The 72,089-nt window shown below is 35.3% G+C and overlaps 3 protein-coding genes across 3 annotated transcripts; 2 read left to right on the top strand and 1 right to left on the bottom strand.

The window, feature by feature from the left end:
* The first annotated feature begins 8,269 nt into the window (after window positions 1–8,269).
* On the top strand, window positions 8,270–11,273 carry LOC127149843 (14-3-3-like protein GF14 kappa). Its single transcript, XM_051086055.1, has 4 exons — window positions 8,270–8,353; window positions 8,827–8,949; window positions 10,358–10,474; window positions 11,022–11,273. Exons 1-4 carry the CDS (start codon window positions 8,330–8,332, stop codon window positions 11,040–11,042), a joined length of 285 nt encoding a protein of 94 aa, XP_050942012.1. The 5' UTR covers window positions 8,270–8,329; the 3' UTR covers window positions 11,043–11,273.
* A 28,131-nt stretch (window positions 11,274–39,404) lies between these two features.
* LOC103500088 (vacuolar iron transporter homolog 2-like) lies at window positions 39,405–40,750 on the top strand. The gene has a single exon (XM_008463291.3). The coding sequence runs from the start codon at window positions 39,517–39,519 to the stop codon at window positions 40,168–40,170; it is 654 nt and encodes a 217-aa protein (XP_008461513.1). The 5' UTR covers window positions 39,405–39,516; the 3' UTR covers window positions 40,171–40,750.
* Window positions 40,751–58,846: 18,096 nt separating this feature from the next.
* LOC103500089 (eukaryotic translation initiation factor 5B) lies at window positions 58,847–71,276 on the bottom strand. The gene is made up of 13 exons (XM_008463292.3): window positions 70,723–71,276; window positions 68,405–70,578; window positions 66,414–66,976; window positions 66,164–66,271; window positions 65,971–66,071; window positions 65,787–65,877; window positions 65,568–65,678; window positions 65,417–65,482; window positions 63,934–63,993; window positions 61,246–61,803; window positions 59,893–60,012; window positions 59,501–59,620; window positions 58,847–59,339 (listed from the first exon to the last, which is right to left on the bottom strand). Exons 2-13 carry the CDS (start codon window positions 70,521–70,523, stop codon window positions 59,274–59,276), a joined length of 4,083 nt encoding a protein of 1,360 aa, XP_008461514.3. The 5' UTR covers window positions 70,524–70,578; window positions 70,723–71,276; the 3' UTR covers window positions 58,847–59,273.
* Window positions 71,277–72,089: the final 813 nt, after the last annotated feature.

Genomic DNA, 72,089 nt, shown 5'->3' with positions numbered 1-72,089 from the left:
AAAAAACAATTCTGGCAACCGAGTGCTTATCACCCCCCGCCTGCAACACATCCTAAACTTTGTGGGCGGCATGCTACATAACTTGAGCTACTCTGATGCCACTATGCGAAATGCTAAAATGCTCATCCTTGAACCTTAACTTCATCACCTAGTTACAACTTAAGTCTTTAAACTATATCAAGCGATAAAGAAACATACATCACAAGATATCAAACAACTCTTTTTTATTACTTAATATCACGTGTTCCAAATGTACATATTACATGCTTTCTTAAATTCATGAATTATAGAATAAAGCTTTCAATGCCTTGTGCAACCCATACTTAAACGCCTTGCCAACAACTCAACAGGTAACAACTCGCCTTACCTTTCCCAACTTGGCCTTAATGCATGGTAACCTAGGGAAGAAAAACTTAACACATAAGTCAAATACTTAGTGAGTGCGATTTTGGAAAACCTTTCGGAAAATACAATCACGTAGTACATTTCATAAAACAGGCTATCAACGCCTTATTCATAAAACATAAATCAAACATTAGCCTTTCATATTCCTTTCACCAAGAACATGAACTATTCCCACACATACTACTGTGAGAACCTTTTCATCAACAACATCCCTTGGAGAATTTTTTTGGTTCATTTTTCATTGCTCAGGCCAGTAACCTTATATGCTTCTTCTATACATTAGTCAGCTTCTTATCGCCCAGGTGGTCCTTTCATCCCATGGTTTGCCTTGATCCTTTATGTGCACAAGATATCAAGCAACTCCTTTTTATTACTTAATATCATTGATAGGAATAAGACTAATGGTTTACTCACATACACTGCATACAAGCATCAAACATGAAATTTTAACTTAAAACATAAAATAAGAGTTTTTTTTAGAATCATGCTTCTTCTAAATATTAACGTGTACTACAACAATACAAGACAACATGAACTTTTTAAAAAGAAAACTTTAAAATCTTTAATCAACGTTAGGAAAATCACTCACTAAACTAAGTTTCCTTCTTCTCTCTGAACGTCTAACCCAAACCTTCTTCTCACCTGATAGCTTCTCAGTAGCACAACAATTAACTCTTTCTCTTAGCGAAATCTAACTTCCTTTCCTTTTGATCTTACACTCCTATTTATACTAATCTCATGTTGAAATAGTCACTCTTTAGGCTCCCTTAATTCACCAGCTCCTACTTGAAGTGCTACATGTGTTAGTTTAATATTTCTCTAAGTCATGCTTAAGCTTAAACTTGACACGTAGCCCACTAATTAAGCAAAATTAGGAAATTTCCTCAAAACTTCTAACACTCCTCACCTTACTTCAACGCGAACCATCAGAATGCCAACTTCAAAATACTTTCTTTCCAAAAATCCTTATAATCAAAACTCTTTGCTTTAAAATGACCCTTCTAATCTGAACATGGGTCTCACAATGCCTTTTACAACAAATGATACCCAATAATTTTTATCAAAACGACCAAGCAAAAATAAGACCAAATAACCTTTTAAATATGCACAACCGACACTTCAAGAAATTAAGCCTATATTTCAAAACAACCGAAGATAAAGAAGATAGGTGATATTAAAAATATTGCAAACAAGATGATATGAACCAAAATACCCTTGTATTACCTCAGAGACTAATCAAACGTTTCAGAGCCAGAAAGGTACAATTAACATTAAATTCTCGCATTCAAGAAGAAGTGCACTCAATTGAGGAAGTTCGAGGAGTTATCATTTATCATAAGATTCATAATTGGAGTTAGTTGACGCTACAAGATGGAACCAATTGTGCTTTGTAATTTATTTTATTTTGCAAAAATGTACCTTATTTCTTGGTTTAATTATTAGACACATATATGTTTATTTGGTTTAAGTTTCTTTGAGTTAGGAGTAGAAGGGAGTTTTTATGTTATTTTTAGTGAATAAGATTTGTTTAAAACATGGAAACCAAATACAACACATTAGTTTTTTTATAATTATTGAAGTTTTAGCGCTTTTTCTATCAATAGAAAATATTTGGTAGATGACAGAACCTCATCACTACCTTTTTTCGATTCTTGATTCAAAGTTGCATACCTAGAACATTTAGGTAAATTTAATCACCGTTGCTTGTGGAAGTTTTCGAACTTGGAGTGAGGAAATAGTTCTCTTTATCCCTTGGCCTTCAATCAAAGGGTAATCCAAATCTAATCCCTTCCCTTGAGTTGTTGATTTGAGAGTTTTAAAATTTTATATTAGGCGCTCACTAAATGGGTTCGTAATTTTCAAATCCTAGGGTTTTCATATCATAAGATTTTCAAACAAAAGGAAAATATATTTGCAGAATTAGCATTTCCATAAAAAGAAAAAACCACTTAGATAGATAAGTCGAATGCAAAGACAAACTATGAGACTATTGCCAAACAAATATTGCCCACATACCATTTCAAACAATATACATGAATTCGAGTCTTGGCTGCAAATTTTCATGATAAAAGATAGTTGCAAAATACTTCAAAAAAAACATTCACGATGACACAAAACACTTGACATGCTTATATCCTTATTCTAAATCAGCTGCATATAACAACAATATGTATATTCACTCTAAATCACTTAGAACTTGAATTGGAGGTAGTGAAAAGACATTTCCAACCAGAATAAAATCTAAAATCATGTTTATAAAGACAATAAATAACTTCAAATATTTTACAACACGAAAGCTAAGAAAATAAAAACATAGTTTTTTTTTCCTTAAAAACAAAAATATAAAAAATGGTAGAAAAGGAAAGAAAGCCTCCACTACACAAGAATTTATGTATATTGCGAAGTTTTTTTTTCTTTTACAATGTAGCAAACAATTTTGACAAAGATATGTTATGTCCATGCATTTTCATTGTGCGGGCACATCATTGCTTCTACCGAAAAAAATATATATGTAGGCAAAAAAAATGTATGGTACTAAAAAATATTATTAGATTGGATTCTTGCCGATGTTTATTTTCACTTTTGCCCATGTATTGGTGTGGGCAAAAATTTTGAGTATCTACTAATGTGAGTTATGTAGCCAAAAAGGCTTGGAGCCAAGATTTACTTTTCCTCACACTTACTAAAAACCCTATTCCTCATTATTTTTCCTCACACTTTCTAAAAACTCTATTCCTCCTTATTTTTCATCACATTTTTCAAAAACCACCCCATCTCTTTATTCTCCTATTAATTTTAGATATCTCTTTTTTCTCCCTTTTTCTAAAAACAAACCCCTTTTTTACTCACCTTTTTCTTTACTCTCCTCTTTAACGATGCACCTTCTCTTTCCACAAACTCACAAGCGTTGGTCACAACGACAACTAATAGTCCACTACCGTTGGGCAGCTGATAGCTCACCTAGATGAATAAATGGTTGTTTACACAATGTCATCAACCAGTTTGTTTTCAACGTTTGTTTCTCAGTCTGTCCAAGAAATTAATTCTTTTACGTGGGCAGCATTTTTGTCAACGAATCTTGTGTAAGGAGAAGTTGCATGTTGTCAACATAAATTTTTGCTTAGTAGAAATAGTTTATGTCCACGAAAAAACATGGATAGAAATGCTAGTTTTGTTCATGAAATAATATTCATAGGCAAAATGTCTTCTCCCTCAACATACGTTAAATGGCAAAAATGTCTTTTTTACCCATGCATTTACTTTCATGGGCATTTCTGTAGACACAAAGTCAAAAAACGTGGATAAAGGAAAAACTGCCAGACTTTCGACCACCCAAATTAAAAAAAAGAAGTCAAAAAGAGGATGTGGCCAAATTTTTCTTAAGATCTACTGACATTTTTTTGCGTCAACCAAGACCAAAATAGACGTTGGAGGTAGTCATAGTGGAATCAACATTGTGTCGTCAAATTGATGAAACATACACAGAAGAAATCACACTTGTGACATTATCGAAACATAAAAAGATGTCATTAAGCTCATGATGAAGTCATCGTCGTTAGTTGGTTGATCGTTGTTCTTGTCGTTGTCACTTGTTACTTGTCCCAACACCACCCTAAAGTCGTTGTTGCTTGGGTAATCGGTGGTCGTGATATTAATTGATTGGCTACAATTTAAAAAAACAACTACAAATTATGAGATGAATTTTCAAACAAATGGATATTCTATTAGGAATTAAGTTTTTTTCATTGAAGAGTATTGTTACTATAGTCTGTTGGCTTATTTTATTAAAGGAAAAATTTGAGCATCATGTTGGATAACGTGTCAAAGATAAACATTGTTACCGGCAAGCAACTTCAACAAAATATTATTTCCATATATAACTGTGCAAATAATATCTATTCTTGTAATTAGTTCCACAAACATAACTTTATACTATTGAGATTTCTCTAACTGGATTTAATATTTGATATCTTACGTTTGGATATTTCATGAGTACCAAATTATCTCATGATACATGTGATAGAGAGTCAAGTTATTGTAAGTTTGGATAATGATGTGTTTGGTTTTCCTATAGTTTAAGGTTCAATAATATTTTAAGTTTTTTTATATGACCTAAGAATATTTGGCAATTTCATTTCATTGCTATACTTGAACGTGATATTCAATATACGTTTGATAATTATATATATTGAATACTTCATAGTTTTTATATTGTTGTTAATGCCATAAATGAAATGCTATTGTGTGATGAATTTGAATTAGTCTATGCATTTTTAGATGAAAATAATTTATGACATGAATTGTAACAAAGAGATCATGAATACCTTAGAATAGAGTTTTGTGAATCAAATAATTTGTTCATGAAATGTATTCCCCTCAACAAAATGGTATTGTTGAACTTTGGTTATGTTATGCACCTACCCTATTTAGGAGTATGAGGGTGTCTAACTAAGGTAGAATATCTTGTGTTCATCTATGATACGATTGAAAACCTTTAACCATGTTTATTGATTATGTTCATAATAGTGTTGCATGACTAATAACATGTTAGCATGAGTAGAGATAATATTTCATGTATGTCATATTTGACAAAGTTATGCATGACCTACATCATAAATCATTGCATAATCTAAAACATTATTAAACTGTTGAATACATGATATCTTATAAACATGACGACTTTTATCCTAAGTTATCTCTAAAAGTGGTATCAGAGTCACGTCGTCCTTGGTTTAGCCTTGTTGATATAATCCCTAGATCGAAAAAAGATTTAGTGGAACCTTAAAAGTAGTCATAGTATTATCCATGGTTGAGCTCTATTGAATATGCAGTATGATCTAGAGAGGAGTTAGCCTAGATCAGAGTTAAATGGATGGATGTCTATTTTAGGGGAGGTTTAGTTGGAATTTTGTTCGAGAGGAGGATTGTTGGGAATGTAACCAAAGTCCCACATTAGTTAAATAAGGAGACAATCATAAGTGCATAGGTGCAACTTTAGACTTATGAAAATTATTTTGAATCAAACGTGGAATTTATAATGTTTTTATTCTCGTTCTCGTATGACTAAATTAGCCATTATAGAGTCTTAAAAACTTTTGTAGCTATATGTGATTTTCTAATACATCAAGTGTATGTAAATATGATATTCCTCAATGGTAACTTGGAAGAGTCAAATTTCTTTATGGTCTTTAACTAGTTCATGAAAGTAATATGAGAAAAAATTTTAACAACACTTTAGTAAACAATATCTTGAGAAGTGAATTTTCGATATATGTGTTTACTAAAAATTGTTTGAAGTTGATTGTATGATTATATGTTTGTATGTTGATGTGAAGGATTTAAGTGATACAAACATAAATGTTAGTAATGCTATAAAGTTATCACATTTTGAAGTGAAAATTTTATGTGAGACTAATGTGATGTGCTTAAGTATTATTGAGAATGTTTTGATTTATGTCAATAATACATTGAATACTATTAAAGAATTTGATAGTTTAATGGTGCTCTTGTAAGAACACCTTATGGTGCTAGTATGAGCCTTAAGAAAAATAAATGAGATAGTGTTTTTCAATCTGAATATGCAAGGATTATAGAAAGTATTATATTCTTGATAAACTATACAAGATTTGTTATTGCATATATTGTGAGAAGATTGAGTATATATAGACATAATTCTGATTGAAATCATTTTATTGTTCTTCGTCATTTATTAAGATATTGTAAGGTTACAATAGATTTTGGTTTGCATTTTGATAAATTGTCTACCATACTAGAGAGCTAGTATATGCAAACTGGATAACTTAGAATGACAAAAATAAGCCTTACTAGTGGATATGTGTTCTTAATGAGAAATGTACCATTGTATAGAGACATTAGTATGAATGATATAGAAGTCTAATGGGAGATGTGTCATTGTGGGGGCCTCTATACCAGTATATCTTTATTGAGATTCATACGTTTTCATAGGTGTATTGTCAAGAATGGTGTGTCATGGCAAAAGAAGGAATATTCGCCTAAAACATGCAACTGTGAAATGATAGTTAAATATAATGAAAGAATTATCTTCTTGAAGTATGTAAGGTCAGAGAGGAATTTTGTAGATCATCTCTCGAAAGGCATAACAAGGAGAGTAATTTTAGGCCTTTCAACAAGTATGGGATTCAAACAATTAATGATCCACAGCCCTTTATTTGTGTGGTCTATTGCAATAGAGTTAATGGTCCATAGCCCTTTTCTAGGCAGTCTATTGTGATAGACTTGATGGTCCATAGTCCTTTTCTGGGATGTCTACTGCGGTAGACTCGAAGGTCCATGGCCGCATGTGGGTAATCCTTAAATGGATTTGATGGATAAAACTAAAACCTTTTAAATTTCCATAGCCCTTCTTTGGGTGGTCCTAATATGGACTTTATGGATAACTATAAAATCTTCATAGCTTAGTTTTAAGTGGTTTGTCTTTGGTAGACTTGATGAAGTTGGTCTTGGTATGGACTAGTTGTGAAGCCTTCATAGCTCTGTTTTGAGTGGTCTATTGGGACAGACTTGATGAAACAATAAACGTGATTGTGAAGGTTTGGCCGCCTTCTATGAAAAAGTTTAAGGATTTTTTTAGAGCTTTCACGTTGACCCAAGGTTCTATGTGCATGGCCTTGAATAGAACAATTTTGAGTGGTCTATTTATGATAGATTTTATTGCAAAATCAATGGAAATTTAAAAAGTAAAATGTGTTGTAAGTGTCTCAACTGTAGTTAACGAAAGTTCAAAAGGTAACTTACTTTTGATAATTAGATTATTGTCCCACCTCACTATCGATAATCGAAAGATATCGATGTTCAAGTTTATACTACTTCTTTCTTTGCTTTGAGAAAATGCTTTATTACTATTTTAACTAGAATGTAATGGTAGTCATTCATGGGGAATTGTTGTGAATGAATATCATTGTACTGATTTATAAATATAGTTTCAATTGGAAATTAATAATAACAATATTTATTATTATTCTTTATATATTTTTTTTAAAGAAAAAAGTTTTTGGAAAAGGAAATAAATAGGGTTTTGACATGGTGGAGTGTTTGTTCTTTCCCAGGAAAAAAAACCTAGTTTTCTTTTTCGAAGTAAAAGTTTTTTACGATCTCATTCCTAACTCCCGCTAATACATGCTTGAGTTGGAAAGTTGTGTTAACCTTGGAGAGCAACCGGCATATGCAATTTAGCACTGAGGTTTTGCCAAATTTTGCTTTCAAGGCAGTGGCTCGACACGTCACAACATGATTAACATTTTTTTTCCAACAAATATTTTGATACACTAGAAGAAATCTGGTCTTTAATGTCGGGTGGAAAAAATGAAAAATAAGCTTTAATGTCGGTTTTCAAAAGGCGGATGTTTAATGTCGGTTTTAAACTGACATTAAAGCTTTATCTTTAATGTCGGTTTAAAACCGACATTAAACATCATGTTTTTTAGAACCGACATTTAAGGTCTTTTTTATTTTATTTATTATTTTTTTAATTTTGTAAAAAGTTGAATTTTTCTCTCTCTTACATTACTCTTTTCTCCTTTCTTCTCTACCAAACCCTAGACTTTACTCTTTTCTCCTTTCTTCTCTACCAAACCCTATGAAAGAAGGTTTTCTCTCAACATTTCTTCCCTTTCTTCCTTTCTCAATCTCATCACTTTCTCCCCTCTCTTCTCTGATCAGTCGCCAACGCGTGTGAACTCGTCACCGTGCTATCATCGGAGGCAGCTTCTTCCGTTGTCGCATCGCGCTCGTGCCTCACGTGGAACACTCACCCTCCTCACCACCGGCACGTTACCGGCTTGGGATGTCCGGTAAATGAATAAATGAATATAGAAAAGATTACCATAGGTATTTGGCGGAGTTTAAGGTTGGAGATGAGAGAAAAGTTGCTGCTGAGGATACTATGCTGGCTTATAGGGCTGCTCAGGTATTTGTGGCTCGCTTTTTCTTTTTACTTTTTTTGGTATTAGTGAGATATTTTTGAATTTGTGCTGCCTTTATGGACCTGTGAGGTTGAACATTTGACTAGTGAATTGACTTTGAATACTGATTTTGTATCGCTACGGAACATCTCTACTTATCTGATCCATCTTTTACTGTTGTTATGTTTCCGTGTTCTATGTTACAGCCTTCTTCTCTTACAGAAATGAAATCTTGATTTAGCCTATTCCGATGGGTTTCAAATTGAAGATGGTTTTTCTTTATTACTCTGTTTTTCGTTGTTTTCCTCGTGGGATCTCCAGTCTCCAACAGATCATTTCCATGCCAAACACTTTTAATGGTTTATTTTAATAAATTGAATTAAAAGATATTAGGATCTTTCATGCCTGTAATATGGGTGCTTTAGATTGGACTATTCTGAATGCTGATTTTCCACTTATTGGATTTTATGCTATGAAGGATGTCGCAGTTGCGGATCTTGCTCCCACTCATCCGATCAGGCTGGGGCTGGCACTCAATTTCTCCGTGTTTTACTTCGAGATTCTGAATCAGTCCGATAAAGCATGTAGCATGGCCAAGGAGGTAAGTTTGATCCTTCATGTGGCATTCCTATTGCATATCATGTCTCTTTGTTTTATCACCGATCACCGAGAGGAATGGGTTGATTCCAACACACTTTTGCTTTTTTCACTGGGGCCTCCTTTTGTAGATCTTTGTCATTTTGTATTTTTTTCTGGCTTATCAAACTGTTTGTGAGAAATTGTGTCAGGTAGTACTATTACTGGTGCGACTTGGTCAAACTACTGTCTTTACGTTAATTGTTTTATGTGTTGGCACTTGGCAAAAGGGACCTTCCTCCTAAAACTTAACTTCTTTGTTTATCGCTTGTTTAGGATCACTAATATGCAGGCACGAACACTACTGTATATATGAAACATTTTTACGTGGATATACAATTGTAGGCTTGCATATGCAGACCTGGACACGTTTGCTTAATATGCATCTTCTTTGACCAATGATTCAAATAGTTCACAGTTAACACTGTTGCATTGTTTCTTTGTGTCCTTTTGCTCTTTAGTTTCAGCTTTCAGGAATTGACGTAATGTCATACATACTGTTGTTTCTTTCCTCAAACCACTGTGGATATTTAGTTCTTTTATATGAAAGTGCATCATGCTTGATATTGAAGTATTGTCATTAAGTGGGATGTCTACAGAAGTTGATTGGATCCGTGACTGAATGTGAATCATTTTTTGATCCATCTCCCTTTGCAAGAATTCTATCATAGATTGAAACTGCTCATTGACTTGGTATTAACTAACCTTACTGCACTGTGTTTGGAAAAAATATTAGTCAATGGGGCTATTTCATGATAACCGTTGGATTAGATTAAAAAAATTTGCGCTAGTAATTGCTCCTATGGTTGACCTCTTTATTCGATTGAATTATTAATAGATGTCTATTGTTCTCTCTCTCTCTCTCTTTCACACACACACATATATTAAAGAAACAGTGAAGGAATCTATCCCAAAAAGAACAAAAAACTGCCTGAGGGCCCTCTTTTCAAATATTTCATTTCAACCAGAATGCCTTGTAGCATGACTTGTCTCCGCAGATTTCTAACCCAAATTAAATGTAGTCTTGAGAAGAGGGTATATATCATTGAACTGATTTGGATTGATGTTAGCCATATATTCTAAAAAATAATCTCATGCCCTTGAATTATTTCTGGATTCAAATGGGGTATTATCTTCTGTACATCTAATGGTGAATAACTATCAATTACATCATGATGGTTTCATTAAATAATTTCTCTGTTGATTTGAAACCAATTCCCATGTTAACATTTTCACGAGTCTTTTGGTTCATTTCCATATTCCCTTTTGCTGAAAAATGCATGGAACTGCACTGTTGTAAAGTTCTTACAAGAAGTATGCTTTCCCCATCTTTCTTTCGTGTGCTACTCATCCCTTCATACTCCTCCGATCAGGCCTTTGAGGAAGCCATTGCTGAGCTGGACACTCTGGGTGAAGAATCATACAAGGACAGTACCCTCATCATGCAACTATTGAGGGACAACCTTACTCTCTGGACTTCAGATGCGCAGGTCAGTGAACACCATCCACCCTAAAAAAAATATGAGAAACATAGGTTTCCTTGGTATAGTATAAGTTTGGGTAGTTGGTTTCAAAACGTTATACTTTACCCTTGGTTTTGAGTTTAGTTTCCATTTAGTCCATAGTTTCAACATGTTACACTTTTTTCCAAGTTTCACTAAAACTCGCTTTTGATCTCGGACATGTTAGCTTTTAGTTAATTTTTAAAAATAATTATAATTTGAGCATTTTAACTAATTTTAGCCATGATAAAAAAATTAGTGAGTAATAATTTAATTCTTTTGAATGAGTATTTAGTAAAAAAACAATGGTAAAAATCTAAATCTTGAAACTTAGAGATTAAGGTAAAATATAACATTTTGAAACCAAATACCAAATGAAAACTAAACACAATGTACCATTTTGAAGTACATTTTGAAATCTAAAGACGAAATAGAAAATTTCTCAAAAGAAACTCTCAGAATTGACAAATTGCAGCCTCTATTCCCTTTTATTAGGAGGGCATTAACATAAGTGAATTATGTGGAATTGTTGCAGGACCAGTTAGATGAGTCATAGAAGGGCATCATAAGCTCGACCTGTCCTGTGCTTGTGAATGGTGGGGGGAGGAGGTGGGCTTCAAATGTCATTTACTTTATGGACTATTCTGTAATTATTTAATTCTTGTATTAGAATCTTTTTTCATGTACTATTGTAGAATGTATATATAAACATAATATTAATATTTTATTTTATGTATTCAAATGTAAAAGACAAATGTTATAGTTTCTAACATAATATGAATTTCATTGATTTGTTGGCGTGTGAAAAACATATTTATCTACATTGACCCAATGTCGGTCTATAGGACAATAATGTAACAATTAAATAAAAATAAATTTGTAAAAATGAATAAAAAAACTAGGCATTAATGTCGGTTTTAAACCGACATATCAGAGTTCAACCGACATTAAAGGGCTTCAATAACACTATCAAAGATGTCGGTTGAAAACTGACAAACCGACATTAAAGAGGGCTTTAATGTCGTTTTTAAACCGACATTAAAGCCCAACCGACATTAAAGGGCTTCAATAACACCATCAAAGATGTCGGTTGAAAACTGACATTAAAGGCCTTTAATGTCGTTTTTAAACCGACATTAAAGAGGCCTTTAATGTCGTTTTTAAACCGACATTAAAGGCCTTTAATAACGCTCACAAAGATGTCGGTTGCCAAGTGACATTAAAGGCCAAAATTCTTCTAGTGATATTTTGTTATATTTATGAAAATCAACCTTTTCTAAATCCATTTTAATGATTAATTTAAACTAAAAAAATGATCCATAAACTTTACCACATGAACTCCACCGGTTCAACACCCTTTTATCTCAACTGATTAATAATTTTCATTGTGTTGAATTTTGACAAAAGTGCAATTGTCTTGCCATTAAAAAATTTCAAGTAAGTGATACTTCTAAATGGTATAAGAAGAGTTTATGTGATTGATCTTAAATCATTTTATACAGAAACACTTTAACTAATTTCAGTGTGTTAAATTCCATTAAATTCGCTTCACTTACGTATTCTAATCTATTTTGAGAATGAAAAAAGGGCGTCAATAATCAAAAGTTATGACAAAGTATTCTAGTAATTGAGATCGGGAGAGAGTAGGCAATTTTATATATGATTGTGTAAATTTTTCACATGATAAATTTATTTACCGTAGATTGTGGTTTTTTTCCAAATTTAAAGTTTTCATAAATCCTTGAGTTTTATGATAGAGTTATTACTGTCTCATAAGAAAATTGTTATTTTTATGTTTGTTTCTACTCTAGTGGTGTGGGGCTTTTTGTGGGTTAGACAGGGTTTTAAAGAATTATTTTGATGAAGAGGTAATTAAAAAAAAGTTGATTTCCATAAAACGTAACAAAACACAAAAATATTTACGATTGGTGTAACAAAAACGAAAAGTTTATGAAACCAGTAATATATTTTCATAAATTCTATTGATATTTCGGACGATTTGTCACTTTTCTTTCTTCTTTTTTGGGATTTATCCATCTGCTCTTCCAAATTTCTTCAGTTTCTCTTCCAGATTTATTTATTTTCTCTTCCATATTTTTTTAGCTCCTCTTTTAGATTTTCTTTTTTCATTTTTTTCATCTTTTTTTCTTTATTTCTTCATCTTCTCTTTAATTTCTTTTTTCCAACTTTTCTTCCAAAATATCAAGATCATTTAAATAGCACTTTGTTATGATCTACACGATCGCTTACCTAGTCAACATGGTTGTTTAGCATGATCAACACGATAGTTTATATTTGAAGCCCTTATCTCATCGTTTAAAAAAAACTACACGATCGTGTGGATATAATCTAAAAGATCGCTTACCATAGTCAATATGATTGTTTAGCGTGATTGACACAATCCTTTAGATTTGGAGCATTTTTTCCATCGTTAAAAAGAACTATATGTTGATACGACTTACCTACACGATTGTGTATCATTTACAACAAGATCGCATATCGTGATCGTTTAAAAGAAATATTACACTTGCACATGTGGTCGATTAATTGCATGTTGATTGGGGTATTCTTCGTATTTTATTGTAGACCCGTAAGCTTTTTCAGATTATAAAATTATTTTATTATATTTTTGAAAAATTCCCTTAAAAAAGTATTAGTATTAGGAAGTAAGATGTAACTTAACCTTTAATTTAATGGCGTTGGGGAGGTGGAAAATTATGTCAGCAAGAATTGACATCTGTCGCAAATTGCAAAAGCAGATTTAGGTCGAACGATCATTTTCATTACTTTTGTTATTTTGATCTTTTTTTTCCCTTTTTTTTTTTTTTAATTTCTTTTTGTCTAAAGGGAAAAAGAAATAGGAAGAAGATAGAGTTTGCTGTAGCCATTTATATCAACTTTAGATAGAAAACTATAATTTTTAAAACAAAAATATCTCAACACCATTCTAAATCCAGTTGTTGCATTTTGTATACGATGATGTTAAGTGTTCAATTAATAGCTTTATGTTGTGCTTTAATAAATGAATTGATGTGTAAATACAATTAAACACAAGTTTTTCTCATTTTTAATCCAAGTAAAAGTTCAAATAAAATTTTCTAATGAATCTAAAGTTGAAACAAGGATTTTAAGAACTAACAATTTACGTTTGAATTTAAAATATGATTTCATGCGATGAACTATTGTGACTTCATGCTCCGAATAATTCATTTACAACTAAAATGCTTAATTAATTACAAGTTGTGCTTATTGTCGAACAACACACATCTAACCAGGGCAATCCTTAAAATTCCAAAAAAGAAAATAAATAAATAAAAGTTCATCAACATTTTGCAAGGATGGACAACCCATCAAGGAACACTGACAAACAAAAAATATAGCAATTGCTATAGGCAAACAAAGTCAAATTTTCTACTAAAAGCAACATTGGAATTTTGATTCAAGTGATTCAAAAGAAGAATTCAAACATAATAATTTTGCTTGTGCTCAAATTTTTCAAAGAACCAATCGTTATCCACATTTGAAATTCGATTATAGTGATTCTAGCGACTCCCATGAAAGTTCTAATGCAGTTTGGAATGGAATTGTCACGCCTCACCCGTTTATGCAACTAAAGAAGGACGTGACCACCTAAAAGTTCTACATGTATCTCTCCATGAGATAGCACATAGAATGCCTAGTAAGCGAGTTAGATGAACGACAATATTTAACGAGAAAAGGGTACAATTGCAAAATACAAAAATTTCATTGATAGTGGGTCAAAAGTACAATAATCATGAGTATAAACTTTCTTAATTACGAACGCAAAGTTTTTCTTTTGAATTCCCATCTTAACTCCCTTCGGCTAACTCTACATGCTATGTGATTTGACAGTCGCCACTACCAAGTGATGCGTTCAAAACGACACGTCAAGCAATCAAGACGACAAGTTCGATGCAGAATGTCTTTCGCTACCTAGAGGAGAGTGGGGATTCTTTATGAACATCTTTACAACTCAAGTGTTATCTTAATGTGTTACAATTATTTTTAGAGCATGCAATATAAACATCTTGGGTTCAAAACAATTCCTTCAAATTGGTCAAAACCTGCTTAAGACACCTAGATTCTCGGTCGAGATCGACTCAAGATCCTTCGAGATCTTCACTTTTCTTGATCGAACATGTTCAAATTCATGCCTGAGAACCTTAATAATTTCCTCTTCTGCTTTCAGTCTCGGTCGAACACGACCCCGACATCGAGTGCTCTTTGTTTTCCAATCTCGATCAGACACGATCCTAAGATTTTCTGAGTTCCCAACATTCATAAGCTTTTTTCTTTCATCTCAGTCGAATAAGCATCAAGATGGCTTCGAGATTACACTTCTTTAACCTTTACTACAAGAAGTAGAGGGTCTATCGACACAAAGATGCGTCGGTAGAAGTCAGGGTTGCGTCGAGACAGGCTATGCCAGTGTAGAAAAGGATGTTGAAGGCTGTCGTGGGTGACGCATCATGAAAGACACTGCTGACGAGCAAACGAGACGACGTCGATAAAGGATTACTGCTGACGCACGGTTTGCCAACATGGTCAACAAGTCGGTAGTGGGGAACTGCCAACATTTGGTAATGGCATCGCAAATAGGGTACTGCTGACGTTGTCAAGTACGTTGGCATACATTAACCACCAACGCAACGTCGGTAGATCTTCTGACGATGTCTCATCAGCAGAACCATCATTCGCGACACATAAGGTGCGCCACGAAAATCTTATTATAATATTTTTAGACTTTTTTTTTTTTGCTATCCGAATCGAATTCGATGTAAATTCATTCAAATACTAAAAATAATTATTGTAAATTTAATAAAATGAAAAATAAAATTTATTTTAAAATTAATTTAGATATACCAAAAATACACATTCGTAGTTCAGAAATTACATGAATAATGAAAACTAAAAACTAAAAACAGAAAACTAAACACATAATCTAAGTGTCGATCAGAAAGTTCACCATGCCTTCGAACCTACAATGACATGAAATTAAGTTAAAATATATATCACCAATAATAAGAAATTCAAGAAAGTAAGTTGAAAATTATGCACCTCAATGAAATCAAGGTCCTCTCAAAGCCCGGAAGAGTTCTTCAATCATTTTCCTTATTTCTTCCATCTGTCGAGTATGTGCTTCTATCGTGTGAGCACTTTCCTCGTGCTTCCAATTATTCTTTTCTTCTACTGCCTCAAGACGAGCTTTTAGCTCATGAACCTCCCTGGCATGCGCCAGCTCTCGCTCAACAGATATAGATGAAGAACTATCAGCAGAGTGTTGAGACTTTGGCCTGGGGTCCTAACCAAGACCTTTTGAGTAGTCAGATCGTCTACCCAAAACGGTCTCACATATCTCGTCCCTAGAGATTGGTTGAGCACCCTCTAAGGTAGGCTAGTACTGGAGTTCCAGCATTTGATTCTGCAATAAAAATTTTATTAATTAAGTAAAAATTTTAAATTAACTGTTGTGTGAAATAAGACAAACGTTAGCTTAGAAACTTAAATGCGCATCCGCAGTCGTCGGCGAAACAAACTGGCCACACCAAGTATGTGTTTCCTTGAATAACTCCACACGGTTGATCAGATGACCCCGTTGTTCAGCAAGCTCGTGCTATCGTTGTAGAAACGAATTGGCTCAAGCAGTGCTGTTAGTTCTTTGTGTTCAATCGAAGCTTGTAAATCATGCAACCTTCCAAACATTTCATTTTCTTTAGAAAACGGATTATTATTGGTTCCTTAAATATGGAAAGGGTCACTACTAGCTTCTTTATAGAAAGGGTCATTACTAGTTCCTTCATCAAATCTTTCTATACCTCTATATAAATTCACTGGCTCTCCATGATACACTCATATAGGAGAGGCACATTTCAATGGTTAATAAATGTCTCTCCACACCCACTAATAAGTCCCAATTCGAGTTCATACATCTCTTGCAGCATGGACACCTTATCTGTCCGTACTCATCAACGTGATACTTTGCAATGTTTAAAAATTTGAAAACTCCCTCTCTATACTCAACTAATAACTTATTCCTAATGTTCATCCAACTCTTGTCCATCGTTACAGACCTAGAACATAAAAACGTATAATTATCTTGCACTAAGGTCAACCATAATTCTAACTAAATAAACACTACCTTACTTCTAACAAACAACTCGTGTTCAAAAATAATAAACTACAGGCTACCATAATTGTAGGATAGCCACATCAATAAAATGTTTCAAATTTTTCAATTTCATTAATTTCATAAATTTAAAAATTTTCAATACAGTTAATAACAATCATAATCACAATTTCAATAATATTTATTTTCTAACATATTACAATTGTTAAAATTCCATTCATATGTATAATTTGGTTCTTAAATAATTAAATATACATTATAACTAAAAAACTCTAACAATTTCAATATACAATTTAAATTACAAAAACATTTACTTCTTCAATCTACAATCTACAATCTACAATCTCAATATACAATTTATACATACAATCTACTAATACAATATACATATATTTTTTAGAAACGAAAAAAAGAACCAAATACACTACTTTTACCGGTAGAGACGACAAACTAAATGAACGACGACACGAGGATAGTGGGCGGGGGACAAGAAGGTGACGAACGACGGTGACGGTCGATCTCAGATGGTGATAGACGACGGCGAGCTCTCCTCTCTTTTTGTTTTTTTTTTCTCTTTCTCTTTTCTCTTTTCTATTTTCTCTTTTCTTCTTGAAAGGTTATGTGTTCAAAACACAAAACTAAAAATGATAGGGGATCTTCCGACGCAACCCAAAAACGAGCTCTCCTCTCTTTTCTTTTCTTTTTTTCTCTTTCTTTTTTCTTTTTTCTCTTTTCTCTTTTCTTCGCAAAAGGTTATGTGTTCAGAACACAAAACTAAAAATGATAGGGCTTCTCTCAACATTTTTGGGTTGCATTGGGAGATCCCCCAATTGAGACGCAGTCACTTATGGCGTCATTGTTTCTCTAAGAAATGTCGACGTCATCACTTATGGCGTCGTGAAAACATTTTCAAAAGCAGTCAAAACATCACATATCTTGTGACATTACCTACCCTACGTCCATAAAGGTTCAACCTCTCACAACGCCATGCATTTTGGTGTCACGAAAAGGTTGTCAGAATTTTAAATGTTCAACCTTTTGTCGCGTGATCAAAGCAACATTGGCTTTGCCCAACCACTACTAACGCATTGAATGCAACGTTGACAGTTGTGGGGGCAACAATGATGTGTACATGCATGTCGTCGCCAAAAATCTATATTATTATTTAAATTAAACGTTTTCACGACATCTCCTCGCACGACATCGTGGAAGCCTATGCTCAATCAACGTCATTTGTCCGATGTCGCTAGAGCTCCCCAATGCCAACACTTTCTTCATGGCGTCCGTCTAGAGCTTTGATTTTGTGTAGTGCTTTCTATTTTTCATCTCGGTCTTCCACAGCCCCGAGACGATCTGATAGTAATTCTTTAACCTTTCTGTTTTTAACTCAGTCGACAAGCACCGAGATGCTCCTACCTTAACACCAGAATTTGCCCTCTGATTTTCGTCTCGCCCGAGATTTGTCAAAGTTGGCCCATAATTCTCACTTTTGTCTTCAATCTTGTCTGAGATTCCACATTCGCTTGAAATCCTTACATATAAAGCATTATGTATTTTCTCTCAGTTGAACAAGACTGCGTTTTAATATCAAGAAAGAAACAAGTAATGTGTTATAGAAATAAATAAATGCTGATTGGCCAATAACTATTGTTTTTAATTTTTTAGCAAAATTGTTTCTTTAAATGACACGCCTCTTCCTTTTCCTCTTCCTTTTAGATTTTATTTTTAATTTAATTATAAAGCATTAAACAAAACAGTCCTTCTAAAAACCATTCAAATGTAAAAATAAATATATAAATAATAAATAAATAAATAAATAACAAAAAGGGGTCCTTTACAAAAATATAACAATTCCGAAAATAGAAAAAGCTTACAGGCCCACAATGAAAAATACCAAAAATGTCTCGTCAACAACGCGCGTAATATATTTGGTACACGATCATTTAGATTTGTTTATTATTTTGTACACGATCATTTAGATTTGGTTGTTTAGATTAGATTCGGATAGTCAAATCTAAACGATTCATTTTTTCAATTCTATCGTTTAATTGGGTTACACAATCATTTAATTAGATTACACAATCGTTTAATTTGGTTACACGATTGTTTAGATTTAACTACACGATCATTTAGATTTGGCTACCGCAAATCTAAACGCTTTTTCTTTTCAAAATTGGTACGCGGTCGTTTAGATTTGGCTAAACGAATTTTTTTCAAGATTCTTTTGGTACACGATCATTTAGATTTGTTTATACGATCGTTTTTTTTCTTTTTCAAGATTCTTTAGTACACGATCGTTTAGATTTGGCTAAACGATTTTTTAAAAATTATTTTGGTACACGATCGTTTTTTCTTTTTACACGATCGTTTAGATTTAGCTACTTCAATCTAAACGATGTATTTCAAGATTCTTTGTACACAATATTTTAGATTTGGTTACCCTAATCTAAATGATGTAAAAGAAATAAGAGGAAAAGAAGAAAGAGGATAAAAAGAAATCGCAACGAAAAAAAAAGGAAGAAAGACTATAGAAAAAATTACAGCAAAGAGGAGAAAAAAGACAGAATAATAAACCTAAAATATTTGAAAAATAGCTAACTTTATGGGTTTTGTTATACAGGTTGTAAATATTTTAGTAGTTTGTTATATTTATGAAAATTTTTTGAATAAAAATATATGCATTTTAATATCGAGCAAATTGTTTCATTTAAGTGACAAAATAAAATCAAAGCTACACATCATCTTTAGTTACTTTTCTTTTCTTATCAAAAAAAATATCTCACAAGAAACAAAAGATAACATTGATATAAATATCTTTATTTGGCAAACCATGCTTATGTTCAATTTCTATTTATATTTATTTTACTTCATTGTCCTCTTTTGAATTTTCATTTTAGTGCAAACCCTACTCTCAGAGAAGATGTTTCATTTTGTTCTTTCATTCTTTTTAAAAATATATTGTTAACCAAATCAATCACAATCTAAATAAAATCCAACAAAAACCTTCTTTAGTTTCGATAGCAAGAAATCTAAAATTGTTAATTAAAAAAAGAACCATACAAACGAAAGATTTAACGAAAAAATTCTTATCATACTTGAAATAACTTTTTTGGATTTAGTCAATATGATTAAGGAATTGATTTCAAATTGTTGTTCGTCGTCATATCCAGAATGTGGTTGCTGTGTCATGGATACCATTAACGTGAAAGCAATTTGGACACGACCATGATACGAATTGTTGATGTTAATTGCTCCTCAAGGTTAATACAATTTTTCCCTTCAACTGTGCATTCGTTGGAATTCAAATCAAATGAGAGAAAAATAGTTTGTAATTTGCTTAGAATTGAAAAACATCGAAAGACAGAATGCAAGTGATGGTGTAAACCTTTGAAGAATGCAAGTGTGCGTATATAGCGACAAAATTATATTATAACCACCAACTCTTACTTTTATGAATGACTCGAACTGGTTCTTTGTATATATATATATATATATATATATATATCTCGCTTATCCATTCCTAAATTCTGGAATGTGAGATAAGAAAAGGTGTCTTCCCCCCATGTGCCTTAGTGGCTGTTGGACCTAGAATACATGTAGGTCATTCTTCTTATCTATAATATAAGATTAAATCTGATGGTTAGTAGACTTAAACTTGTTTGGATCTAATTTCACCTTATTTTGTATTCTCTTTCCTTTTCTGTTTCTAACTTTTGGCTTATTTCTAAGTTCATTTTTTTAGATGGTAGATTTCGTTTGTCTTTTCAACTAAATTTATGTTTTCTTGAAGGGAAAAAAAACTCAATAAAATGACCCTACCGTATACAATTTGAAAAAAGAACAAGGACTTGAAAAAGATCATGATTAAGAAAAAGGTTGGCAAAAGATGTTCTTTTCTCTCTAGGGTTTGGGTCTAATTTTTATTTTTTCCTTAAATTATAAAAGGTTAAATATTTAGTTAAATTTGTTGGAAGAATTGATGAGTCCACTCTAAATTCACTCTAAATCTCACAAACTGTTAAGAGAAGACACTTGTTCTCATAAAACTCAAAAACACACAAGAGAAGAATAATATTGTTCTCTTGAAACTCACTTTCTTTCTAAACTTCAATTTACTTCCATAATTTGATTCTTTTCTCTTTCATACAAATGAAGGAAATGAATTCTTTCTATAGTACTCAAAAGATACTTTCTAAAAGGCACGAAATAAATAAAGTACATGCATACATACTATTCATGTACTTGAATAATTACATGTATCTTGAAATTAAAAATGTATCTATGAATGTGCTATCCATAATGTATCTAGCTTATTAATTTTTAAAATGCCCCCTTAAGCTAGACTTCCTAGACTTCGAGCTTCTCTTTCAAGAATGAGTTTGTCTTTAATGCTTTTGTGAATATGCCTGCAACTTAATCTTGTGTCTTGTAATACTTGATGTATACTTCTTCATCTTTGATCAATTCTCTGATGAAATGATACTTGATCTTTATATGTTTGTTTATTCCATGAAAAACTGGATTCTTCGAAAGTGAAATAGATGATTGATTGTCACAGAACAATGATAGTCCCTTTCTCTTGAGGACACTTCAATTCATGTAGTACATTTCTTAGCCAAAGTGCCTAGCAACTAGCTACAGACAAAGAAATGTATTTAGCTATCGTTGTTCATAATGCTACAACATCCTACTTCTTTGATGTCCAGGAAATAGCTCCAGAACCAATATTAAATACATACCCAAAAGTACTTTTGAAATCATCAATATTTCATCCCTAATCACTATCACTGTAGCCAACAAGAACATTATCCACATTCTTTTTAGAGTGGATTCCATGATCAACAGTTCCTATAATATATCTAATTAGAACCTTCTTTTCAGCTTTCCAATGACTTCTCTTTAGTGGGGCCATAAATCTACTCAATAAACTGACTGAGAACATAAGATCAGGTCTAGTTATAGTTAAATATATTAAATTTCCAACAAGAATTCTATAAATTGTGGCATCAAAAGCTTTACTAACATCATGCTTGCTTAACTTTAAACCCAACTCCACAAGAGTACTGGTAGGATAAGTATTCTTTATTATGAACTTTTTCAACAAATCTTTTGCATACTTCTCTTACAAAATTGCAATCTCATTATCGTCTTGTTTAACTCCAATGCCAAGAGAATAATGAAGTAAACTCATATTAGTCATCTCAAATTCTTTTTTCATGCTCTCTTTGAATTCTTCAATCATCACGTTTGAATTTTCTATAAATATTAAATCATCAACATACAGACAAATTATCAAGAAGTTACCATTTTTTCTTCATTGGTGTAGAGAGCATGTACACATGGACATCTTTTGAAACCATCCTTCAAGAAAAAATTGTCGATGCAGTTGTACCAGACTTTTGGTGCTTGCTTTAGCTATCACGCCCCGCCCCAATTGTGACTTTATGCAACCACATGGGGACAAGCTACCTAGACATCCTTCGCATACCTCTCCTCGAGATGACGCATTGAACGCCTAGTAAGCTGAACAACTCCTTCTTACTTGTCTCTTCGCAAAGTTTTTTATTTGAACCTTGGAGAGCTCAATTCTTTGCAGGGGCAAACAACTCTTAAACTTAGCTTCGTCGCGTAGTACTTAATCCTTAGTTCTAAACAACTTTTAACTTCTATGCGTTAAGCACAAAAGATAATGCAACAGAATGAATAAACTTCTTCTCTTTGTTAACTTAACACATTACACATAGTATAAGACTGTAAGTATGAAAATAAAACCAGATTCTAATCTACCTGCTTTCCTTCTTCCACCATGGTGCTTCTCTTTGCGCCCAAATGTTCAGGAGTATAAGATTCATTTTCTTTCTTCACCGCTTTAGTTACTTCTTTGAGGCGGGGTACCTAGAGGTGTAAAGTCCTCTTTCCTTTCTTCACCTCGGTCGCCCAGCAACCCCAACTTAGAAGACAACCTTCAGTACTTCCTTTTTCTGTCTTAGTTCTTCGACTCTTACTCTTTGGTCTTGACCTTACCAACCTAGGTGTGCACTTGCCTTCCCACTAAACTGAGTTTTGGGCGTTAAGGAGCAATACGCTTACCTACTAGCTCCTTAAACGCGAGGTAGGACAACACGGCTCTCACGCCGCACAAGTTTATATAACAATCATGCATTCCCTCCTTTACTTGACTTTTATGCCTGAGATCCATCTTTTACTTGGCTTCAACGTCTGACAACCTAGGGAAGGAAAACTTAAAACATAAGTCAAATGGACTTAGTGAGCAATAAGTTTGTGAATAACTTTTGAGGAATACAACAACTTCAGATATAACAACAACAAGGTCAGTTCATAAAACATATGGTTCTCATCGCATCAAATCACAATTTCCACAAGCACAAAAAGTTTCACGTGCTTAAGTCATCATGCAATCCAAACTCATCAACATAACCTAGGATTCTCCCCTTCACTAGACCTAGGATTTCCACCAGCGTCCCGCCACAAGCTTTTCTCAAATTTAGGATTCAAATTCGAACAGCGTCTCATACAAGATTCCTCGCTTAGATATGGGATTCCTATTCAACTAGCATCCAACGTCAATATCACATCATAGCTCGCCCCAACCTGGGATTCACATTCAACTAGTGTTACGCGAGTTACCTAGGATTTCCACCAGCATCTTGCTATAGGTCTCATCTTTCTCACATCATACAACCATTACAATTAGCAAACAGAAAGGTTAGCTTCCCAGCTTCCTTTCATAAATCACTGTAGTAACAATATCATGCAATAAACATCCATGAAAGAATACTTTTCAAACGATCATCAATAGAATACATTTTTCACTTATCAAGATCACAGGCACAACATTAACTATTTATATAAATCTTTCATAAAACATTTCTTCCATAGTTGAAAGATTCGCAAATATTTTGCTTATGATAGTTACTCAAAACAATCATTTGTTACAAAGATCTTTCACAAAAATATTTGTTTTATTTAAGAATCACAGATGAAAATACTTATAGCCACAACTTCTTCCTTCTCCGCTTTCGACTTTCTCTTCTTATCTAGCTATTCCCTCGACCAATCGTTCAACACTCAGAGCTTTCTCTTATAATCTATCATAGTGTTTAACATTTTCAAAAATTCCTTTTTCCTTCGATCTTGGGCTATATTTATTGAGTCCTTTCACATTGAAGGGTCACTTCCATGCTTTAGACGTGTCACTTTACCAATTTGTCGTGTCATGCAGTCAATCCAAACTCGACTCGTAGGCCAAATATCAGCGACGATTAGATGTTTCCTTGAGATACCAACCTTATCTCCTTGGAAAGCCAAACTCTTTAATCACTTGACTCTCTCTATCACCTTGGGAAGCAACAGACATTTACTTTCCACAGCGAGTTGTCTAGTCATTTCAACAGGACACCTACTTCTTCGCCACATTCTCTTAGGTATAGGTACTTCTTCTCGTATTACCACACTAAACGTCTAGCCCGTAGTATCCAACACATGCTTCTTCCTTGCAAGTTATTCTTATCATGTTGCTTACCTTATGTGATAGAACTTAGACCCAAACATTGCCCTTCGCATCGCCTTTTCTCCTATTGCATCCTTTCTCACAGGATGTCCCATGCTTATCCTTATTCGAAATAACTTTCCAACAAGACTCCTTTTTTCTGGATCAGAGCCTCACATTAGCCCATATAATGCTTTTTTCGATCAACACGCCTTATTTTCTTCTCCAATCTTGGCATAATCGGTGAGTTGCTCAACATATATTCCGTTCTCTAAATATGCATTTAGGAATGCTAATTTTACATCCATTTGATTAATTTTTCAATCATTTTTTTGTTGCAAGGGCTAACAACAAATGTATCTCCAAGCCATTTACTGGTGCAAAAACTTCTTCATAATCGACACCAACCTTTGTTTATAACCTTTTATGACGAGTCTGGCCTTGTATTTCTTCATTTCTCCATTTTGCTTCAACTTTGTTCGATATTTCCATTTGACTCCAAGAGGTTTTTTATTTTCTAGTTGTAACGACCCAACTTTTCCGGATTTAAGCTGAGGTCACTACCAAATACCAAAACTCGACCATTCAACATAAAATTTAAAACGGACCAGATATGATTCATTAAAACATTATAAACCTTACAAAAGACAGTTTCGGGCCCTATTTTAAATAATTCAAAAAAAAGTCACAAAATAAAATGTCAAGTCACCAGTCCAAAATCACAAGTCAAAATATTCTGACAAAATACATAGCGGAAGCGAAAAGAAAACCAGACGCGTCCATATGGCCTTCACGCATCCTTCCTGCCTCTCGTCGGTCTGCCCCTCGCTGTACCCCTACCTGAAAAGTTAAAGAAGAGAAAGGGTGAGCATAAACATACTCAGTAAGGGACCCACTACTGGGCCCGTTAGGGGACAATAGTTAACTTCCTATTCGGGGGTACCCTACATAACAGTCTAGTGGTTCCGTAGAACGCACACATCAGTCTAGTGCTCCCGAAGGATGCACATATCAGTCTAGTGCTCCCGAAGGATGCACATATCAGTCTAGTGCTCCCGAAGGATGCACATATCAGTCTAGTGCTCCCGAAGGATGCACATATCAGTCTAGTGCTCCCGAAGGATGCACATATCAGTCTAGTGCTCCCGAAGGGCGCACATATCAGTCTAGTGCTCCCGAAGGACGCACATATCAGTCTAGTGCTCCCGAAGGACGCACATATCAGTCTAGTGCTCCCGAAGGATGCACATATCCGTAAGGCACACTACCCCATAGATGAAGTTAACCGTTACCCCTCAGTCCAAACTAAACCGTCTACATCAGTCACATCCCAACGGCATTCATATCACAGTCCCGCCATAGGCTTTATCAGTCAGATAGTATACGTTTAAACATCTACACCCTCAGTTGCTATATGCATTACCCACTCGCACACCATTAGGGAAAAACCCTAAATCCAATCGACTAACCAACCAAAAACCGGTCTCACTGTCTTTCCTCGTCCAAACTCCAGGAACCACATCCAGACCAGTGTTTTACTACATACTGAACCGTAACTTTAAGGTCCATCAACATAAATTCTCAATCCACGAACAGCAGTCACAGTATATTTACATCAGACAGAATAAAATATCAGTACTTAACAGTCGACACGCATACAGTTATTCAGTACAGTCGCTAACGTGTAATCCCCTGTGGATTACTACGTTTTCAGTCTGGATTCAGGGTCCAGTAGTAGGAAAACCCTTACCTGAAACTCGGTTATGCCCCTCGATCGAAATCCACGCTCGACAGATCTACCTAACGAAACACGAAAGTTTTAGTTGGTGACTTTAGTAGCAGTTGTTTTAAAAGGTTATCCGTTGACTTACCCAAGAAAAGGAAGCTATCTCCAACCAGGTCTGCCGCGGAACCCAAGAACTTAAGCGTCAACTCTGTACTACCTTCAAGGGAGAAAAGTAGGGCCATATCTTAATCCAACATTCAAACTCGAATCGGACGAGGTAACATTAGGGAATTCATCAAAACAATCCTTACCGAAGACTCACCGTGAACCGAAGTGGAGGAAGGAAGGCTTAGGTGGCTCGGCTCGGCTCGGCTTGGACGCGGCTCGGCTCGGCTCGGCTCGGCTCGGCTCGGCTCGGCTCGGCTTGGTTCTCGGCTCGGCTCGGCTTGCTCGGCTCGCGGCTCGGCTCGCGGCTCGGCTCGCGGCTCGCTCGGCTTGGGGCTCGGCTCGGACAAGGATGGCGGCTCGGGTACGGCTCGCGGTCACCTCGGCGGCGCGCGACGACAGACACAACAACCCGGCGATGGCGGCGACGATCTTCGGCTTACCCCGGACTTTATGAGTTGCACCGGACGGCACGGAGGAGGAGGTGTTGCTAGTGGTAGAGACAGAGACGGCCGGCGGTGGTAGAAACGAAGAGAGAGAGGTGGAGAAGCGCCGGCCGATGGAAGCAAAACGGAAAAGGGATGGAGGCCGCGGCGAACGTGCTTCTGCTGTCGTCGGTGAGGGGCTGTAAAGAAGAAGAAGAATGAGAAGAAAAAGAAGGAGAGATGGTGGTGATGGTGGCGCTGAAACGGAAATGAAGAGGGAGGGAGAGAGGCCGTCGGAAAGAAAAAGAGAAGAAAAACTTGGGGCGGTGGCGCGGCGTGGAAGGAGGAAACGGAAGAGAAGAAGAAAATTTTCAACGGGGGGGGTAGGCGGCGCGAATTTAGGGTTTGTTTTAAAAAAAAAATTATTATATATATATATATAATTCTTAATAATTATATAATATTAATAATTTAAATTAAATAATAATATATATATTAAATATAAATAATAATAATAATAATAAAGTAATAATAATAATATATTAATAATATTAATATTAAATAAATAATAATTTATTATTATGTAATAATAATGTTTATTGTTTTAGAAATAATAATATTTCTATAATATTAATTAATAATAATAATTATAATATTAATATTATAACAAATAAAATAAATATTAATAATAATAATATAATTAATATTATATTATTATTATATCAACTTGCACTTTACATAAAACGAGAAAAATTTTACCTTAAATTTTCGGAGCGTTACATTCTTCCCTCCTTAGGGAACTTTCGTCCTCGAAAGTTTTATTTCTCGAACAGTTCGGGATAACGGGATCTCATGTCGTCTTCACGCTCCCATGTAGCCTCTTCTACCCGGTGATTCCGCCATAAGACTTTAACCAGGGGAATTTCTTTATTCCTCAACGTCTTCACCTCTCTAGCAAGCACCTCAACGGGTTGTTCAACATAGCTCAAGTTTTCATCAATCTCCAGTGGCTCGTAGTCCACTACATGGGATGGATCTGGTACGTACTTCCTCAACATGGAGACATGGAACACATCATGAACTGTCGAGAGTGATGGTGGTAACGCCAAGCGATAAGCTACAGGGCCAATCCGCTCCAGAATCTCAAACGGCCCAACAAAACGGGGACTCAGCTTTCCCCTCCTTTCAAAACGTAAAACACCTCTCATAGGTGCTACTTTTAAGAACACCTTGTCCCCTACCTCAAATTCGAGAGCCTTCCGCCTCACATCTGCGTAACTCTTCTGCCTACTCTGAGCGGTATGCATGCGTGGTCTAATCTTCTGTATCGCTTCGTTAGTAGACTGAACTAACTCAGGACCCATCAATCTTTGCTCTCCCACTTCGCCCCAGCAAACCGGGGATCTACAACATTTGCCGTACAAGGCCTCAAATGGTGCCATGCCAATAGTAGCCTGATAACTGTTATTATAAGCAAATTCCATCAAATGTAAGTGGGAGTCCCAGCTACCTGGAAATTCCAATGCACACGCTCGCAACATATCCTCTAAAACCTGGTTCAGACGCTCAGTCTGACTGTCAGTCTGTGGATGGAAAGCCGTACTAAAGTCCAACCTCGTGCCCATAGCAGTCTGCAAACCCTTCCAAAATTTGGAAGTGAAACGGGCATCTCTATCAGAAACAATCGACACTGGCACTCCGTGTAATCTCACTATCTCAGACATGTACAACTGTGCCCACTTACTAGCAGTATAGGTGGATTTACCCGGAACGAAGTGCGCTGATTTAGTAAGTCTGTCCACCACAACCCAAATCACTGTAAATCCCCTCAGAGTTCTCGGTAGCCCTGTAATGAAATCCATGGACACGTTCTCCCACTTCCATTCCGGTATGCTCAAGGGTTGTAATAAACCCGCTGGTTTCTGTCTTGGTGCCTTAACCTGCTGACACACCAAGCATTTACTAACAAATTCTGCTACTTCCCTCTTCATGTTACGCCACCAATAAACCCGCTTCAGGTCCTGATACATCTTTGTACTACCTGGGTGCATGGAAAATGGGGAACTGTGAGCCTCAGATAATAATTCTGTCTTAATCGCACTATCTGACGGCACACAGAGGCGTCCCTCAAACAAAAGCCCACCATCCGAGGATAATGAGAACTCAACCGCTTGCCCTGCCTCTGCTAGGCCACGTTTCTCAACCAGATAAGGATCGTTACTCTGAGCATCAATGATCCTTTGCCTCAAAGTCGGCTGTACCGTCAACTGGGCTAACTGCATAGTAACTGCACCCACTGACACTGCAATCTCAGCCCGCTCAAGATCCCGATGCAATGGGGCCTGTCAGGTAATAAGTGCTGCCGAATGTGATACCTTTCTACTAAGAGCATCAGCTACCACATTCGCCTTGCCTGGATGATACAGTATCTCACAATCGTAATCCTTCACTAACTCAAGCCACCTTCGCTGTCTCATATTCAATTCTTTCTGAGTAAAGAAGTATTTCAAGCTCTTATGATCCGTGAATATCTGTATCTTTTCACCATATAAGTAATGCCTCCATATTTTCAAAGCAAAAACCACTGCTGCCAATTCTAGATCATGTGTAGGGTAGTTCTGCTCATGACTCTTCAACTGACGAGACGCATAAGCAACCACCTTACCCTGCTGCATCAAAACACAACCCAAACCCTTCTTGGAAGCATCACTATAAATCACAAAACTGCCAGAACCATCGGGTACAGTAAGAACCGGTGCGGTAACTAGCTTCTGTTTAATGGTCTGGAAACTGTCCTCACATGCCTTGCTCCAAACAAAAGGAACTCCCTTTCTGGTCAACTGAGTAAGAGGAGTAGCTATACGAGAAAAGTTCTCCACAAACCGTCGATAATAGCCTGCTAAACCCAGAAAGCTACGAACCTCACTGACTGTGGAAGGTCGGGTCCAACCGGTGACTGCCTCTATCTTAGCTGGATCCACAGAGACTCCAGCCTTAGAAACCACGTGGCCCAGAAAGGACACCTGCTTCAGCCAAAACTCGCATTTCGAGAACTTTGCATACAATTTATTATCCCGAAGTGTTTGCAAAACCATACGTAAATGCTCCTCGTGTTCGGCCTCCGTCTTGGAGTATATCAAGATATCGTCGATAAACACGATCACAAAAGTATCTAGGAACTCCCTAAACACTCTGTTCATCAAGTCCATAAATACTGCCGGAGCATTCGTCAAACCAAAAGACATCACAATAAACTCGTAGTGTCCATATCTGGAACGAAATGCTGTCTTCGGTACATCCTCATCCTTAATCCTCAGCTGATGGTATCCCGACCGAAGATCAATCTTAGAGAACACTGTGGCTCCCTGTAACTGGTCAAATAGATCGTCAATCCTGGGCAAGGGATATTTGTTCTTCACGGTTACCTTATTCAACTCCCTATAGTCAATGCATAGACGCATCGATCCATCTTTCTTCTTAACAAATAAAACTGGCGCACCCCAAGGCGACACGCTCGGTCGAATGAATCCCTTATCAAGCAATTCCTGTAACTGTACCTTCAGTTCTTTCAGTTCTGGGGGGGCCATCCTGTAAGGGGCTCTGGATATAGGAACCGTGCCCGGCTCCAACTCTATGGCAAACTCAACCTCCCTGTGCGGAGGTAACCCTGGAAGTTCCTCAAGAAAGACATCCGGATAATCCCTCACTACTGGTTCTGATGACAGGGATACATCGGCCTCTCTAGTATCCACCACGCTCGCTAAGATACCCCAAGTACCCTGACTGAGCAGTTTACTGGCCCTGATGGCTGAGATTACCTGAGGCAACGACCTTGACCCTTCTCCTTTAAATTTAAAACCGGCCCTCGAGGGAGGGTTAAACGTTACCTCCTTACGGGAACAATCTATGCTGACGTGGTTAGCGGCCAACCAATCCATACCCAGAATTACATCAAAGTCGAGCATATCCAGAACTAACAGTGTTACCTCAATCACATGGCCTGCTATCTCAATCTGGCATGTTTTCACCTTTTCCTTCGACAACATACACTCCCCGGACGGAGTAGATACTGATAGAACATGTCGTAAGGGCTCTACCTCTAAGCGGGCATGCGACACAAATGTGGACGAGATAAAAGAATGCGACGAACCCGAATCAAACAAAACTAAGGCGTAATGCCCCAACACTGGGAGCGTACCTGTCACTACCGTGCCTGCCTTCTCAGCCTCAGTCTTGTTGGTAGCAAAGACTCTACCCTGATGTGGAGCGCCTGCTCCCTGATTCTGCGCGTTCCTCGTGAGTCTCAACGGGCATCTATCAGCTGTATGACCCTCTTGCCTGCACTTAAAGCAAGTCCTGGTCCCGAATAAGCAACGGCCCAGATGGTGCTTCCCACAAGTGGTACACAACGGCTTCCCCCTGGCAGCCTCCCCTGCCTCAAAAGGTTTCTGCTGGAAGCGGCGAAACTCACCACCTGATCTGAAATTCCGCTGTGGCACTGGAACAGGCTGCTGCTCAGCCTTCCTCTTCTGTCCCGATGTCGAACCTCTACCAGCGGTCTTAGACGAGTTAGCCCTCTCCTGTAAACTGAGATCCACTGCCAGGCGCAGTGCATCGGCATGAGTAGCGGGTCGGAAAGCTCGGACCAAACCCTGAATGTCCAGTCGGAGGCCTCTAACAAACTTATCAGCTCTGGCCGCCTCGGTCGCTATCATCTCGGGAGCGAAGTGGGTCAACATGTCAAACTCCGCATCGTACTGCTCCACTGTCATGTCACCCTGCTCTAAGTTCAGGAACTCCTGCCGCTTGGCGTCTCTCAGACTAGCAGAGAAGAATTTCGCATAGAAACTCTCCTTAAACTGCTGCCACGTGATCTGACTCACATCACCACCTAGCATCCTCTCTGTAGTCTCCCACCATGCAGTACCTCTGTCAGTCAACATAAAAACAGCACACTGAACTTTCTGATCCTCAGGGCATTTCATGTAACGGAATATGGTCTCCAAGGACGATAACCACATCTGAGCCCTGGTGGGGTCCTCCAAAGACCCATCGAACGTCGTGGGATTATACTTCCTGAAATCCCTCAGATGCTTAGCCTCTGCTGACAACTGATCCGGCACAAACTGGGGCGCAACTGGTACTGGGGCCGGAGCCGGAGCAGAAGCTGGTGCTGGAGCTGGCGCTGGAGCTGGCGCCGGAGTCGGCGAGGCAGGCTTCTGCTGCTCCCGCATTTGCATAATCAAATCTCTAAACCTCTGCTCCATGGCGGCTAGGTCCGCATAAGTAACTGGCGCAGCCGGGTCAGGGGCTTGGGCTACAGGCTGCACCTCAGGTTGAACGCGTCCTGCTCCCCTTCCTCGGCCTCCTCGGCCACCCCTACGTGCACCTCTCCTTGGCGGCATTTCCCTAACAACCACCAACGATCCCTTTAGTCATAATGGTAATTGAATTTGCAGTTTAACTTAGGTAAGGTAATGCATGTAGAGTTATACATATACTTTCATGGGAGCGTACCTGACGAGCGGCAAGGATCGTTTCAGCCATAAGGACACAAAACACAGACTCACATTATAAGTCAGTCTACAGAACCTAAAACTTAGGCTCTGATACCAACTGTAACGACCCAACTTTTCCGGATTTAAGCTGAGGTCATTACCAAATACCAAAACTCGACTATTCAACATAAAATTTAAAACGGACCAGATATGATTCATTAAAACATTATAAACCTTACAAAAGACAGTTTCGGGCCCTATTTTAAATAATTCAAAAAAAAGTCACAAAATAAAATGTCAAGTCACCAGTCCAAAATCACAAGTCAAAATATTCTGACAAAATACATAGCGGAAGCGAAAAGAAAACCAGACGCGTCCATATGGCCTTCACGCATCCTTCCTGCCTCTCGTCGGTCTGCCCCTCGCTGTACCCCTACCTGAAAAGTTAAAGAAGAGAAAGGGTGAGCATAAACATACTCAGTAAGGGACCCACTACTGGGCCCGTTAGGGGACAATAGTTAACTTCCTATTCGGGGGTACCCTACATAACAGTCTAGTGGTTCCGTAGAACGCACACATCAGTCTAGTGCTCCCGAAGGATGCACATATCAGTCTAGTGCTCCCGAAGGATGCACATATCAGTCTAGTGCTCCCGAAGGATGCACATATCAGTCTAGTGCTCCCGAAGGATGCACATATCAGTCTAGTGCTCCCGAAGGGCGCACATATCAGTCTAGTGCTCCCGAAGGATGCACATATCCGTAAGGCACACTACCCCATAGATGAAGTTAACCGTTACCCCTCAGTCCAAACTAAACCGTCTACATCAGTCACATCCCAACGGCATTCATATCACAGTCCCGACATAGGCTTTGTCAGTCAGATAGTATAGGTTTAAACATCTACACCCTCAGTTGCTATATGCATTACCCACTCGCACACCATTAGGGAAAAACCCTAAATCCAATCAACTAACCAACCAAAAACCGGTCTCACTGTCTTTCCTCGTCCAAACTCCAGGAACCACATCCAGACCAGTGTTTTACTACATACTGAACCGTAACTTTAAGGTCCATCAACATAAATTCTCAATCCACGAACAGCAGTCACAGTATATTTACATCAGACAGAATAAAATATCAGTACTTAACAGTCGACATGCATACAGTTATTCAGTACAGTCGCTAACGTGTAATCCCCTGTGGATTACTACGTTTTCAGTCTGGATTCAGGGTCCAGTAGTAGGAAAACCCTTACCTGAAACTCGGTTATGCCCCTCGATCGAAATCCACGCTCGACAGATCTACCTAACGAAACACGAAAGTTTTAGTTGGTGACTTTAGTAGCAGTTGTTTTAAAAGGTTATCCGTTGACTTACCCAAGGAAAGGAAGCTATCTCCAACCAGGTCTGCCGCGGAACCCAAGAACTTAAGCGTCAACTCTGTACTACCTTCAAGGGAGAAAAGTAGGGCCATATCTTAATCCAACATTCAAACTCGAATCGGACGAGGTAACATTAGAGAATTCATCAAAACAATCCTTACCGAAGACTCACCGTGAACCGAAGTGGAGGAAGGAAGGCTTAGGTGGCTCGGCTCGGCTCGGCTTGGACTCGGCTCGGCTCGGCTCGGCTCGGCTCGGCTCGGCTCGGCTCGGCTTGGTTCTCGGCTCGGCTCGGCTTGCTCGGCTCGCGGCTCGGCTCGGACAAGGATGGCGGCTCGGGTACGGCTCGCGGTCACCTCGGCGGCGCGCGACGACAGACACAACAACCCGGCGATGGCGGCGACGGTCTTCGGCTTACCCCGGACTTTATGAGTTGCACCGGACGGCACGGAGGAGGAGGTGTTGCTGGTGGTAGAGACAGAGACGGCCGGCGGTGGTAGAAACGAAGAGAGAGAGGTGGAGAAGCGCCGGCCGATGGAAGCGAAACGGAAAAGGGATGGAGGCCGCGGCGAACGTGCTTCTGCTGTCGTCGGTGAGGGGCTGTAAAGAAGAAGAAGAAGGAGAAGAAAAAGAAGGAGAGATGGTGGTGATGGTGGCGCTGAAACGGAAATGAAGAGGGAGGGAGAGAGGCCGTCGGAAAGAAAAAGAGAAGAAAAACTTGGGGCGGTGGCGCGGCGTGGAAGGAGGAAACGGAAGAGAAGAAGAAAAATTTCAACGGGGGGGGGGGTAGGCGGCGCGAATTTAGGGTTTGTTTTAAAAAAAATTTATTATATATATATATATATATATATATATATATATATATATATATATATATATATATAATTCTTAATAATTATATAATATTAATAATTTAAATTAAATAATAATATATATATTAAATATAAATAATAATAATAATAATAATAAAGTAATAATAATAATATATTAATAATATTAATATTAAATAAATAATAATTTATTATTATGTAATAATAATGTTTATTGTTTTAGAAATAATAATATTTCTATAATATTAATTAATAATAATAATTATAATATTAATATTATAACAAATAAAATAAATATTAATAATAATAATATAATTAATATTATATTATTATTATATCAACTTGCACTTTACATAAAACGAGAAAAATTTTACCTTAAATTTTCGGAGCGTTACACTAGTAAATTTGACTAATTCTCATGTCTCATTTCTTCTGATTGCATCAATCTCTTGATCTATTGCATCTTTTCGTTTTTCATCTTTAATTGCTTCTTCAAAATATATAGAATCAACATCTGCAAATAAAGCAAAATCAACATGTTCATCATCTAGTATCCTTCTTGAAGTATTATAGATCTCTTGAATATTTCTTGTCTTCCTTAGAGTAGTTTCTTCATCACTTGTGGAGTGTGATGAAGAAGGTGAAGTCAGTGGTCAAGTCTCTTCAAGCTCCAAGTCTCGAGCATCTTCTTTGCCATCCATGTCAACAAGGGATTTTGGCCTTCATTTGGCACATCTCATTGCCAAAATTTTGCTTCATCAAACTTGACATCTCGACTAGTAATAATTTTCTTACTTAAAGAGTTGTATAATCTGTAAGCCCTGGAGTTCTCACTGTGCCCAACAAAAATGCATTTTTTTATTTATCATTTAGCTTACCTCATTTCTCATCTAAAATATAAGAGTAAGCAATGCACCCAAACATTCTTAGGTGACTAACAGTTGGTTTCAATCTGCTCCTTGCTTATTGAGGAGTTACACACTTTTCGTCAAAGCTCAATTTAGTAGATAAAAAATAGAAGTTACTACATCTCCCCAAACTTGATCAGGAAGCTTCTTCACCTTCAACATACTTCTTTCAAGTTCCATTATTATTCTGTTTTTCTCTCTGCAACTCCATTTTGTTGAGGAGTTCTTCAAACAGTCTTTTAATGCCTGATTCCATTTTTCTTCAAGAAATCTGCAAAAACAATATATTCTTCTCCACAATCAGAATGCAATGATTTCAATTTCAAGTTACTTTCATTTTCCACCATTGCTTTAAATGTCTTGAAATATTCGAAATTAAAGCTCTTTTCTTTTAGCAGATAGATCCACGTTTTTTTATTATAGTCATCAATAAATGTAAGAAAATAATGTTTGTCTCCATATGTAGTAGTTTTCATGGGTCCATATAAGTCTGTATGGACAAGCTCGAGAGGTTTTAATGCTCTCCAAGAACCTCCAGTAGGAAATGAATTTAGATGAAGCTTTCCAAAATCACATGCTTCACAAAGTTGATCTTCCTTTTTAATATTTGGCAATCCCCTCACCATATGTTGTTGACACATGTGAGACAAAGTGTCAAAACTCGAGTGATCAAATCAACAATGCCACAACCATGAAGAGTCATTTACTAAAGTCTCAACAAACAAGCTTCTTATAGCATATTTTAATTGAAAACATTTTGTTATGAGTCATTCAAACCTTCTCTATGAGATCTCCATTCTTAGTTCTAGTCTCACATATGTTATCTTTAAAGATAACATCATGTCCTTTTAAGGGAAGTTGCCCAACACTTAAAAGATTGTGTTTGAGACCTAAAACATAATACACATCAGTAATTCGTTTTGCATCATTTTTTATCTTGACAAGAATATCTTCTTTTTCTTTGACTCCAAGCTTCTTGTTGTCACCAGTCTTACTACATTTTAATGACATTCATCTAAAGATATAAAAATATTTTTTCTTTCTGTCATGTGGTTACTACAACCACTATCAAGATACCATATTTCTTCAGTAGTTGATTCTTGAACGTTGAATGTGAGGAAGAGAAGACCTTGATCATTATCTTGTTCCTCATGCATTATAGTAGTTTCTGCTTGATTAGAATTAGTCTTCTTAGGCCAACAGTCTGCTTAAAAATGTCCATAACGTGTATAATTGAAACATTGATGTGAGAAAAATCTCCAAGACCACCACTTCTACCTCTTCCTCTATTTGAACTTCTTCCCCTTCTTCTATTTGAACAAGATTGATTTTGTCTCTGCTCTCTAAGTCTGTGTTTCTTACAACGTTGGATCGCCCATTGCCTCTACTGCCACATCCACCTCTTCTTCCACCAGACTGCCCTCTATAAGAGAATCGCATATGAAAAGCTTCTTCTGAAGGAGTAGAATCAATTAACAACTTCAATCTGAGCTCATGAGATTAAAAGAGATTCCATTTAGCTATTGATGGAGAGAGTTGACAAATCTTTGGATTTTTAATTCAATTGCTACAACAATATGCTTATATCTTCTAGTCATGCTTCTAAGGTTCTTTTCAACCACACTTTGATCTTCAATCGTTTCTCCAATTGATCTCAATTGATTAACAATTAAGAAAACACAGTTGAAAAATTCTTCAATAGATTCAGCATCTTTCATTCGAATGGTATCAAATTCAACTCGAAGTGTTTGCAGTTGGACCAATTTTACCTTTTCTTCTCCTTCGTACAAATTTTACAATGCATCCCCATACTGCTTTAGTATTAGAGACTCCTGATATTGTTTCAAAAATATTTTCATCCATAGCTTGCTAGATGAAAAGTAATGTCTTCTTATCTTTTTTTTCTAGCATCTCTCAACTCATTGAGTTGTTGTTCTAAAATATCATTCTCACTTTCTGGCTCTAAATATCCTTTGTCAACAATATCCCAAAAATCTTGAGATCTATAAAAAAAACTTTCATTTGTTAGCAACATCGCATATACTTTTTCCCTTAAAGCGAGAAAGTTAAGACTGCAACATTTTAGATGACATCTTACAATCCTCTACTCTGATGCCACTTTGTAGGAAGCGTTGATAAGCCCACTTTAAATTCACTCTAAATCTCACAAACTTTTAAGAGAAGAAACTTGTTTTCTTAGAAAACTCAAAAACACATAAGAGAAGAATATTGTTCTCTTGAAACTCACTTTCTTTCTAAACATCAATTTGCTTCCATTATGTGATTCTTTTCTCTTGCATACAAATGAAGGAAATGAACTATTTTTCTAGTACTCAAGAGACACTTCCTAAAATACACAAAATAAATGAAGCACATGCATACATACCATTCGTGTACTTGAATAATTACATTTATCTTGAAATTAAAAATGTATCATGAATGTATTATCCAAAGTGTATCTAGCTTATTAATTGTTAACAAAGTTTTGAGTTTGGTTTCAATCGTTAGATTTCAAAATGTTATAATTTTATTCTTGAGGTTAAAGTTTTCTTTTAATTTGATCCCTAAATTTCAAGATTTATACTTTTAACCTTAATTTCTCCTTAAATACTCATTTTCTATCTGTAATATTAATTTCTATTAATTAACTTAAATGAAGTGGAAGTACTACAATCAATTAAGTTTAACTACTTTTTATCACTATTAAAATTAAATTTAAATTTTCATTTCATAATTATTTTAAATTAATTAATAGACATGAATGTTAAAACTGAAATTGAATATTTAATGAAAAATCGAGGTTAAAAATAGATCTTGAAACCTAGTGGCCAAATTGAAACAAAACTCATATCCTAATTGTAAAATTGCAACATTTTGAAACTTAGATACTAAACTCAAAATTTAAAAACTAATGTATCATTTAGAAACCTGGAGACTAAAGAAAAACTAGTTAACAATCCTAAAAGACGAAAAATATAGCTTTTCCTATAGAGAAAAGGAGAAACCGTTTTAATTGATAAAATTGTTAACAATATTTATAAATAATGCAAGATTTTACTTTTTATCAATAATAATAGACGTAAATAGACATCTATCAATTTCTATCGTTATGCGATAGATGTTTAGAAGGTAAATTTTTTGCTATATTTATTCGTAAATAAATTAAGTCATAGGATTATATTCGAAAACGTCTCAAAATAACAAAATACATATCTTATTGATATATACCAAAATGAAGAGATAATGACAGAAAATAATTAAGCTTCAAAAACAGAGTCAAAGTTGATTCTTTTGAGAGAAAAAATAAATAAAAGAAAAGAGAGAAAGCAAAGCAAAGATGGAGACAAGCAATAACCTTTCAATTTGGTGGTATTTCCACTCATATATTCATGAACAAATAAATGTATACCACATAAGAAATCCACGCATATTATACTTTATGTTCAAATTTGAATGGAAACATATATTATACTTAATTGCCCCTTTGAATATAATCAGATTGGTAATTAAGATATATATCATCCATAAATATAATAGATCGATAAAAGTTAAATCTTTCGCTTGGTGTACTAATAAATATATACGTATTGTTTTAATTAGTTAACAAAAAACACCATTTCTTTACCATGTGCATACTATTAAAATTATTTGATGTTCTTATGTGCTCAATGTAAACTAATTTGAAGTATATGTTTGTGTTTTAGCACTTCCTTCAATTATAGGAGTTCGTTACTTTCTTATTAATATAGTTTAGTTTATCACTGATCGAATCCCATTAGTTACAATATGGTCCACGTTGAGAATTAGATTTATATATCGTTATATTTAATTGCAAATCCTCTTTTACATTGTACTAAATTTGATAATATTTAGGTCTTTAATTGTTGTATTAATGTTAAAGCCTAAGCTTTTGTAAATGTGTCGATTTATACATTTCGTTACATTCTATTTATGAAAAAACCGTATGCAAGATTTGATGCATGCATATAGATGATTTTCAAAAATAATTGTAAAAAAATGATCATAATCGATTTGTTGGAGAAAAGCTCAGAAATTCAAATGATTTAGATTATAAATTTCATACCATATTTGTGGAATAAATCTTAAAAAAACCAAAGTCTAAATTCATCCGATTATTACATAAAGTTTTAATTATTAGTTAATCACCTAAGACTATAGATATATATTTTTTATTTGATTATAGCTAGAGAAAGTTAAAAGCTATGTTAATTCAATTTGTCTTTTTCCCCTTGCATTAGTGGAAAGTCACTACCACTATATGATCATCTAAGATTTTCCCTCTTAAATAGACATCAATAGGACGTGTGTTCACCACACTTCAACTTCTTCATCTTCTTCATACATCTTCTTTAATTTTCATTCTAAGCCATATTTGCCTTCAAATTTATCTCACTATTTTTAATTCCAAGTCTTACCATGTCCACACTCAACCAAAGCAGCTCCCTCAATAGTTGCACCAAGTTTCCCATCCCTTCCCGTGACAACCATGTAGTAGATGAAATCCAATCCCAACCCTTTGACTACTCAAAACGCGCCCAATGGCTGCGTGCGGCCGTCCTTGGTGCCAACGATGGCCTTGTCTCTACGGCATCTCTCATGATGGGTGTTGGTGCCGTCAAGCACGACGTCAAGGCCATGATCCTCACTGGCTTTGCCGGTCTCATTGCCGGTGCTTGCAGCATGGCAATCGGTGAGTTTGTTTCGGTCTATTCTCAATTGGATATTGAAATGGCGCATATAAAAAGAAGCAGTGATCACAGAAAGGAGTTGGAGGAAGAGGAGAGAGAAAAATTACCGAACCCTCTTCAGGCGGCGACGGCTTCCGCCCTGGCCTTTTCTACGGGGGCAATAGTGCCACTATTGGCTGCGGCGTTCATAAGGGAGTATAGGGTTCGGCTCGGGGTGGTGGTAGTGGCAGTCACGGTGGCCTTAGTTGGGTTCGGCTGGTTGGGAGCGGCATTAGGGAAGGCGCCAACGGTTAGGTCGGTGGTTAGGGTCCTGATTGGAGGGTGGGCAGCTATGGCCGTGACTTTTGGATTGACTAAGTTGATTGGATCGAGTGGACTATGAGAGAACAATTTTTATTTTATACTATAAAAAAAAATATTTACTTTTAATTAATATCATTTTTGTCATTTGCAAAATCATTTTAAAACATTATCTTAATCTTTAAAAATTAATTTGGATGAAATATACGTCAATAACGTTATTAAAAAGATAAATTTTAATATTAAATTATTTTTAAATGATTGAACGATGGGTTTTAGAATAATTTTAAAAATGACAAATATGATTTTGACGAGTTTCTACTAACTTTCGTAATATGTAGTATTTATTAGCAGGTAAAAATATGTCACATCACAAAGTTAAGTAGAATTGTTCTTTGTAATCGGTGTGTAGGTAAGTATATTGTGGGGTGGACAGAGATCGAGTGGAATTTTGGTTTGATTTTATTTGCCTTAGTGGTTATTGTTGATTGGGGTAATATAATTGTTGTTTGATATTTGGTGGTGTATGTATATGCTTAAATAGTTGTATATATTGTAAAAGAGAAGGAGAAGGCGAACCTATATAGCCAAACTTAATTTCTATGGGATATTTTTATGTACTTACTAAATCTTCTCTCTTAATAAATGTCTTGGTGAAATAATTCAATGTGTTTAGTTTAAAATCTCTCTTCCTCGACTTGTAAGCATATAGCTTAATTAGTTCAAACAATGATATAGTCTTGTTTAAAAGTCAAAAGATTCAAAACTTTAATTTTCTTAAACTCATCAAAAGTCTGGCTATTGTATGTCAACAATATATAATCTTGTTAAACTTAAATCTATCTTTTAACTTTCTCATTTTCCAATCTTTATCAAGAATAAGAGATATGTTTATGGAACCATGTTAATATTTCGATTAGGAAGGAGAATAAACTTAAAAATTTAGTTGAATAAAAAGAAAATCATCTACATGTCACATTCACTCTAATACTTAAGTCAATCAATAAATGAAAAGAAAGAGTATAAAACTTAAACTCAAAAAGCATTCATGGCGTATTTAAAAGGTGTAATGCCCTAAGGATCAAGTTTCGGAATCAATCTTCAAGACCTTTTAGGAATTTTTGGACTCAACCACGCAAATAGTATATTTTGATCTTTGAGGATTTTTCAGGCTTGTTCCTCTTCACTTGGTTCTCATCTTGAACTTAGACTTGGTGTTGCTTAGTACTAGGGAAAGGGATGGGGTCTTGATATTTCAAATGTTGTGATACTATGGTTCATCAATGATTAAAGGGTTGAGTTCAATTTAGGAGTTTCGCAAAGGCTAAGAGAGTATGGCACAGAGGAGTGTCTGAGTAGTTTTAGGTAGGATTGGATTGGAACAAGAACCAGAACCTGATGTTGATATACACTATACAGTGCTAGCGATGAAACGCATCAATGGATAATCTCTTACTTCTCTATTTCTTTCTCTTATTCTATACAACATGAACAATATAATTAGAGTAGCAAATTTTCTTGAGTTCCATCTCTAGAATAATTAGATGAAAATCCTTTGGAATGTGAACGACTATTTGAATAAGTTGATCACCAGCACTAATGTTGGATGGATTTGGATTACATTAATGTTATTGAATAGTGATTTTCTATTATGATTTCATTTAATGTTAATTGCGATCGTAATAGAAAATTAATTAATTGAAGAAATGCTTTAAATTGGTTGCATGGTGCTTTGAATGATCTGGAACAAGATCTTTTATATTGGGCGTACTCAACTATTTATGATTTATTTACGATTATGACCTTGAGATTTAGAAAAATACAAAACTCTCAACTTTTGATCGGTCCCACTATTATGTATTCTATAACATTATATCTTTAATAAAATTGTTTTCCTTTTGTCTCTTTTGAACGTAGTTAACAGTACACTATTAGCAAACCATACATAAATTTTTATATCAATTTTTTTCTATTCTATGTTTTTTGTATCTTGTATATATGGATCTTGGTAACAGAATGTATGATCACCATTTCATTATTGTGAGATCCATGATCCAAATTGAGAGATAGGGTTTAGACTAATGATGGATTATGCATGAGAATAATAGGAAAACTATACAAGACTCGTCATGAAGAGTCTTAATGTGGTGTGCCTAATTACTTGATTTCTTGAAAGTAGAATTAAAGTTTTAAGTATTAGAAAGGGTTGAGTTCGAGAGAGGATACCTCAATTTTAGACTTATCGAGATCTATGTTGATGGTTTAATTGTTATGAAGAAAAAAATTTTAATTTCATATGTTTATTAAACTAAGTTAAAACCCTTGGACGTTTCTAGTTTAGAATATGATTGCCCATGTACCACTTATTTGTACAAGTCTTTCTCTAAAATTTCAAAGTGTCCTCCATAAGTCTCACATGGTGATTTCTACGAGACTTTTCATAATGTCTCCAAGAGTCATCTTTGAACCATTCTGTTGATTTCCTTAATTTTCCCAACGATTTTAATTGTCCCCATCGTATTTCTGTCTTTGATTGTTTCCAGCATGATTTAGCTTCTATAACAGGTTTTTAGGGTTGTGATCTGTCTAATTCAAACTTTTTCACAATAGCAATTAGTCTATCTAGTTGAGATGGAAGTGCACTTACCTCTCTTGTTAAGAATAACACATCAAGAGCCCGTGTCCTGAACTAATTCTGTGAATTCGCAGCCATTATGAAAATTAATTGCTTAGCCTCAACAAGAGTTTTGTTTTCACAAGAGCTCCTTCAACTCTGCTACATTTATGGTGCTCCAATCACTTGGGAGTTGGGATTAGTCTTTCGTAGAAGTATTGGATCATGAAATGATCTGAGATCTAATGATATGGGAAGAGCTAGCACATACGTGTTTGAAACACTCCTAGTACTTATACAATGTCTCCTAGCCTTTTAGGTTAAATCCATCAATTTCCTCTCATATACTTACACAACTCTTAAGGTGAGAAAAAATTTCCAAGAACTACTTTTTTAAATTTTTCCATGAAGAGACTGATTGATTCATGTCATGAAATATAATGCATCTTTCTGAGCAATTATTTATGAAATTTTTTACCTACGGGTTTCGTCACCCAAAATCATGCCAAATAATTTTTCAAATCTCGCACCAAACACTAGTTTTAGTGGCAAGTCCAGCTCGATCACAAGAAGCACACTGATTCTCTAAAAAACCAATTTTCAACCACATAACCGAGGGGTTGATTCAAAATTGTTGCAACAAAGTAAATTGCAAGAAACAAAAAGAAACTTGTAAAAATTCTATGTTAAAGAATCTAGCTTGGGTTGTGACAATTTCTCTCTTATCTAAAGAATTCATTCATTGAACTATCATTACTTAGCAATATGCAATCTTCACCTAACCAACATAATTGGAACTGCCTATTAAATTGTTTCAAAGATCTAATTGTTCTAACCCAATAGGATTAAGCATACAAATAGAAATTTCCCAAAAAGCATTAAGTTATAGAGATCTTTAGATGGAATGCTTAATTTCCATGCATCTAGTTGACATTCAATAGGTTCAATTCTAGGATGGTTGGAATTGATGTGCATCGATTTAGAATTACTAACTAATCTAACCTATTACTTCTAACCAAACTTTATTGAATTGTCACGAGTCAAAGGTTTGATGCAAAAGGAAAGTTATATATTTTCCATGCATTTAGACAATATAACAAGACTTCATTCTAGAACAAAATTAAACCAAATATCACATAAAACAAAGTTTACGTTCTCATGAATTCATGGGAAAAAAGGGAGAATCTAAGAACCCAAGTCAGAAAATGAGTACCTTAGTCTCCCATCCACATGTCGGATGATGAGTCGGAAACAAAAAGTGCATGAAAGAGTACATAAATAGCGAGAAAACAAGTCTAGAGCACCTCAAAATGCGATAGAGTTTGAGTTGTAGCAGAAAAGAAGTATATATATAGAAAACAATGGAGCACCACGACCCCCAATCTTACCTAGCAGCCTTCTAAGTTTCATCTTCGAAGCGTTGCAACACCTAAGGGGAGCGTTGTGATGCGAGGAACTTTCGAAAAATATCTCATTTTGTCTTATAGCACTGCCTATGGCCACGATGGTGCAAGGAAGACGCCAAATGGCTTCTTTTGGTTCATCCAATTGCTTCTATTTACCTCAGTTTGCCTTGGTTGATGTTATTCTACTTTGTAATGGCCCAAATTAGCTTTGAAATGACATAATCACCACATTCTACTTTTGAATTGCTAAATACCTATAAAATATCCAATCAAGAACGTAAAATCGCGAAATGAGCTTGAATTAAGCGAAAATAGATAGCACATTTCATACGCTATCATCTACCCCAACTTAAATCCTTTAATCGTTCCTAGCAAGGTAGAATGAAACACATAGTCACAAAAAGATAGCTTATTAGGTTGTGCCTGCTTTTCTCATGTCTTAACAGTCAACAAGAGTGAAACATGCAATCCATATTCCAATCAAAGTCTAAGTAATCAATTGATGTAAAATATTAGAATTTTTGCCTCAGATCTGTTCATGCATAAACGAGTCTCAAACCCTTCTACTTAAACTCAAATAAAACCTGGAATAGATTTAAAGAAACCTCAATTTAATTTGTTTTCCCCTACTTCTGCAAAAATAAAATTGAAATGCAACTCCCTAATGCAAAATGGGAATGACAAGTATCTAGGCAATCCAACTTCAAGTCATTTTTCCCATTTCGCTTTTTATTACTTTTTACATGGTTTTTTCTTTTCTTTTTCATATTTTTCTTTGCTTTTCTTATCCCGAAATCTTTCCCTTATTAAGTTTTGGAATTAATATTTTCGGCAAGATCCATTCAAAGCTCAAATCATGCTAGGCTAGATTTCCTTGGCACTAACATAAAGTTGGTTTATATATATATACTCGTTCAAAGCTCAATTCATGCTAGGTTGGTTTAGTCCTTGCATAATAAAAACTTTCTTAGAATTTGGCTCACTGAGGATGGGTGTCTGGCTTACAAAAATATGCATTCTCCCAAAATTTTCTAAACCCAAGAATGATAGAAAAAATTAGATCAAATAAAACAAAAATAACTAAAAGGAGGAACCTATACTAAGAAAGCAATAAAAAACTTTATTGCTTCCAGGCAGCGTAATTTTTTAAGGTTGTTATGCTCAATCGTACTCGGCTTCATCAACCATGATCTTCAGGAAGTGGATTGCTTATTAGATGCATTTAAATAATACGTATCATTAAAGTGTGTGCTATGTATGTTAATTAATAATTTATCACATTGGGTTATTTTATTATATATGGCCTATTACGTGATCTATTTAATTAAGGCCCAAGATTCATAATTGAGTATGAACTAAATGGGTAGAAGCCTATTCCTAGATTGATTAGGGTTTAATGGAAATCCTAATTAAACTAGTGTATAAAGAAACTTAGGGCTATGGTCCCCAATATACTAAAACAATAAGGACCTAGTCTTTCTTGTATCCCATCAAGAGAAAGATCTCACCAAGGGCATTCAAGGTTTTGGTTCAGGAAGACAATTGTCATTTTACAAGTATGATTAATTACTCGGAAATGGAATCTAGTATGCAACGTATTTTTCACAATGAAATCTGGTATGTGGCTTATTCTTGATAATTCGACATGAATAATATTGGGCTAATCTATTATATAGATTTAAATTATTTATTTTAACAAGTTGTATCAAAGCATGAATTTCATGCTAAATGGTTGGAATATGTTTGTTTTCTATTGGTTTCTTGACTCAAGATTTAATTAGTTAATCATATTGTGGTTTAAAGTTTAATTGATATTGATTTAAGATTTGATTAATCATATTGTGGTTTTAAGTATAATTGATCTAGATTCAAGATTTGATTTATCATGTTATAAATTCAAGTTTAATTGATCATGTTGTAGGTTCAAGATTTGATTAATCATGTTATGAATTCAAGTTTAATTGATCATGTTTTTTATTCAAGATTAATAGATTCTAGATTAATTAATCATCCTGTTGATTAAATGTTTTTGGGATATTTACATATTTATGTTGCATTAATTATATTCTAATGTACCCAATTACTGGGTGAATTTTGTTAAAGATTATTTGGTGTTCTTCCTCCATTATTTTTACAATAATAAAATTATTATTATTGTGTTTTATATTTTAAATTGAATTGGTCAAAATAACATGTTACCAAAGTAGTCTCTGTTGTCTAGATTAGTTTAATTCTAAAATATAGGATGCGCATATTCATTGATTTGTGTGAATAATTAACGGCCCAAAGAACGTACAAAATATGAGTGTGTGTGGTAATAAATAGTTGATAGTTATAAGGATTGCTCATGTGAGAAATAGCCGATTCAAATAAATGCTAATTTTTTAACAGAGTTTACCGCCAGTACTTTGATTACTACGTTGAGACTACCGTTTACAGTTGATGTCTCGACCCAAAGGTTCGACATCAATGTTGTGTTAGGCATCTTGTAAAAGGGACCCACCATATATGTTAAATTATTTTGTCATATTTTATTTTATGACACCTATTAATTGTGAGCATATTATTTATTTGTTTGTTCTTTGTTCAGTTGGTCTTGCTCAAATATCTAAAAATTTAAGTTCAATCCCTAAGTTGAATGGATCAAATTTTAAGATTTGGAAGGAAAGCCTAGAGATACTTCTCAGGTGTATGGATCGAGACCTTGCATTAAGAACCGATAAACCTGTTTCTACTAAGGAATAGTCGAATAGGACTAATATTGCAAAGTGGGAATGGTCAAATTGCATATGTCTGATGATTATCAGGCATTCCATTCTAGAGTCTTTTTGGGGTTCTATCATTGAAAGTGAAAATTCCAAAAAGTTTCTTACTAAAATTGAAAAATATTTTGCTAAAAAATAAATTAAAAAAAAAAAAGAAGCAAGTTATAATACTCAGATAGATAAATGGAGTATTAACGAGCTTATCTCTCAATGTGTGCAAGAAGTAACTTTATGGTAAGAAGAAAAGGAAAACTACGAATGTTGTAGAAGGGACATCTCAGCAGAACAAGAAACAAGCTACGGAGAATCCTTGTTTTTTATGCAAAAAGGACATCTTAAGAAAGATTGTCCCAAGTACGTCAAATGGCATGTAAAGAAGGGTAAACTTATTACTTTGATTTTTTTTTTTTTTGAATTAATTTAGCTTTTGTACCTATATATACTTAGCGGATAGATTCTGCTGCTACTACTCACATAAGTATATCCATGCAAGGTTGCTTGTGGAGCCAATCATCAAATGATGTTTTAAGATTCATCTATGTAGGCAATTCCAGTTGAAGCTATTGGCATTTTTAAATTACTTTTAAAAAACTGGTTGTTTTTTGGATTTGAATGAGACTTTTATTTTACCATCATTTAGATGGAACTTAGTTTCTATTTTCCATTTGGACAAATTCGATTTTTCTTGTTCTTTTGGAAATATTAAAGTTAGTCTTTTTCAAAAATCAAAGCTTATTGGTACCAATTCTTTAATTGATAACCTATACATGCTTGATTCTTATGCTTTATCTAACAAGGTCTTATTGTCTAAATCATGTGGTACAAGGCGTAAATTAAATGAGAACTTTTCTATGTTATAGCACAAGCGTTAAGGTCGCATCTCTAAACAGAGAATTCAAAGACTTGTGTTAGATGGAACTCTTGATTCCCTTGATTTAGGCAAATTTGAAATTTATTTGAAATGTATTAAGGAAAACAGACAAACATAAGAAAATTAGGTACCAACAGATGTTAAGACATCTTAGAACTAATAAATACGGACATTTGTGGTCCATTCCCTACGGCTTCTTGGAATGGACAACAATACTTTATTACGTTGATAGAAGATTATTCGAGATATGGGTACCTATATTTAATTCATGAGAAGTCTCAATCTTTGAAAGTTTTCAAGTCTTTTAAAGTTGAAGTTGAACTTCAACTTGAAAAGAAAATTAAGATTGTCAAGCCTGAAGCACATATCCTCAATAAGGTACCTAGTAAAGCAGTAGCTAAAACCCCTTATACGTATTAAAATAATAATATAATTAAAGTGTGAGCTATGTATGTGAATTAATAATTTATCACATTGGGTTTTTTTATTAAATATGGCATATTATGTGATCTATTTAATTAAGACCTAAAATTTGTAATTGAGCATGGACTAAATGGGTAGAAGCCTATTCCTAGATTGATTAGGATTTAATGGGGATCCTAATTAAACTAGTATATAAAGAGACTTAGCGCTATGATCCCCAATATACCAAAATAATAAGCACTTAGTTTTTCTTATATCTCATCAAGAGAAAGATCCCACTAAGGGCATTCAGGGTTTTGATAGAGGAAGACGATAGTCATTTTACAACCATCATTAATTACTCAGAGATAGAATCTGGTATGCAACTTATTCTTCACAATAAAATCTGGTATGTAATTTATTCTTGACAATTCGACATGAATGATCTTAGGTTAATCTATTATATAGGTTTAGTGTATTTATTCATTGCTATCTTGAAAAATAACAGAACTAAAACAAGCAGGATTAGCAGAAGGATTACCATTAAACATAATAAAAGTTTGAGATTTCCCTTCGTTTGATCCTAAGAGACCCTTTGTCAATATCAATTACAGCTTTTGCTATCTTTAAGAATGGACTCCTTAACATAACAGATAATTCAAAGGGGAGAGTGGAAGTATTAACCTTCATCACATAAAAGTCACTAGGAAATGACAGTTCAAGAACCTTAACAACCATATTCTTAACCAAACCTAAAGGTCTAACTAAGGAAAAATCAGCTAACTACACTAAAATGGTACAAGATATGTGATTGAAACTCATAATAAACAAAATAGATGATACCTTGTAGAAATAGAAGTTATTTTAGCCTTTTAGGTAGAATAATGAAGTATTAATACATAAATTTGGAAGAAAACATGTAGAAAAGTAAAGAAATTGGTCAAGTTGTGCATTGTGAATCACAAAAGAGATTTATACATATTTATTGTGTTTTGTTTATCTTAATGTAGGATTTTAGGCAAGAACAAGAGTAACCCGTCGACAAAACGTCAGGCAAGGATATGCCCGCAACCAACTAGACAACTAGCATAACAAAGCTAGGCAATCTGAAGCACTCATGGACAAAAAGGTGGTTAGCACGAATACCAGACAAGCTGAAAAGGACATCTGCAACACATACACAGCATTATCAGAATTAAATAAGGCCAATGTTATCCTGTCACATCACGCCTCACCTATAAATAGAGGCATCTTCTTCATTGTCCATGTGCGAAATCTGGCAAAAATACGGAAAGTAAGCTCAATCTTCCACCCTTTTTTTGTTTCAAGTGGGAGTCTGAACAAGAGAGAGATCCTTAATCATTCCCCCTCAGTGTAAAAAGGCAAAAGTAAAAGCCAAAGAGTATGAGAATTCATACTTCACACCTTGCATCATTCTCTTGTATCCCATTTTGTAATTTTTTTGGCATTGATTTATAATACTAACTCCATCATCAAGAAGCCTAAAGAGTTGTTTATGATATTGAAGCATTCCTTCTACCATACTCTCATATCTCTTTGTCTACTCATTTGTTGTACATTATAGTGTGTCCCAAAGGTTCTTCATCCCATCCTTTTTGGGCAAGCTAGAGTTGCCATATCCTTGACCTCTGTGACTATTTCATTAGCTTCCCTAATGGTTTTGATTGTACGACTTATTACCTTGTTGGTTCCCCATATAATTCACCTTAGTTAAAGCTTCTAAGGTCGTTGTCCACATGCAATGGATAACTATTTCACAAGAGTAGTTAATTCAACAAGTTCAGATCTAACTTTGTTTATCTCTTGTGAAGATGTGGTGGACAGTGTTGTTTGGTCTCTGGTCTCGAAATGCTGGGCATTAGCAGCCATTGTGAAAATCATTGCTCAAGCCTCCATAGGAGCTTTGCAAAGCTCCTCTAGCAGCTACATTTATCATACTTATATTATTGAAGACAATCCCCTCATAGAAGTATTGAATCATGAGCGCCTAAAAAATCTGACAGTGAGGAAAGTTAGTGTAAAGGCGCTTGAAACTCTCCCAGTAATCATATAATATCTTACCATTTACCTATGTGTTTCCATAAATCTTCTTTCTAACCTTGGCGGCACGAATGATAGAGAAAAACTTTTCCAAGAAAAGTTTCTTCATCTGGGCCTAGGTAGTCATAATTCCTGTTGAGAGAACAAATAACCAGTCTTTGGCATCATCCTTCAATGCCAAGAAGAAGGCTTTGAGGTTCAGTTGCTTCTAAGTAACTCCGTATGGCGTCATGATGTTGCAAACCACATGGAATTCCTTTATGAATTTATAGGGGCCACCAGGTACAAATCCATACAAAATAGGTAGTAAGTGAATTAACCCAATTTTTAGCTCAAAATTGCATGTCATCTTGGGATAGGTAATTCAGAGGGCCACTGGGTGAAGTCAAGGGCCGCAATATCCCTCAAGCTATGCTCTAGCAAAGGATTCGCTATGATCTCAATTTCCTAACTCTGGAAGTTCTTCCTCAAAAGTGTCTTTAGCACAAATACCCTCCTAAAGAGCTATTTGCTCCCTAACTTCTCTTCTTCTTTGCCTTTCCTCTCAATCAAGATCTGTAAAATACAACAGAGAAAAATAAAGAACAATAATAAGGTAGAAACCTCTTTTGCAAGAGAAATCGATGCACTCCCAAGCAACGACCCCAATTTGACTTACGAGTTTCGTCTCCTAAACCCATGGCAAATAATTTTACTAAATCCCACATCAAGCACTAGTTTTATTGGCAAGTTTGGATCTATCATAGTGAGCACACTGATTCTCTAACAAAACAATTTTCAACCATGTAACCAAAGGGGGGTTTGATTTGAAATTGTTGCAAGAAAGTAAAGTGCAACCAACTTTGAGGTAGAGAATTATTGTTGCTTAGCATAATGATCCTTATTTGATTGAGAAGCATCGCCCAGTAGAGGTGGAGGCAAGCTGATGAGTTCTCTATATCCCATGACGATGGGCTTATGTTTGAGAAACGATTATGTGTGCTAACAGAAAGTGAAGTTAAGATAGATTTGTTGACCAAAGCTTATAGTTCCACATTGTCTATGCATCCAAGTAGTATGAAGATGTTTCCGGACCTGAGATGAATTTACTGGTGGCATAGCATAAAAAAAGAAGTGACAGATTTTGTTACCAGAAGTTTAGTGTGCCAGCAAGTAAAAACATTGAAACAGAAGCCAAAGGTTTATTGCAACCCAAGAGTGTACCAAAGTGAAACTGGGAGAATGTGTCGATGGACTTCATTACAGGACTGCCTAGAACAGTGAAAGGTTATAAAGTGATATGGGTAATTGTGGATAGGCTCATGAAATCAGCATATTTTATCCCAGGAAAATGCACTTATGCAACCAGTAAGCGGGCACAATTTTATTTTACAAAGATAGTGAGACTGCATGGAGTGCCCATATCGATTGTTTCTGATAAAGATGCTCGTTTCACTTCAAAGTTCTAGAAAGGACTTTAAGTCACCTTGGACGCGAGATTAGATTTCTGTACAACCTTTCACACTCAAACTGATGGTCAAATTGAGTGTTTGTACCAAATTTTGATGGATATGTTGCGAGTTTGTGTGCTAGAGTTTTAGGGAGTTGGGACTCCCATTTGCATTTGATAGAGTTCGCATATAATAATAGATATCAAGCTACCATTGACATGGCACCATTTGAAGCTCTGTATGGTAATTGTTGCAGATCTCTTGTTTGTTGGGACAAGGTTGGTGAGCAAAAGATGATTGGCTCCGAGTAATTTTGGTCCACCAACAAAGCCATATGAAGATTAGGGCTCGTATGTTGACATCATAAAGCAAACAAAAAAGTTATATTGATCTACGACGTAAGGATCTTGAGTTTGACACAGGACATGGTATTTCTGAAGGTGACACCTAAGAAAGGTTTTCTAAGATTTGAAAAGAGGGAAAAGTTGAGATACTTAAGCACATTGGCTCCGTAGCTTACCATTTCGCGTTGTCTCCGTTATTTTCTATAGTTCATGACGTGTTGCATGTCTCTATGCTAAGAAAATATATAACAGATCCAAAGCATATAGTTGACGATTAGTCATTGCAAATTAATGAGAATTTAAGTTATGAGGAGCTACCAGTTGAGATTTTGGTAAGAGAAGGTCGAGTTGCTCCGTAACAAAGGAATTGCACTGGTCAAAGTATTATAGCAAAATCATATAGTTGAAGAGGCCACATGGAAACAAGAGGATGACATGAGAGCCAGGTAGTCAGAGCTGTTCGAAGATTAGAACTTTCAAGGATGAAAGTTTCTTAAGGAGGGAAGAACATAATGCCCCAAAATTAAAGTAATTTTGGATTTAATTATCTTAGCTTTTTTAATTAATTATGTTGAATTATTTAAATGTGAAGTTATTTTAGTTTTGTTGTATTTGAAATTAATTAAATATATTTTGGATGTATATTTAATTAAAGTGAGGATGTGAATTTTTGGCAGAAATATTATTAATTATATATTTTTATATAATTAATATGAGGTAAAGTTGTTTATTGGTGGATAATTAATTTATTGGGGAAGAGAAAAGTGATGTGATGGGAGTAAATGAGGAAAGAGAAGGAATAGTTTTATTTAAAAAGAAAAAGGGTAAAAGGAAAATAATAATAATATTTATGATTATTATTATTATTATTAATTATAAGTTCAGCCTAGGATTGTGTGCCACATCTCATCATCTTCTTCCTCAACAAAAAAAAAACCCTAGCCATGCTGAAGCTTTCTTTTCTGTTAGCCATCTACCACGCCCAGCCGAGGTCCGTCGATCCCTGCTTGTGCCATCGCATTTTCGTCAATGAAGAGCAAGCTGTGAAGCCTCATTTTTACCGAGTCGGACGAATAAGCTTCTTCACTACCTTTCCAAGTCCAGGCACCCTCCGCATCGTTTTCTCTATGAGAGTTTAGGTCACCATTATGTCCAAATTTTTGCTTCATGCATCGAGTCTTCGTCTCGCACCACACACAAGGCGAAGCGTCTCTTCTCAATTGTGCGTCCTTCACTCAGTTAGATCTCCTTCCATCCAAGCAAACCTCAAAGCCATGAGTTGTGCGCCCTTCCTGTTCTAATAGAGCCGTCAAGTCTTCTTTTACCCTTTTTCAACCATTTTGAGCCTCTTTCGGTAAGTTTTTTATGGGTTTTAGATAACTCATCAAATGATAATTATTTGCTCAAAAATAACTTGATTTTGGTTCTAACTGAGGAGTTTTCCTTGAAGCAATTAGCTAATTCTTAGAGATTTAATCTGTGAATTTTTTTCCATCAAGGTTGAATTCGTTTCAACCTAAGTTAAACTGGGAAAATTTAGATCTAGCCGTTGGTAAATTTTATTAATTAAGGTCATTAAATTTTTTTTCCTTATTTTTTAGGATCTGTTTTAATTGGAAAATTTTGACAGGTAGCAAGGGGATAGTTTTTTTAGCTAATCTCTTAGGTAAGCTGAGATTCAACTACTGAACCTTCGAACGTAAAATTAAGAGTCTGCATGTATTTACTGAATATGAATTGAAGGTGGTTGAAGTGCATAACGAGGTATTGTAGTTGTTGCAAATCTCAAACTCCTTCCAGTACAATACACAATCGTACTTACACGCATGAATAGTCTCGTATCACAAGCCTAAGTCACGCAGTTTTCGTTTGGCTTTGTAGAATGAACTAGAGATAGTAGTACTACACATTAGAAACGTTACTTTTAACAGCTCTAATAACATGTCGAAGGACTTGTTACTCCAACCATTGAGAACCTTAACATGCATCAACTTCATCAAGAAGTTTAGGGATGAAAATTATGAACGACTTGGGTATAGCTCACTACGTACTTTATTTAATAACTCCTGAAATATGTTTCTTGTCTCTTGTTCTACCTCACAATCAAACGGCATGTCATTCTCCAAACCTTCCTCCGTTTCTTCTTCGTGTTCAATTTGAGCTTGTAAATCATGAAGCATACCCAAAATTTCATTTTCTTCATGAAAAAAGTTACTGCTAGTTCCTTCGTAAAAAGGGTCACTACTAGTTCCATCATCAAATCTTTCTATACCTCTATATAAGTTCACTGGCTCTCCATGATACACCCAATCTGTATAGGAGGGGGATATTTCAATTGTTAATAGATGTCACTGCACACCCTCTAATGAGTCCAAATTTGAGTTCATGCATCTCTTGCATGGAAACCTTGTTTGTCCATACTCATCGACGTCATACCTTGCAACCTCTAAAAATTGGGACACTCCCTCTCTATACTCAATCGAAAACTAATTCTAAAGTTTCATCCAACCTTGTCCTTCGTTAAAGACCTAAAATATAATTTGTTTGATTAGTCTTATATTCCTCCTCTCAAATGCTCATACTTACTCCATAAATAAGCTACACCTCACAAGTACCCAATATCCCAACTTTCACTACAGCAAAGTTTAAACTAGAAAGGCTACCATAACTGCAGGATAACCAGAAAAACCTAACCACATATTACTTCAATCTTTCAAAGCTACCCAACACTTCCAACAAACTTTACAAGCCACCTAACACTTTTAAACAATTATAAACTATTGGCTACCATAACTACAGGATAGCCAGAACGAATCAATCAAAATGCATGCTCCAATATTTACAATTTAACTAACACTTAATTTTAACAAACAAAGCAAAGTAAAAGATTAAAAACTAAAGGCCAACATAACTGCAGAATAGTCACAACAATTACAATAATTCAATAATTCAACCCTAAAATCTAACAATCTCAACCCAAACATAAATTTTAACAATTTAAAACATAACCTACAATAATTTCAATATACATTTTATACATACAATTTCAATATACATTTTATACATACAATTTCATTCCTAAACTACAAACAATTTCAATACATTTAAATATAAATTTCAACAATTTTAACTCTAAACTTATAACAAATTTCAATATACATTTTATACCTACAATTTCATTTCTAAACATCAAAAAATTTCAATAAACAATTTCAATATATTTTAACAATTTTAACTATATCCATGCAAACAATTTGAATTTGAATATACATTCATTCAAAACATTTATTTAACTTTAAAAAAAAGAACAAAAACCACAACCTACATGTAGAGCGACTGCAGCCAAATAGGACAACGAGGGGAGGACGATGAACAGGGAAGCAACCCGACAACGATAGCAACAACGAACAATAGACAATGGATGGCAACGACACGACGGTCTCTCACTCTCTCTCTCGGACACTTCCTCTTTTTCTTTCGTTGTGAGTTCTATGTTCTATGAACACAAAACTCAAATAAATAGGGGATCTCCCAACGCACTTCGAAAACATCATAAGATCCCCCCATTCCTAACACCATAAAGTGAATCATCAGGAATAGTTCCACACATTCCCGACGTTTCGCTTATAACGTCGATAATGGTTGACACCATCCCCAACGTGTAATGAATAGCGTCAAGGCATGGTAAATAATTATTTAATTGTTTACTCTTCCCCAACTCGATCACGTAGACGTCGGGGTTGGTGTAAACATTTCCAACGTCTGTTTGCATGACGTCAAGAAAAATTAAAAATAAAATAATAATATCTCTCTCCTTGACTCCATGAACGTTGACATGGGGGAATGTTGGACCATTCTTGACGTCTAAATGTGTACGTCAACGATGGATCTCTCTGCTGACACGTGCCTAGCAGCGTTGTAGGACATTCCTGACATAATCTTCACCAACGTTCGTTTAGGCGTCGAAAATGTCGTGATTTCTTATAGTGTTACATGATTATGGACTGTTATGATCGATATTTCATGCTATGTTTAGGATGTTTATCACATACTTTTGGACTGTGGTGTCTGTTAACTTCGGATATTATGACGTGTACCTATAAGTATGGTGTCCCTCGAAATCAACACCCTTCAAAGATCTATGACTGTGTGCGTTCGACGAGAACATCAGTCCATCATGCCATGGTCCAATGGGATCACTTCACAGCATGATATGTTGCATGCTACTTCGAAACCACCATGATGAGTGTACCCACGGGATCACTGAATTGCATGTGTTCTATCAGGCACGTGATATTTTATGGTACCTCTTAATTGGAAGTTAACATATCACCTAGTGGGACCAATAGTAGATCTCTTACTGAGTATATGCTTATACTCACCTTTTTTTTCTATGTTTAATGTTTCAAGCAATAGAGGAAATGGAAAGCTGACGAGCGATAGAAAGGGTCTGTGACATGCTTTCGCTTTTCATTAATCGTTTTTCACTATTTGTATTTTAAACATTTTATTTAATAAATTTATTTCATTTAAAAAAATTAAATTTAGATAGAACATGTTTTCATGGTATTTTACGGATTCGATGAATTTTGTTTTCTAAACAGTTGTTTGAAAATTATTTTAATCAAGATTTAGTTTTCCACTTTTCAAAAAAGTGTCAAAATTGTTATTTATCTTTAAGGTAATGACCTCGGCTTAGTATACAAAATTGGATCGTAGTAGAACTAGCCGATCTGACCCGATTCATCAGGTTGGACAAAGTTTTGCACATTTGTAATGTACACATACAGGTTGGAGCGTAACTTTAGTTGCAACTAGCTTTGAAAAATCATATGCATAGACGGAAAAGTTGAACTAACACTTTTTGTACCAATCATTTCTCGTCTAACAACCCATATATGCTTTCCTCCACCTCTCTCTTTTACCTATAAATAGTTTTTGCATGCTATAAATGGAGATCATCAACACTTGCATACTCATATCGACTTCAATATGTATCAATCATCTATAATCTAGTGTCAATTCCTTTACCTATTTTTAAAAACTCAATGGCTACTCGTCGCTTCTCATATTTTGCAGTAACTCTGATGCTTGGCGTCGTTATGTTGACAAATTTTGAGTTTTTGATCATGAAAGTGAGCGCAAGACATCTCTTAGAACTACAATTACCTAAGGTATCCAAGTAGCTTCCAAAACCACAAATGCCTATTTTGCCAAAGCTCGAGCTTCTTCCCCTACCAAAGGTTGAGTTACCTTCATTGCCCCACCTTCCACCTTTAGAAAAACATAAACTTCCTGAATTGTCTAAGCCTCAAGTTGTTAAATTACCAAAATTGTCAAATGTGCCTAAACCTAAACTCCTTCAGTTTCCTGAGTTGTCCATCCTCCCACATCAAGTTTTACCTACGCTTCCAAAGAAATCGCCTTTCCCTTAATTAGTATACCCCACTCCACAAAATCGAAAGCAAAACCTTTTGTACCATATTTGATCTGTTACAATGGATTTGAATAATCATTTATATACGACATGATAAAAAACAAAGGCTATATTGTCCTTTCATTTTCTTTGATGATTATCATTTCCATTAACTTGAGGATTCTATGTATGTTATCTTCTAGACTTAAAACATTATATTTGTGAATAGTTATTCAATTCGAGGGTTTTTTTATTTCATTTTATTATGTATGTTCACTACTAACTCTAGCCAAATTTGATTTTCTTCTTCATCAGTGCAAGTTTGCAACTTAAATATCAAACTCAAGCCATTTAAATGTATACATGTATGTTAGATTAGTCACGGCAAAATATATTTGGTTGGGTTGACGTGCCATCTAAAAATAAAACTAATTTTACTTTATATTAATTCTAAGCGGAACTAAGTCAATTTCCAAAAGAAATATTAAACATCTTTAAGGAATTTCAAATAAAAGAATACAAACCACTTAAATTAAATAACGTTGATATTTTGGTTCCAAATAAATCTACTAAATAGTTAGCCGATGTTACCCATTTGAATATCAAATGAATTTAGGATCAAACAAGATACGTCTTCAATGCAGTGGGAGAGTTGCACAATACTCAACCTTTACAATGACTATCAACCGAGCAAATAAACAAATTTGAAAAAAAAATCATACTGAACAATCTCATAATCAATTAATACCACACAACTTATGAAAAAGTATATGTAAATAGTAATTAATTGTTACTAAATGCTAATCAATTACACTACAAAAATGTCATCAATTAGAAAAACATTACACAAACAACCCAATTTAGACCACAACTACATTGTGTCGACATTTTTATAGTTGTAGTGTTCCCTGCACTATTTAAAGTCATAGGTTGCAGGATTCCTACTTAAATCAGTTATATACCAAACTCCCAACTGGAGAAACATTGTTGGGTGCACTTTTCTCAAATCCCCATTCAGTTCAATAAAACCAGTTGATGAATGCATGTAAATAGTTTCCTCAGGTTCTCCATGCTCTAGATTAGACAACTTTTAAAAGATGAGAAAAAAATTCTAATATAAGTATGTCAAACTAAGCGTGAAAAAAAAACAAAAACAAAAAGACAAAACAAAGCATTTAGCAATTCCTTCAATTTGCATAGATGTATGCAAGCGATATTATGACATTATAATAGTCATAGACATCCCAACCCCCTATGACCGTCATCATCTAGTTCATATATCATTCGATCGATATTAGAATCCTAGCACAGATTATCGACCACTTAATAAAAGTACAATGTCGGTCACTATAAGTCAAACATTTCTCACCAAAGCGCTCTATCCATTGAAAAATACGAAGAAGAAAAGAATTACCTGATAGTTTTACGTTGGCAAACAAGGGAGACGAATTTCTCCGAAAAATATTTAATTTGCTAAGAATGTCAAACATATAATTACAGATCTTGATCAATCCCCTCAACAAGTTGACAATCTTGCAGACACTTTATTTCATACAAAAAAGGAAAATCTCTATAGGTAATCACGACAAAACTTAGCTATTCAATGATTCCATAAGGAGAGATAACACCTGAGTTGATTGGTTGGTGGCTTTCTCATGCACGAGAAATAGTTGTGTTATTCCATTCCGGATACCTTCCCGCCTAAATGAATTCAACAATCACCCTATCCATAAACTCGGCACGGGTGTCTTTTCCAAGGGACAACCTTCTTCCCTCCCTCGTTTCCTCTGTATCTTCAACATATTAACCCTATGACACCTGATCCGAACCAGCTGTTCAAAAAGTCACAGAACGCTCTAGTTGATGGTGTTGCATTTCATTGTATCTTGAAAAGATTCTTCAATTTCACCACAAGTCTCCATTCATCCGTGGACAAATCATCCTATAAAACATAATTAAATTTATTGGCCAAAACAATAATAATAACTCATTTGATCGCAAAAACGTTTGTGTAATTTCTCTCATACATCCAACCATGTAAAACCACTCACCACATCATGGTTGGCTCAAGTTTCCTGTGAAAAAAAAAGGAAGTAAACTAACCCGATAATTGGCTTTGAGAAGGTCAATGGACTTCCTTGATATATGGCTGACAAGTTCATCCTCCAAATCAAAATGCCTACCATACATCTTTTGCTGCTCCTCCGAGGAATGCCCAACTATCTGTTGAAAGAAGCCAAGGAAACTTTAGCACATATTGATTCGACTAGGATGATTTCACAAATTTGAGATGATGTTGATGTATTAAAAAAGAAGTAGAAGTAAAAGTTTGTAATAAAAACCATATATTCCATCAGTCATACATAGAAACATATCCATCAAATTTGATCAACATTTCCAACTTCCCCCAACAGACCAAAGAAGAGCTATCATTGTAGAAAACATTGAGGAGATTGTAAAACAACAGCAACACCAGTAAAATAACAAAAGACTACCTTAATCGCAATCTTCTGCCCTTTCTTTGCATAATCAACAGGTTTGTGATTATTTTCAATAGATGCAATGCGACCAATGTCAATAAAATCTCTTTGAGGAATACAAATTGGTGTGCCAACCTGCAACAATGGGTAAAACATCAAAGAGATTGAAACTACCAGGTGATTTATGAAATCAAAGGTTATATTATTTAACTTGCAGAGATGTTTGTAAATGACTTACGACATTGTATTACAAAAAACGACTTTTAAAAGAAAATGCAAAAATACATGGTTTAAGGACAAGCGTGACAAGCAAGTACAATATTTCGGAATCAATTATTAAATATGCACACCTATTATTCTCCATAAAATTCCACCGTCAAAATAAATGAGAAATAAAATAATCGCATTATAGGAAGTATTGATACAGCGGTGGAGAAAAGTACAATTATAAGTGTTTTAATATAGTAGATAGAAATATAGACATTCAATTTCTAGTTATATTATATGTGTGCTCTTTAAACTTTAAAGTTTGGGTCTAATGGTAATTAAACTATCAAAAATCAAAATTACACTTTATTTTTTTCTTTTTATATTTACGGCTCTATTAGACACAAGACACAAGATCAGTTTTCCATTAGACAATTTAAATTTACATCTAAAAGATTGATTAATTTTTAAATATTTCAAATTTCTCAAGGACTTAAATGTTAACGGACCTACTCGACACATTTAGAACTTCAGAGACTAAACTTGTAATTTAACCTCTATTTACAAAAAGTGATAACACAACTTTTTACAACTGAACTAAAATAACACGATGGTTCTAGAAGATGGGCACCTCAACCTCACAAGCAAAAGAAACTAAAAAATCATCCGAAGAAATAAGATGAAGAAACAAACAGATACAAATTAGAACTTCAAAGATCTTTCTCGTAACTTTAATAACATTTTTGCATGTCATCTATTTAGACAACAAATTAAAAACTGATAGGTTGTACATCAATTAAATTATTTCTTATTAAAACAGTATATGGTTGTTTCAAAGATATCTGCAATTCTTAAATCACACAAAAGAAAATAAATTTTTAAAAAATAGATCAACAAGTATATCGAAGTGTACTAGGTATGAAAGGTCACGTATCAGAAATAACTGCAAACATAAGGATGCTGCAAAGTTAGATTATTTTCCTTTTATTCTAAAACAATTCTTTTATCACAGGACTTATTAGAGAGCCAACTGATCTGGCATATATGCATCTACCGAAGCAAGAGATTATAACTTAAGCCAATATTTCAGAGTTTAGAGGTGAAATAACATCGTGAACATTTAAGTGAATAGGAAAGTGAAAAGGATATCTAAGTGTGTACCTTGGCAATGCCTTCAATCACATCGACCCCCAGCACAATTGGATCCTTCTTGTTGAAAATGCAATTTGGTAAAATTTTGAGAACACAAGGAAAGACTGCTTCCTCGGCAGCTTCTTTCTTCTTTTCCTCCTTGAGGTTATCAATATAGGCCTTGAATTGGTCGAACAAGTGATAAATGATATCAGCAATAAAGATCTTCACACCAAGCTCATCAGCAAGTTCTCGAGCTTCTGGAGTTACTTTAACATCAAAAGCCAAAATAGTGGCATATTCTTTTTTCTTTTCAAGCATCACACTAGCTTTCATGACATCTTTTTTGTGAACAGGTCCTATACTTATTCCACTGACAGGAATGCTCACTGCCGGGGACTTCAAAAACTCCAATAATGCTTCCAAGGAACCAAGTGTAGATGCTTGAACACAGACTCCCTCACCAGTCTTGTCTATTCTGCTCAAGACTGACTTCATATCTTCCATAGCTGAATCCTTGATGTCTTCCAAGTCATCCTCAGGACCTACAACATGAAGACTGGTTCCAGCAATGGCATGCTCAAGACCCTATACAAATATTCAAAAATACCAATGGGATTTTGTTAAGATCAGTCAACAAAAGCAATAATCAATCTCGTAAGAAGCACAATGAGACCACCATAAAAACACTCCAATTTCGTGTAACATTTGTATCTTCCTTACATACTAGACAGTACAATACTCAGCTTTTCTAATAAATTAATTAATTAATTTAAAAAAATTGAGCACATGAAGTCCCTAGAACACAATTTTTTAATTAAGTAAAAGAATAAGGTCTGAAGAAAGAGAAAAACACTACAATATCAAATTCTAAACATCTTTGAGCACCTACGATGCACGGACATGGATACAGGATGCGAAATTGGCACGACACTCTAGAACACTTATTCTTATAAAATATCCATGTCTATGTTGACATATTAATTCTTATTTGTAGATAAAACAACTAATTTAACAAATATATATACACTTCACTGAAAACATATGAGGTTGGGTCAATTAACCAAGTTTGAAAACTAAAAAAATAGAGTAAGATTTAGTAGGCTAAAACAGGAAAAAAGATAATGTCATCTTAATACTGTATGAATGATCAATATACTAGAATCGGATACTAAGAAGAATCTTAACCATTGAACTATGACCATAGTACTGATTGGACAAAAGAGTCAGTAAAAGGAAGGGAGAAAGACTTGGACCACTTATTTCTCCATTGCCCTTTTGCTTAAAAGGCCTGGAACTGTATCTTTTGGAGGCTGGGTTCGGGTTTGTTGACATGTTTTTCCTGAAAACAGTAAAAGACTTGGACAACTTATTTCTCCATTGCTCTTTCGCTTATAAGGCCTGGAACTTTATTTTCGAGAAGCTGGGTTGTTGAAGTGTGTCTCCCCAAAGAATTGATGATCGGCTCCTTGAAGTCTTCTTTTTTATAGAAACAATTGCTTTCATTGAGAAAAAAAAAGATGAAGGAATAGGAATGCATAAGAAAACAAGCCCATAAAACCCCCACTAAATAAAGGGTTTCCAACTAGGAGAAATATTGCCTAGAGAGTAATTACAAAAAGAAAAACCTTCAGAACCGAAGCCCAAAGAGACATGAAACCACACCAAAGACCAAGCCTCACCATGTTCCTTCACCACACCCCGGAATACTTCATTGTTCCTTGAGGGACTTAATGGTTGGAACTTGATGGGCAGAGCTAGGACTAGGATTTTGGGTAGTTGTGACACTAGAGCGTTGGTGTGGCATTTATGGACCAAACGAAAAGAAAGCATGGGAAACCCTTCAGTTAAACTCCTTTTGACACTCCTTCAAATACGGCTTCTTGGTGGGCCTCTTTTACATTCAAAATTCTATTGTAACTGCAATATCTTAGTAATTATTGAAGATTAAAAAGCTCTTCTCATGTAGTTACCCTTTTAAAAGGGGATTTCCTCTACCTCCAGCCCCTAGGCTGTTTTACCTTTTGATTACATATATCCGCTTCTCATTTCTTATTTATTAGAAAAAACTAACTATAAGAAAGGAAAAAGATAAAAGAAAAAGAGAGACATAGAAGCTCCTTCCGAATGGTTCTAACATGATACAAAATAGAGAAAGAATATGATATATGTAGAATCCAGTGTAGAAAATAGGAAGTGGGAGATTAATAACATAGCAGAAAATGGATAATTGACGCCTAAAGACAGACATGCAAGAATTGAAGCCAAACAGAATTGGAAGAGGTTCTTTTTAAAGAAAATAAGATAAATTTCTGAGAGTGCCTAAGGGTTTAGAAGAGGAGACGGGAATGCCCCTCTTCTTTCAGAAACTCATGACTTCAGGGAGAAGATCCAGTCGTTTATCTGAACTGGTGGTTGTGAATGGGTTAAAACTTGGTAAAATATGGGGAAATGAAAGGAAAGATTCTTAGATTCAACTGAAGTTTGTACTTAATATCTGAAAAAAAGAATTACATAATCCTTTCCATCAATTCAAAATAATGCAACTTCTTGGCACAAAGACGCTCAAAAAGCACAAAATTTCATGTCAGTCTCTAAGATGTGCCCTAGTTTCTTTCGAAGAACCATTGTGTCCAGGTCAAAATTCACAATTCATAATGGTAAGATTAAAATATATATAAACATATATTTCTTGATTGATAGTTATGACCAAATTACCTGTCCAGTTATTTTTATCCCCTGAGCAGCCTTGATTTCCTTGTGATGCAGATATGTTCCCTGAAAATTATACAACCAAAATTGTCAGCTGTTCATTGCAACAATTGCATACAAAAACGATAATGCTTCATCAAGGATTTCATATTCAGACAGACCACAAAAACACTCGGTAATTCTAGTGATAGGGCACAGACATATCCAGGTCAATAAAATTCAAGATACTATCAAATACTAAGAAACCAATGACTACAACCCCCCCCCCCCCCCCCACTCCAGATAGAAGGGCACATACCAATCAAACTGGCACCGGATTTTAAATTATTTTGTTTTGTCCATAAGGAATGGATCCTAAAGCCAGACTCTGAAACTTTTTTCAAGGTTCTACAGTAGAGAACATATTGATCTCAAAAGGGTTACGTACAAACTTGTTTTCCTACATGTATACTCTGTTGTTTCCCCACCCACGGAGCAATACTTCTGCAAAATGCCTCAACTAGTTAGCAGTAATCTCTCATTCCAATAAGAATGTATAAGAGTTTCAGAAAGGATGCTCGGACTCTGCTATTCTGGAAAGAAACAAATCCCATAAAAGATATTTCTCCGCTTTATCAATCGCAACAATACTTTATTCTAAGATTATTTCCCTCCAAGAAAGCTTAGGATAGAACACTAGTGTAGATGTTCTTTATTCAATTCGGTGAGAAAAACTTCAGTACAAAGAACGATTGATAGATTATCAATTTGGAAATAAAACACCAAAATACTATAAGAAAAATCAAAATAAACACACTCTGTTATCCTCCTCTCAAGGATGAACAGCCCACTCACAAAATAACTCTTCTCCTTCCCTTTAAACTACCCCTTCCCTCCTAAATAACTGTAATACTCAAAAGCTGTAAAAATAGTAAAAACAGTCCCCCATCGAGTTCACCCCGAGATTGTCCCGAGCTATTACATTCCACCCCAAGATTGTCCCAATGACTTCCGACTTCTCTTTCTTCTTTCTCCTATTATATTGCAGTATTATGGGAGGTCTAACAGCTTACAAACAAAATCCAAATTTCTGCAGAAATGGGTCATTAGCAAACTTAGACTATTAAATTTTACGCAGAAACCAATTTCAACCAATATACGCTATGAAAGTGAAGGAATTGTAATCTACCAATCAGGAATCAAGAATTTAAAAAATATATGGACCACATTCTCTTACTGAGCAGAAGAGATTCTCCCCAACAGTTAGGCTCAAGATTCAGACTTGTCTCTCAATATCGTCACCCCCATAATTTCAACCACTTGCAACTAATTTCCATACACTAACTTAAGCTTGCACAAGTTATTCCATAAATGACTCATAAAATAACCAAATCTCATATACAGATAATAACCAAAGATAAGTACATTAACAAGGTTACATTCTTATCGTTTATAACCAAGATCAACCATCTAAAGCTATATGAAGAGAAGAAGCTAAAAGAAGTCATACCTTCACCCGGAGTTCCTTCATAGGATGGGGTGTCAATAGGGCTCGAATAGTAGTAACAATTGGACCCTGTAACAAGATGATTCCATAAGTTCAATGTAAGGCCATCTAAACAAAAAAAAAAAGGTAATTCCATAATTAGATTAGTACTTGCCTGCATCCCACAAACTACAATTTGATCTCCTTCATGCAGCACACCATTAACCAGTATGACATCAATAGTTGTTCCATGACCTTCAACAACCTTGACCTCCAAGACCGTACACTGTTGATGGAAAAACAGAATATGATCACCTTTTAACTTTTTATATATACACAAATATACCCACACATTGTCATAGAAAAATAATATTGAACCACAGCAAATTAACACCTGCACTTCGTCACTATATGTAAGTTTCTTCGTCATGGTTTTCTGGGCCCACTGCACCAATAATAGTAACATGTCTGGAATACCTTCGCCACTAAGATTTTCAGAAACAAGCTATTAGTTAACTTGAAAAAAAAATTACTGCTTATAAAAGTCAAAACAACATCAACAAGCATGTGAAACTTACGTGACAGCACTTGTAGGTACTATACTGAAAGTCTCCCCCATTTCTTTATTTTTATAATACAGCTCCGTATTCAATCCCTGCTCTTTAAATTGAGTAATAATCTGTTGACCAAAATAAGTATATTCACTCAACGTCCATTTTAAGCTGTTATTAAACAGAAAAATACAACTGAAAAATGGATAATGTATATAACCTGAATAAGCCTCATATTGAACTCATTCTGCACATCCTTAGTTTGCTGCTTCATTGTCTTGAGTATTGGTGCATTGCGGATTGTTTTCCACCCATAAAGTCTGTCAACCTTGAAAGTTGGATAACTTCTTTAGGGTCAGAAACAGATCTCATTTATCGAAATATACAAAACAGGTGAAAATAATACAAGGATAAAGAAAAGACATTGTTTAAACAAATTTTGAGAGCAATTGCAAATAAATAGTAGTTACCTTATTCAAAGCAACAATAAATTCTGTGTTTCTCATCCTCAAGAGATTAAGAGATTCTATTGTTTGTGGCTCTAAGCCATGCATGATGTCAACAACCAAAATTGCGAGATCACATAAGCCTGAACCACGAGAACGTAAGTTCGTAAACGACTCATGCCCAGGCGTATCAATAATAAGTAGGCCAGGAACCTTCAGTTTTGCATCAGCTTTCAGTTCCCTAGTTCTTTCCCGAATGTTCTCAGCAGGAAAATAGGTTGCCCCAATCTGCTGAGTAATTCCTCCCGCTTCTCCTTCTTGAACATTTGTGCCACGGATACAGTCTAGTAGCTTGGTTTTACCAGTATCAACATGACCCATAATACAACAGATGGGTGAGCGAAGATTTTCTTCCTGTTGTACAGGAGTGGCATCTGGAATTGAAGCTTTTTTCCTAACAGCATCCTCTTTTCTTTCGCCCTTGTCAGGAACCTCAACTTCGTCCTGCTTCTTTTTGTTTTCAATATCTTGGGACTTTATAGACTGAGAAGGTAAACCTTTTTGAGCAGGAGCAGCTAGCTTGGCACCTATAAATGCAAGTTTCATTAAACAGAAGAATCAATTTTCAACCTTCAAATTTTTGAAAGTAGCAAGAAAATGTTAAGCCAGAGATTAAAATCAGTGAGATAACATCTTAATGTAACCAAAAAATGAAAAGAAAAGAAACAAACAAATAAAAAATTCCTATGAAAAGGACGTTATAACATATTGGGGCTTACAATCCTTCTCTTCTTAGTCTATTTTAAAGCTTCAGACAATCCTTCATGAAAATATCAAAAAGAGAATTGAAAGAATTGAAGCAAAAATAGAGACAAAAAGAAAGAAAGAGCACTCGTTATTCCCATTTGTTAGAGATATATTCTTTGTAGTAAGACAAATAATTAGTAATCGTCTAAGCCATATTTTGCGAAGGGAGAGAAAAAGCGTTCACAGGATAAAACAAGAAGTGGAAACCCAAAAAATGTAGATAAAAACAAAATCTCTGACTGCAGTTGTTTCTTTTCATCCAAAGAGGAGCTAAGCTTGAACTAAATTCAAATTTCAAACAATGAATTTCCTGGTCTTTTCTGAAGTGGTGGTGCAATTAGAAGACAAAAATGCTCTCATATTGGGCTAAAGGAGGTGTGTCAGCTGAAGTAAGACAGTAGCATATTCCAAAAATCTACACGCAAAATCATATTACATAAATAAATGCCTTTGAGACTCCAGGTATTTTATACACATAACACACCGTACAGCTTTTTGCGACTATAGAATGGAAGAATTGATGCACTTTAGTCTTGTACTTAGTGACAATGGAGTGTGGAGATAGGATTTCCTTAAAGAGAATCAAAGACAGAGACCAAGGCAGTCTCTCAAAAGACAAGGAATTGCAAAACTTCCAATTGGATCAAATTAAGGAGAAGAATAATCTCCCTCTATCTTTCTTTTTGCTATAACCCTCCTTTTTTTTCCTTTCTAGTAATTGTTTGGATTTCCGCATAACATTTACTCCTTCCTTTAGTTTTCATGCACTCAATTTGTCTTTTTTTCTTGTCATGAACACCATGCTCCAATTGAGAAGAAAGAAAGATAACACAGAGGCAAAGAAAAAAGAAAGAACAAAGATGAAAACCAAAACAAAGGAACTCCATCTTGCAAAAAAGATCTAATGGGCAGTTCAAAAAAATCTGTTGAAAGAGGACACTAAAAGAACAAATCAATAAAAGCTTCCAGACAAGTGTAAACAAGAAAATTGTCCAGATGCAACAACAAATTCCTAACCGTTTCATGCGTAAGGTAGTTACTACAGAACTTCTAAAAAAAACATTTGATCGTATCATAAAAGTGGTACTGAATCTCCAGCTCCCACTAAACTAGTTCTAATCATTTTACATTTTTTATTTTGATTGATGTTAAATTGGTCTGAGTAACCTGGATGCAGACAAATGTTGAATTTACATTATTGAACTTACCTGCGCCATTCTTTCTATCCTTTTTCATGTCATTCTCTGGTTCAGATTCAAGCTCCTCATCAGCGAAGGAACTCTTTAAGGAAAGATCAACAACAGCATCATCCCAACTCTTTGCATCCCATTCATCCTCATCCTCGTCTTCTTGAATTTCATTATCTTCAGTAGCCTCAAGAATCCCCGACTTTTCCTCCACATGCATCAACTCAACAGCTTCAATCTTCTCTGACTCCAATACTTCTGTCTCTGCCACATCTCTTTCTTGTATTTTTTCTTCTATATGTTCTACGGCCTTAGTTTGTGCATTGCCATTTGTTTGATGATGGGATGGTTTTGTCTTCTTTGTCTGGTATTTTGGTCGCTTAGCTGGTGCACTGGGGTCAGATGTAGACAGAGGTAAACCTCCTGTATTTGACAATATCTGTTTCCTCATTGCCTCCAACCTCCGTTGTTCTTCCTTTTGTTTACCTGTTAACAGCTTGCCTTCCAGTTTCTTCCTTAAAAGCTTCTCTTTTTCTCTTTCCTTTTTCCTACGCTTAGCCTCTTCAGCTTGCCTTTCAAGTTCTTCCAGCCTAAGCCTCTCTTCTTCTTCTTTTTTCAATCTCTCTTCTTCCTCCCTTTTCCTTCGCTCTTCCTCTTCTTTTCTTCTTGCCATTGCTTCCTGCATCTCCCTAACATGCTTTGGCACTTTCTTCTCTGGCACTTTACTCTTTGCAGCACCTTTTTTGGGTTCTATAATTTCAGTCTTTACCTCCTCAATTTTTTCATCATTCCCTTCAGCAGCAGCTGCAGCAGCTGCCGCCTTTTTTTCTTTTTCCTTCTCCTTCTTCTTTTTCTTCTTCCTTGCTGCAGCTGATTCTGTGCTATCTTCTTCAGCTTCCTTTTCGGCAGGAGCTACAAGCTCAGGTGGATTTTCAACTTTGGCCTCCTGGGATAAAAGAGGAGGATCTGCTGGTTTTGAAATGGCAGGCCCTTCTCCTAGCTCAGCAAGAATCTTATCCAAATCGTCTTCTTCTTGAGCAGTCCTTCCGCTCTTCTTCTTTTTTTTTTTATTTTTTGAAGTTTCCGCCATTGCTTCCGTCTTGTTGGCATTAGATAAATCAGAATCAAGATTGCTACTTACTGTATTATGTATTTCAGGCACGACTACATCTTTAGCTTCATTTCCCTGCGCATTTTCATCACTTAATGCAGTAAAAGTACTGTTGCTTTTCTTCTTAGAGGACTTTTTCTTACCAGAAAATGCAATTACATTAACATCGTCTTCATCAACGCCATCATGGTCTAATTTATTTGTCTCTGACATAGAAACATCACCATCGTTTTCCTCATCTGCTAATGCTGCACTAAACAAATTTCCACTCTTCTTTGAAGCCTTAGCGGACTTCTTTTTCTTACCAGAGAAGCTAATTGATGCAACATCCTCCTCATCTTTTTGATCATCTCTGTCATCATCCTCATAGTCAAGACCACTAAAACCTGAAAATGCACTCAAAGCCTTCTTGCCACCTTTTGATGACTTCTTCTTACCTGTAAATTCAACGACAGGCTCATCAATATCTTCATCAACCCTGATCTCATTATCAATCGCATCCTCGTCATTCTCATCATCAAGGGCAGTGAATGCCGACACTGCAGAAAAACCACTCTTCTTTGAAGATTTGGAAGACTTCTTCTTGCCCGAAAACTTGATCGCAGGATGTTCCTCTTCATCATCATCATCCTTTTCTGCAGTCAACACAGATTCTTCGTCATCATCAGCACCATCCATTCCCTCCTCTTCAAGCAAACCAAAACTGGAAGCAGTAAAAGCACTGCTACTTCCACCCTTCTTCGACTTGCCTTTCTTCTTCCCAGTAATAACAATTTCTGAAACACCATCCCCATCGTCTTCGTCATCATCCTCTTTAAGTTGTGAAGCTTTCGAATTTCCCTTCTTACCCTTCTTCTTCCCAGTTATCACAACCTTCTCCTCCTGAATTTGCGCTTCTTCAGACAACTCGGTTCCAATGGAGTACTCATCGTCGTCTACTGCAAATGTCTTCTTCTTCGACTTCCCACCACCATGGGCTGCCGCAGGGGCGCTGTCATCATCCCTTGCGGTAGGCTTTTTTCGACCCATAGAAATATCGGCAAATTGAAACCCTTAAACCACCAACAATAGCGCCCCAAGAATCCTATCAGCAAATCGATAGCCAAAAATTAGACCCAACAACACCAATCGGCTACGTAATCAGATCTCTCTTCAACAGAATAAAACCATAAATAAAAAAAACATAATAAAAATAAATAACATCATAGCCCCAAAAACAAAAATGAACCTTAGAAGAGATGAAGCGTATCCAGAGAGATATAATATAAGTGAGCTAGTGAAGATAGAGAGACGTTTACGAAGCTAGCGCTTGGGATTGGGAATCTGGGAAAGGTTCGTCGGGCTAGTGCAAAATCTTTATATAACAAAGCTAGCGATTGAAACTCAGTCCGATTGGTAATCCAGTTTCAATCCCCAAAAAAAATCCGTCTAACGTAATCCCGATTGGGCAGGAATTCAAATTAAAGATTGACCTAATTCTAAATTCGCCCTAATTGAAGATCGGTTAATCCAAAAAGAAACAGAATTCAAGCACGGCGGCCAACGACTAAGAGATGGAGATGGAGTTGGGGTGGGAGTGGCGCCGTGGAGTTGAAGCAGAGAGAAAAGAAAGAAAAGTGACGGTGGAGACGTTGCCGGCAAGCAGCGGTGGCAGAAGAATAAACGCCGGTGAGATGCAGCTGCGGTCTATGTGAGAGTGAGAAACAGAGGAAAGGAGAGAAATGAAGGAAGCTCTCTAGGGTTTATATCTTTTTTTCTTCTGTTATATATGAGAACGGAAAAGAGAGGGGGAAATATTAGGCCGAATTTTAAACATAGGGAAATATTAAAACTATTTGAACAAAATATAAAAATTCAATTTAAGTTGTTTGGTGTAAATAAATAGAAATAGCATTTAAAATTTGTGAATGCAACCTTGGAAAATGTATATTTTCATGAAATATTAACAATTTCCAACTTATGGATGGTTTTGAATTTTTGGATGTATCTTCCTAAACCGAGATGATAACAATTTTTTAAATAATAACAATTCTTTTTGTTCGGACAGAAAATGAAAACTCCCCATTTTTCAAATTTAATTATAACCAATTTCCTTTTATAATCTTTTTTTCTAATCTTATTCTAAATCTCAACTAATTTTATCCTATTTTAAATTATTTTTAAGTTAATTTACTTATTCCTTCCTCCTTGAGATTTCTTTCATAGTTTTCTTCCTCACGATTTCTTCCATGTTTTTTCTTCTTTTCCTCTCTTTTTTAGTTATGATTTCTTTTCATGTCTTTCTTCTTTTCTTATTCTTTATTTACGTCATTCAATCTTTCCATCGTCTTTTCTTTTTTTTTCTATGGTTTCGTGTATAAAAATAGCAAAATCTAAATTGTATATAAAGAATTAAAGATCGTCCAGCAAAAGAATTAAAAAAAATCGTAAGATCGTGTAGCAAAAGAATTTAAAAAAATCGTTTAGATTGTATAAATAAATCTAAACGTGTAAAAAAAAATCGTGTATAACCAATTTTAAACGTAACCAAATTAAACGTAACAAAATCAAAACCTCTTCTCCCACCTGAAATCATATTTTGTGTGAGCGGAGAGT

The sequence above is a fragment of the Cucumis melo genome, chromosome 1 (genome assembly GCF_025177605.1).
Source record: "Cucumis melo cultivar AY chromosome 1, USDA_Cmelo_AY_1.0, whole genome shotgun sequence".
Taxonomy (NCBI): domain Eukaryota; kingdom Viridiplantae; phylum Streptophyta; class Magnoliopsida; order Cucurbitales; family Cucurbitaceae; genus Cucumis; species Cucumis melo.
Note: the sequence above shows the minus strand (reverse complement) of the source record. Positions and strands in the feature narration are given on the sequence as shown.

Coding starts and splice junctions, on each gene's coding strand:
- LOC103500089 (XM_008463292.3), bottom strand. CDS start 70,523: ATGGGTCGAAAAAAGCCTACCGCAAGGGATGATGACAGCGCCCCTGCG. Junction 65,878..65,970: donor GTACCTACAAGTGCTGTCAC/GTAAGTTTCACA, acceptor TGAAAATCTTAG/TGGCGAAGGTATTCCAGACA. Junction 65,483..65,567: donor TTGTAGTTTGTGGGATGCAG/GCAAGTACTAAT, acceptor ATCTTGTTACAG/GGTCCAATTGTTACTACTAT.
- LOC103500088 (XM_008463291.3), top strand. CDS start 39,517: ATGTCCACACTCAACCAAAGCAGCTCCCTCAATAGTTGCACCAAGTTT.
- LOC127149843 (XM_051086055.1), top strand. CDS start 8,330: ATGCTGGCTTATAGGGCTGCTCAG. Junction 8,354..8,826: donor TGGCTTATAGGGCTGCTCAG/GTATTTGTGGCT, acceptor TATGCTATGAAG/GATGTCGCAGTTGCGGATCT. Junction 10,475..11,021: donor TCTGGACTTCAGATGCGCAG/GTCAGTGAACAC, acceptor GAATTGTTGCAG/GACCAGTTAGATGAGTCATA.